The sequence below is a fragment of the Hevea brasiliensis genome, chromosome 12 (genome assembly GCF_030052815.1).
Source record: "Hevea brasiliensis isolate MT/VB/25A 57/8 chromosome 12, ASM3005281v1, whole genome shotgun sequence".
Lineage (NCBI taxonomy): Eukaryota > Viridiplantae > Streptophyta > Magnoliopsida > Malpighiales > Euphorbiaceae > Hevea > Hevea brasiliensis.
In genome coordinates this window covers 13,636,354-13,706,335 of record NC_079504.1, presented here as the reverse complement: position 1 = coordinate 13,706,335, position 69,982 = coordinate 13,636,354, and the positions used below count along the sequence as shown (strand labels likewise).

At 30.9% G+C, this 69,982-nt stretch overlaps 8 protein-coding genes, 2 long non-coding RNA genes and 1 pseudogene across 18 annotated transcripts; 9 read left to right on the top strand and 2 right to left on the bottom strand.

The window, feature by feature from the left end:
- The first annotated feature begins 4,729 nt into the window (after positions 1-4,729).
- LOC110672170 (putative laccase-9) lies at positions 4,730-8,776 on the top strand. Of its 2 annotated transcripts, XM_058130524.1 has the most exons (8): positions 4,730-4,881; positions 6,459-6,610; positions 6,751-6,995; positions 7,091-7,216; positions 7,319-7,570; positions 7,817-7,901; positions 8,002-8,360; positions 8,454-8,776. In XM_058130524.1, the coding sequence occupies exons 1-8, from the start codon at positions 4,771-4,773 to the stop codon at positions 8,645-8,647; spliced, it is 1,524 nt and encodes a 507-aa protein (XP_057986507.1). In that variant the 5' UTR covers positions 4,730-4,770; the 3' UTR covers positions 8,648-8,776. The 2 variants fall into 2 exon arrangements, with proteins under 2 accessions (XP_057986507.1, XP_021690559.2); XM_021834867.2 differs by having other exon boundaries at positions 7,319-7,901.
- A 2,557-nt stretch (positions 8,777-11,333) lies between these two features.
- LOC110672171 (putative laccase-9) lies at positions 11,334-16,239 on the top strand. 2 transcript variants are annotated; one of them, XM_058131178.1, is made up of 7 exons: positions 11,334-11,444; positions 13,851-14,002; positions 14,183-14,427; positions 14,512-14,643; positions 14,746-15,328; positions 15,420-15,778; positions 15,877-16,239. In XM_058131178.1, the coding sequence occupies exons 1-7, from the start codon at positions 11,334-11,336 to the stop codon at positions 16,170-16,172; spliced, it is 1,878 nt and encodes a 625-aa protein (XP_057987161.1). In that variant the 3' UTR covers positions 16,173-16,239. The 2 variants fall into 2 exon arrangements, with proteins under 2 accessions (XP_057987161.1, XP_021690560.1); XM_021834868.2 differs by lacking the exon at positions 11,334-11,444 and adding an exon at positions 13,165-13,328.
- A 4,458-nt stretch (positions 16,240-20,697) lies between these two features.
- On the top strand, positions 20,698-26,226 carry LOC110672172 (uncharacterized). 7 transcript variants are annotated; one of them, XR_002498239.2, is made up of 10 exons: positions 20,700-20,931; positions 21,001-21,052; positions 21,141-21,214; positions 21,549-21,650; positions 22,190-22,333; positions 23,681-23,732; positions 24,215-24,288; positions 24,797-24,886; positions 25,777-25,841; positions 25,953-26,226. XR_002498239.2 is itself a non-coding variant. In XM_021834870.2 (10 exons), the coding sequence occupies exons 1-9, from the start codon at positions 20,807-20,809 to the stop codon at positions 25,797-25,799; spliced, it is 741 nt and encodes a 246-aa protein (XP_021690562.2). In that variant the 5' UTR covers positions 20,700-20,806; the 3' UTR covers positions 25,800-25,841; positions 25,953-26,226. The 7 variants fall into 7 exon arrangements, 5 of the variants coding, with proteins under 5 accessions (XP_021690565.2, XP_021690562.2, XP_021690561.2 ...); XR_002498238.2 differs by having other exon boundaries at positions 25,931-26,226; XM_021834870.2 differs by having other exon boundaries at positions 25,772-25,841.
- Positions 26,227-27,801: 1,575 nt separating this feature from the next.
- On the top strand, positions 27,802-29,406 carry LOC110672173 (ubiquitin-NEDD8-like protein RUB2). Its single transcript, XM_058131175.1, has 3 exons — positions 27,802-28,082; positions 28,508-28,767; positions 29,122-29,406. Exons 1-3 carry the CDS (start codon positions 27,990-27,992, stop codon positions 29,231-29,233), a joined length of 465 nt encoding a protein of 154 aa, XP_057987158.1. The 5' UTR covers positions 27,802-27,989; the 3' UTR covers positions 29,234-29,406.
- A 4,134-nt stretch (positions 29,407-33,540) lies between these two features.
- Positions 33,541-37,324, top strand: LOC110672166 (polyadenylate-binding protein 3). Its single transcript, XM_021834865.2, has 7 exons — positions 33,541-34,020; positions 34,754-35,532; positions 35,633-35,710; positions 35,810-35,899; positions 36,204-36,488; positions 36,657-36,860; positions 36,960-37,324. Exons 1-7 carry the CDS (start codon positions 33,765-33,767, stop codon positions 37,137-37,139), a joined length of 1,872 nt encoding a protein of 623 aa, XP_021690557.2. The 5' UTR covers positions 33,541-33,764; the 3' UTR covers positions 37,140-37,324.
- Positions 37,325-39,256: 1,932 nt separating this feature from the next.
- On the top strand, positions 39,257-41,489 carry LOC110672168 (uncharacterized). The gene is made up of 3 exons (XM_021834866.2): positions 39,257-39,707; positions 40,073-40,237; positions 41,153-41,489. Exons 1-3 carry the CDS (start codon positions 39,408-39,410, stop codon positions 41,264-41,266), a joined length of 579 nt encoding a protein of 192 aa, XP_021690558.2. The 5' UTR covers positions 39,257-39,407; the 3' UTR covers positions 41,267-41,489.
- A 2,530-nt stretch (positions 41,490-44,019) lies between these two features.
- On the bottom strand, positions 44,020-44,574 carry LOC131171336 (uncharacterized). The gene is made up of 2 exons (XR_009142013.1): positions 44,440-44,574; positions 44,020-44,284 (listed from the first exon to the last, which is right to left on the bottom strand). It is a non-coding gene; the product is annotated as an uncharacterized LOC131171336 (long non-coding RNA).
- A 1,472-nt stretch (positions 44,575-46,046) lies between these two features.
- LOC131171070 (uncharacterized) lies at positions 46,047-47,158 on the top strand. The gene is made up of 2 exons (XR_009141816.1): positions 46,047-46,378; positions 46,826-47,158. It is a non-coding gene; the product is annotated as an uncharacterized LOC131171070 (long non-coding RNA).
- A 3,129-nt stretch (positions 47,159-50,287) lies between these two features.
- LOC110672158 (peroxidase 12-like) lies at positions 50,288-51,619 on the top strand (annotated as a pseudogene).
- Positions 51,620-53,401: 1,782 nt separating this feature from the next.
- LOC131171335 (embryogenesis-like protein) lies at positions 53,402-54,338 on the top strand. The gene has a single exon (XM_058131174.1). It carries the CDS (start codon positions 53,494-53,496, stop codon positions 54,037-54,039), a length of 546 nt encoding a protein of 181 aa, XP_057987157.1. The 5' UTR covers positions 53,402-53,493; the 3' UTR covers positions 54,040-54,338.
- Positions 54,339-62,199: 7,861 nt separating this feature from the next.
- Positions 62,200-66,362, bottom strand: LOC110672156 (LRR receptor-like serine/threonine-protein kinase RGI5). The gene is made up of 2 exons (XM_058131173.1): positions 62,955-66,362; positions 62,200-62,810 (listed from the first exon to the last, which is right to left on the bottom strand). The coding sequence occupies exons 1-2, from the start codon at positions 65,815-65,817 to the stop codon at positions 62,428-62,430; spliced, it is 3,246 nt and encodes a 1,081-aa protein (XP_057987156.1). The 5' UTR covers positions 65,818-66,362; the 3' UTR covers positions 62,200-62,427.
- Positions 66,363-69,982: the final 3,620 nt, after the last annotated feature.

Genomic DNA, 69,982 nt, shown 5'->3' with positions numbered 1-69,982 from the left:
TACATCTTTTGCTCTAATATTATGGGTAATTTTATAAATTTGAGAGTGTTTTTTTATTTTGTTAATTGTTTTTATTAATTATATTATCATTTAGGCCACACGTTTACTTTTTGTTGTTTGCCATATTTTATTATCTTTAATGCCATGCCACACATTTGTTCATTTTATTTTAGGTCATTCAAATTTGATTTTAGGTCATTTGTCCTCTCCAATCTATATGTGCTTGAGATAAGAGTTTCAGACAATGGGCGATAAGCTTAAAAGAAAAAAGAAAAAAATCAAAGATGGTGGAGGACACGTGCAGGAACAATTCTTCAAGCAAGACAGACATATTTCAATTGTTAAAAGAATTGTTGAATGATGACCCTTTTCAACCAGTGTTGTTCGCGGCTTGCTTGTGAGAAGTAACAGAGGCACACAGCTAGCTTGAACTGCTCCATTTCAACTCTTCATCCTCCAATGGGTTGGTGATACATAAGCAGAGGAAGGGAAGAGTCTAGCACATATTTAGTTGCAGACTCTCTTCTAATTATGGTGGGAGACGCCTTTCATCTTTTGGCACCAAACACTCTAGAAAAACTCCATTGTTAAAAGAATGCAAGGATTCCAAGAAGGTTTTCTTGAAGCATTTGGACGCTAAAATAAAAGTTTTTCATCAAACACATTTAGAGTTTTTTTTTTTCTCTTTTTTTATTTTCTTTAACTTTTGTTAGAAACCCATTTAGTATTTGATGTTTGGTTTTAAATTTTATTGATTTTGAGTTGAGTTAACATGATGAGTGGCTAAATTTTATTGTTGAAGTATTGACATAGCTTGACTTGATTTTAATTTCAAGGTTTTGATTTAATTTTCTGCATCTTGCAATTGGTTGATATTTTGATATTGATGCTAAAAAATGATTGATCTATGATATATAATTTTGGCTGGAAAGTGGAATCATAAATCTGATTTTTATAGCAACTTTCATATGATTTTCAACTAGAGTGAGAATTAAGATTAGGTCTATAGAGTTTTTCCAATAATCTTTGTCTCAGTACTTTAATTAATTGAATAGCTCTTTATTAAAAAATAGGAGTTATTTCCATTAATTAAAAGATTTACTAATACCTGGGAAGGATTATTAAACATACTTTGATTATTAACCCTATAAAGATAGTTAAAGTGATTATATTAGATAAAATTAATTGAGATTAAATATTGGGTCCAATGAAATCAATATCCCTAGCATCATTTTAATTGGTTTTTATTCTTAATTTTTGTACTACACCTAGTTAATTTAATTTGAATTTTAATTAATTTTAGTCTTAGCTCAAATTTTATATTTTGTCATTCAATTCAATAGTCTAGATATTAGTGAAATTGACACTTACTTTGATAATTAAACATAATTTTTGTGGAAATAATACTTTATTTTTTATTGTATAACTTGTATGATTTTGTGCACTTGTGGACGCATATCACACAATTAAACTATGAAAATAAGCTTAATTTGCCCCTTATATTTTTTAGGGATGTTGAATTTAGTCAATTTTTAACTTGTGATCCAATTTAGTCATTCTATTTTTTGTTTAAGGTCAAATTTACCCAATTGATGTACAAGCGCTATTTTTTAATGGAAATAAATACAATTTGTCTCCTGTATTTTTTAGAGATGTCCAATTTAGCTCATTTTCAACTTTTGAGTCTAATTTAGCCCTTTTAAATTTGATTTAAATTTAAATTAGCCCATTTTTTATTTTTTAATATTAAAATGTTATTTTTATTTTTTATAATTGATTAAATTAAATAATAAAAATAATATTATTTAATATTAATAAATAAAATGAAAGTATGAAAAAATATTATTTTTATATTTTCATTATTTAATTAAAAAATAAATTAACTAAATTGAAAAAAAAATCATTTTTTAATGTTAATTAAGTAATTATAATTAGTTAATTTTTGTATATTTAAATTTTTTATATTAATTAATAACATGGAAAGATAAGATTTTATATTCTTAATTTTATTTGATTATAATTTCCTAATTTTAATTAGGAAAATGAAAATATCAAATAATTTTTTTTAAAATAATTAAAATTAATTATAATCATTATTTTTAATTTTAATTAACTATATGAAAATAAAAATATTTTTTTTATTATTTTCCAATTTAATTATTTTGTTTTTAATTAATTAATGAAAATATAAAAATAATATTTTTTCTTGCTTTCATTTTAAATATTAATATTAAATAATATTATTTTTATTATTTAATTTAATTATTTATAAAAAATCAAAATAACATTTTAATATTAAAAAACAAAAAAGGGGCTAATTTGAATTTAAACAAAAAGTAGAAGGGATAAATTAAATTCAAAAATTAAAAATGAGCTAAATTGAGCATCCTTAAAAAGTATAGGGAGCAAATTAAACTTATTTAAAAAAAAAAAACAACTCACGCACCACTTGGTATGTGAGATGCATACTGGGCTAATTTGAACTTAAATAAAAAATTCAATAATTTAATTACACCAAAAATTAAAAATGAATTAAATTAAACATCCCTAAAAAGTATAAGAGCCAAATCGAGATTAAATCCATTAAACTAGTCATTTGAAGATGCATAGTTATCTTCTTTGTCAACTTCCATGGCTGTTGCTTACTTACCATAAAGACAGCCCAAACCACCGTGGGTTCTACAATCTTTCATATGGCAAGACTAATATAAACCTAGAATTCCAAGAAACAAAATACAGAGAATCTAAGAATGAAGAGAAAAATAAAAGAGAAATAAAGAGAGAATGTAGAGAGAGAAAGAATACCTCAATTTCTTGTAATATCTTTCATGAGATTATTTGGGAATTTTTTAGGGATTTTTCCACCCAAAACCCTTTTTTTGGACACAATAATATTTCCCATAGATAATGGTGCCACCTCAAGCTTTCATTGTTCGTTTAGCAGATATTTATATTTAAGTGATACATTTTCACTGAATTGAGGTATGAGATAGAAAAAAAAAAAAAAAAGTTTAAGCGTTTATTAAGCAGAACACAAAAATTCAGGTGTCTGGGGACTTATTTAGCCTAAAAAAGTTAGATGGGTTGGGAGCCATGCCTCTCTAGTCCCCATGAAGCTCCCCCCCAACTACTAGTAATTTTCGCATTTCCAAACTAACTCTGGATGTGGTGACAACACAGCCTGCTTGGCAAGCAGATCCCTTAAGATATCATATCAAAGTACAAAAGGGGATTATTTATTAAAATAACGTGGTTTTAAAATTATTTATCATAATAGTGTGAAATTTAAATTATTTATTAAAATAATATATTACTTACAAAATTATTTGTCAAAATGGTGTTTCTGTGTATTATCACATCATTTAGGAGCATCAATTTTACACAGAAAATGCCAATTCAATTGGCAATTTTAAGAGCACTACATGAGTAAAAAAATTATACATAAAATACTATCTCAACTGGCGATTTCAAGCACACACTTCATTGCAGCATTAAAAAAAATTGGCAAAAGAGTGTAGAGAATTTATTCACGTAACGCATCCACATTATTACATATAGATGATCAGTACAAGGAAAATAAAAGGTGAGCCTCCTGCCAATTCTACACTTCTTTTACTTGGGATAGAGGTTTTGACTGGCCTTTTAGACCAATAGTGGATCCACCTCTTCACATGACTATTCAAATACAACAACCTGAGACAGAAGAATCTTCTAAATCTTTAAAGGAATAATATTATGATTATGTTTATATAATACTCTACTAAGGTATGAATATGCTCTACACTTGCCACTTTTAGTGGATCTTGTGTATTAGAAAGTGCTAGTCCATTAATTCATTACTACGGTCCTCCAACTATGTCTTATGTCACACCTCAATTAGCTTCAACTTTAGTATCTGGGTCTTCACCTTTTGCTAGCTTAGTTAATCTTACATCTTCTCTTTCTCTATCACCTTCTTGTAGAAGAACTTTTTCCTCCAAAATAGATAATTTTATTGAGATCTCTCATATCCCTGAAAGTGCTCAAGTGGAAGAATCTCTTCTTTCCCTTTTTAGCCCTTATAATGTATATAGAAGATCCAGTTCCCTCACCAGAAATATATGCTCTCTTATCTCTTTAAGAAGATATGTTACCAAAGAATATATACAAACTTCTCGCTTTGATCATTGTGCCCTTAGATCTACTACTGCTGAACAATATGTTACTCTGAAGATTTCTACTCCTTTTATCTCTCGGTGAAAAAGACAATGGTACTCTCATTTGCACTTTGGAGTGGTCAAAATAATCCTCACCTTATATGGACGAAGAGGACTACAACTAAGTAGTAGATAAAATCAACGACGTGCAGACTCGTGAGCCATGCAAAGAAAATATCTATTTTTTTTATGTTCAACTTCTTTCTAACTGTTATTCTCTTCTGCAGCTAACATATTCAACAAATAGAAAATATTATCAGGGAAAAAAAAGACTCAAATATATAGGTTTTGAGCACGTAATTTGAAACAAAACAAAGCCTTGATTAATAATTAAAATTAAAAATTCTATTGTTGAAGGAGCTAATAAGGTAATTCCACTGTCTTAAAGTTAGTGATATATGTTAAAATTTTAAAAGAAAATATGTTGTAACAAGATGTCTTTACCTAACCAAATTAACCATAAGTCAGCATATCATTGATATTGTTGTATAAAAGGAGGCAATAATTTCGCATACTGCCAAAATCCATGTGTTTTCATTTTTCAGTAATCTTCACTCAGAATTAGTGACCAAACATGGGTTTGAAGAAGATGGGTGTTTTCTTGGAGTTTCTAGTGGCTGCTGTGGCTTTTAGTGGGATGCTTCTTTGCATGGTTGAAGCAAAGGTCCATTACTATGATTTTGTTGTAAGTACTACTCACTGTTTTACTATTTTTTAATTTTACTTTTTAGTTATATTACAGTTCATATTATAAGTATTAATTATCCCTTTTTTTTCCTCTATTTGCACTAGTAAATGGTAGCAATTTTTTTCTCATTTTATTTTATTTTTTTTGCATTATTATTTTGTGATTTTGGGAGTTAAAAGTTTCCAAATTTCTTTTTATTCAAGGAAGGCACAATGAGTTGATAGTCTTTCATTTTCTAATATAAAAATAAATAATTTTAAAAGAAGTAGATTAAGATATTCAAATTCGAAACTTTTTACTTTTTACACTTTAAAGATGTAAGAAAATTAATTAGATTATCTTTGACTGATATATTTTGAAAAGTTTTAATTTAGTTATAATAAAATTAATTTACTAGTCATGAGGTTTTGAATTCATTCTCAATTAAAATTCGAAGAAAATAGTAAATATGTAAATAGCAAAAAGCCAAATCTCGTTGAGTATCAGACTCTGCTGGACCTCTGATTAAAATATATATATATATATATATATATATATATATATATATATATATTCAGAGGCAGAAGGTAAGGTGGACTAGGGTTTTTTTATGAGCTTTGTAATTAAAAAAATAAAGTCTAAGAATGTGATTTCAAATTCTCAAATAAAACTGTAATTAATTATTAAAATTAACATTTTTTAATTTAATTTTAAATTTATCTCAAATTAAAATTTCTATAAATTCCTTAAAAAATGTAAGAAAATAAAATAATATATGTAATTGAAATTTCCCTTTAATGCTTCTGTAATAAATTTATATTAATAATAATTTATAAAAATTAAACTGAGAAAGTAAGGCTAAAATATTAAAATACTAAATTTATCTCAAATTAGTATTTTAATTTATACAAATGGAAAATTTATGGTTTTTTTTTTCTGATTCTATCTTTTATCTTAATTAATTTATAAATTTATTATTAATTTCTTATTTTTATTTATTTAACAAGATAAATTTTCTAAAAATAAATCACACTGATAATAGATATTTTAATAAATTAATAATTTAAATTAAAAAAATTGACTGTCAATTAAATATTTAATAAGTTATAAGATTTTGATTTTGGATTATTTTTAGTTTTATGATTAATAAACACTAAAAATAGTTTGTTTTACTAATAAAAATAAAAATTTAATTTACATATTAGTAAAGAAAATTAGAAAATTTTCACTGCAATTAAATTAGGTAATTCACACTTTTCAAAAAAAAAATTAGGTAATTCACAAATTAAAAATTAATGAATTTATTTTATTTTTTTAATTTATTATTATTATTTATAAACACACGAAAAAATTTAATTTGACCGTTGGCAGTAAAAATTACAGATGGTAGATAAATAGTTCCAGTCCCAACTTAATATTTTGTAATTTGGACCAATACACTCGTTTATATTGGCTTGCCAACATAATCAATGGTGAAAATCTTAAAATATTACAGCTTTTTTATTAGTTTTTTTAGTTGCTTTTAATTTTTTTTAATTGTTTATATTTCTTCAACATGATTCTATAATTGTTTTTAATTTTTTAATTATGTTTAGGTTAAAGATGAGAATTTTACAAGGCTGTGTGAAACAAAATCTGCTCTGGCTGTCAATGGAAGCATTCCAGGGCCAGTGCTTTATGTCAGTAAGGGCGATATAATATACGTTAATGTTCACAATAAAGGTGGCTACAAATTCACAATTCACTGGTACATACACTGACTCAATCTCTCTTCTTCATCTTTTTTTTTTTTTTTTGCCCGGATTTTTAAGTCCTGGATGAAATCTGAAATTAATTACCAATGCAAACTTAGGACAATTGAAGGATATAATTGCGATGGTATTGCAGGCATGGAGTGAAGCAACCAAGGAACCCATGGTCGGATGGTCCAGAGTACATCACACAATGCGCAATTCAGCCTGGTACAAACTTCACCTATGAAGTCGTATTTTCTGATGAGGAAGGCACCCTCTGGTGGCATGCCCACAGTGACTGGACAAGAAACACTATCCATGGCGCCATTGTCATTTATCCTGAAGAAGGAAGCTCATATCCTTATCCCAAGCCAGACGGTGAAGAAGTCCTTGTGCTGGGTATGCAAGAATTTTCATTTTTCTTTCAAGCTTTTTTTTCCTACTAAATGGAATTTTACATGTTCTTACCCTCTGTTTCATTATCGTACATGCAGGATCATGGTATACCTATGATGTGAATTTAATGGTTGAACAGGACCTTGCAACTGGAGTAGATTTACCAATTTCAGATGCTTATACCATAAATGGCCAACCAGGAGACTTCTGTGCTTGCTCCAAAGGTAATCTAATTATGCTTCTCTAAGGCCTAAACAAGTTCGAAGGCCTCTGGTTCTGAGCAACGTTTTCTTTGTTCTTGATTGGGGTCACTCTTTTGCTTGCAGAATCCACATATCGTTGGCAAGTTGATTATGGGAAGACCTATCTTCTTCGTATTGTGAATGCAATCATGAATGCAGAAGTATTCTTTGCCATTGCTGGACATAACCTCACTGTTGTGGGAACGGATGCATCCTACCTTAAACCATTTGTTGCAAGCTATATCTTGATTGGCCCGGGACAAACCATGGACATTCTTGTGACAGCAAACCAGTCTCTTGGCCAGTATTACATGGCTGCCAGGCAATTCAACACAGGTAAAGCAGGTTTCCCTTTATATGACAAAACAAATGTTACTGCAGTTCTTGAATATAGAGGCAACTACACTCCCCCAGCTTCTCCGTCTTTTCCATCCGACACCCTTCCTTTATACGAGGATATTCCTGCTGGAATAACTTTCAGAAATAAATTGAGGAGCCTTCATAAGCAGAACGTCCCCAAAAACATTACTACCCAGATGTACATTGTTGCTTCTCAGAACCAATTCTTGTTTAACAATTCAGGCAATGTTACTATCTCTCTTGCTACAAGTTTGAACAATGTGACTTGGGTAAATCCAAAAATGGATGTTCTTCATGCCTATTACAGGTATGCTGTTCTATGCACCCTTTAATTTGTTTACAAACAGCATTATGAGTATTGAATTCAGGACATAATTTAAAAGCTAAATGTGAAATCTTGGTTACAGCAACATGAGTGGATTTTACACTGAAGATTTCCCAGACATGCCACCAAATTTCTATGACTTCATTTCAGAAGTATTGCCAGTTAATACCACGCAATCCTTGTTGGGGACAAAGGTGAAGGTGCTGGAATATGGTGAAGAAGTGGAGATGGTGTTCCAATCATCTAATGTGTTGAACTCATCAGAGGATCACCCAATGCATCTCCATGGTCATAGCTTCTATGCTGTTGGAGCTGGAGGAGGCAATTTTGATTTCGAAGAAGACCCAAAAACATACAATTTGGTTGATCCACCATATGTGAACACTGCTACTCTTCCAAAGAACGGATGGCTTGCTGTTAGATTCAAAGCACTCAATCCTGGTAAGTTCTTTAGTGAAGATGATTAATAGTTTTTGAAGTCCATTGTCAAGAAGAATTAACATGGATTAATTAACTACTGATTAATCTTGGCAGGAGTATGGCTATGGCACTGTCACTTAGATCGCCATTTAAGTTGGGGAATGCAGACAGTTATTATAGTGAAGAATGGTGGAACTTCTGAGACTTCTCTCCGCGAACCCCCAGCTACCATGCCTGCTTGTAGCGATCCACCAACAATTCAACTCTGGAAATCTGAATATGTATCTAGAAATGTAGGAGGGAGTTGAATTAAATATTTATGATCTCATACAAAGTGTTGTTGGATATTGCTTTCATTTATTATATGGACTAGCTAGAACTTGGTTTCTTTTACTCATACTAAATAATTGGCTGAAAAAGTCAGGGAGTTGATGTTCTCTGCTGTGTCATGGTTTTGAAGCATGTCATGGTCTGTTTTTGTAGTTATGGCTTCATGTGATCTTTGCATTGTTAGGGCATCAACCTTCCCTCAAGTTATGTAGTTATCTCTCTTTTTTTTTTTTTTTTTTTAATTCTTTTTGACAAACAAAGGGAGAAGAACAGAAAATTAAGAGGACACTCTCCTAACAGAAGTGACACCAGCAATATCACCATGGAGCAACAGCAAGAGATTAGAGGATGATGCACCGTAGTCACCTAATTTCAATTTGTTAAAATAATAACCTCAACTTTAGTTTTGTTTTAAAAAAAATAAATTTCCTAATCTGTAATAGCAAGTATAAGGTTAAATAAAATAAAATTACCTTTTTATCATTTTTTTCTTTTTTTTTTAAAATTTTTATTATTAAATTAATTAGTAATTATTGTCTATAAAATTATTTTATTTTAATTAAATTTATTAATAAAATTATTAATTTTATATGTTATTTATTATTAATTAAAATTTAATTTGTAACTATCTGAAAATGTAATAATATAATAATAAATTTTTATATTTTAAAATAATATTTTATTAATATATAATATTTACCAATATTTTAATTTTTATATAAAAAATTAAAAATAATAAATAATAATTTATAAATTTATTTTGATTAAATATTAATTTAAAAAGATTTGGTGTTTAAGTGTAACGTTGTTTTTGTAAATAACGAAGTTTCTTCCAGTCCTGTTAAGTCCCATTTGGAATCAGCGCTCACAAATCCCTTCCCAATGACCCACAATTAAAGCCTTTTAATTGTGATTCTTCCTCTCTATCTTCTTCTTCTTCTTCTTCGACTACTAAGTGTTAGAGACTCATCGGTAGCCTCCATGTGTAGACGGACGAAGGCTAATTGGCTTGAAGACGAAGACCATGCGCAATCCTGTCCCTTTCACCCATAGATGAAGCTTCTTGGCTTCTTTAACTTCCCCTCTATCTTCTTCTTCTTCTTTAACTGCTAAGTCTAAAGCCACTGACTGTTGAGATCCAAGACCGATGCACAGACAAAGAGTCGAAGACCCATCAACATGAAGATTGAAGATGAGGACTCAAACCCATATGTGCAGATGAAGACCCAAAATTTAAATGATTAATAAAATTATTATAATTGATAAAAATTTGTAGATTGCACTTTTATCAAACAATAATTAACATTATTTTTTTTTTGACAAATTATATATTTTATTAATTTTAGATATTATAAAAACACTTAACAAAGAAGGTGTATACTACGCCCAAGTTAAGATATACATACGAAGTTTTATTATATTGCAAAATAAGATATAAGAAGTTTGGAGGCTTTATTTTTTTCCCTCATCATTTTTTATTATTATTTTATTTATTATGTTTTTATATATTTATATATTCTTAATATTTATACTTATATGTGTTTAATTTCTAAAATGGAAATAATTGTAATTTATATAATTAAAAAAAAAAATCGGGGGGCCCCCAAAACCATGCTTTGGATCTGCCCCTGCCAAAGACCTACTGCTTGCTTCTACTCATCCATCCATCCTACTTTTTCTAGAGGATATGTAAATTGTTAATGTCAATTTAGGATTTATGGTGCTGATTTCAATTTGTGGTTTATGTAATTATTGATTTAATTTTTTTTTTTTTTAAGTTTTCAATTTGTGAATTGAAGAGAGAGTGAAGTTATTTCTGATTAGAGATTGAAGAGGAAAGTGCAAAGGGAAAGGTATGTTTGGTTCTTGTTGTTGTCTGTTGCAGTGTTGATGTTGTGTTTTATGTATGTATGCTGATTTTTAAAGAATTTCGGTTCTTTTTAAATTTCTTATGAATTTTAATTTCTAATTTTATTGATTTAGTTCAATTTAATTCAAAATCGAACCGACCGATTGCACACTCTTATCAATGGAAGCATTCTAAAATAGATTATTAAATATATTATTTTTTATAATAATATGAATTTCACTCTCCATATTATAAAAAATATTCACTTTTCTGTAAAAAAAGAAGTCCATAAATATTATATAATCTTCCACATATTGCAAATGCTTTAAATTACAATAAGGCCTTGTAATGTACGTTAATGTTCACAACAAAGGTGGCTATAAATTTCACAATTCAATGGTACAAAAACTGGCTCAATTTCTCTTATGCTTAACATCGAGAATTCAAAGAAAGTATCCATTTTTTATGCTCAGCTTGTTTCTAACTGCTATTCCTCTTCTGCAGCTAATTAAATATTCAACAAATACAAAATATTATCAAGAAACGAACCAAAAATAAAAATTTAACAGAACAAAGTCTTGATTAATAAAAATTCAATTGTTGAAGGAGCTAATTAATAAGGTAGTCCCAGTGTGTTAAAGTTGAATGGATGGTATATTTTAAAATTTTAAAAGAAAATACGTTAACAAAATGTCTTTACCTAACCAAATTAACCATAAGTCAGCGTATCATTGATATTGTTGTATAAAAGGAGGCATTAATTTCACATTCAGTTTTCATTTTCAGTAATCTTCACTCAGAATTAGTGACCAACAATGGGGTTGAAGAAGATGGGTGTTCTCTTCGAGTTTCTAGTGGCTGCTGTGGCTTTCAGTGGGATGCTTCTTTGCATGGTTGAAGCAAAGGTCCATTACTATGATTTTGTCGTAAGTACTTATAACTCACTATTCACTAAACGCTTGCATTGAGCATTAAAGCATGTAGCATTTTTTTTTTTTTCATTTTAGTTTTGCTTTTGCATTATTATTTTGTGATTGTGGGGAGCTAAAAGGTTTCTGATGCAAACTTTTACTATTTACTAAATATTAATAAATATCTATAACGTATAAAGGTGGAAGGGGATAATGGGATTGGAAAAAAAAAATGCATGGTTGAATTTAATAATGATAAATTACCTTCTAATTTGATTGGCTAAAAAATAATATTTATTATTCTTTTAAAATCTTTAATTTGATTAGTTAAATTGATTTTTTATTTAAATTTTATTTTATTAAGGAATATAATTCTATAAAAATTTTAAAAAATTTCTAAAATAATAAGTTCATAAATTAAAAAAAAATATATAAAATTTTAGAGATTGAATCATAATAGAATTGCTTTTAATATATGACTTTCATTTTTAACATAATATATCATGCAAATTGAATTACAATTTTCATTATTTAAAATATATAAAAATGCATGAATGAGGAGGCCAATTTTTGAAAGACAAAGATATCCTTCATTTTTATATTATTTATAAATATATTATTTCTTATTACTTAAATTAGTTTTAGAGTTTATATAAATTAAAAATTTTTAATCCTATTTATACTTAACTTCTATTGATTATTAAGTTTGTTATTGCAATTTAAATAAACTTTTATAAAAAGAATTAATTAAAATAAGAAATTCATACTAATATATATATATATATATATATATATATTAAAATATATTGACTTATATAATAAAGCAGGGTAAATTATTTAAAAAGTAAAATTTATTTATAATTAAAATTTTAATAATTAAAAGTTTATTTATAAATAATTAGAAAGTATTTATGATTTTTTTTATTTTGATTTATAAGTAATTCTAAAACAATTAATATTATATTTATAAATTTAATTTATTTTATATTTAAATTAGTTGTTTTAATTATTTTTTTATTTGAAATTTTATTTTACTTCTTTTTTTTTTTAAATTATTGATTACCATAAAAATATAACAACATACAAAATCATCTGACTCTGTAATGTACCAAATTTAAAAAAGAAAATTTCATTAAAAAAATACTCAAAATTATTTGACTCGTTTGTTAACTATAAATAAATATAATACAAATTAAATAATTAATAAATTTTAATTTAATAATTTTGGATTCATCTTTGTGACCTTAAAATATCAAAATTTTAAACTACAAAAAAAAAAAAAAATAGCACGTGCCTTCTCAACTAGTGGGAGATAAACAGCAACGACATATAGAGTTGTGAGCCATACAAAGAAAGTTTCCATTTTTTTAATGCTGAACTTGTTTCTAACTGCTATTCCTCTTCTGCAACTAAAACATTCAACAAATACAAAATTTTAAAAAATAAAAATAAAATAATAAAAAAAAAACAAAGAGCTAGCACATGTAACTAGGGGTTTTGAGCACGTGCACTTGATTAACAATAATTAAATTGTTAAAGGAGCTAATAAGGCAGTCTCAGTGTCTTAAATTGAACTGATGATATATAGTTGGGGAGATTACAGAGATAGACCTTTAGCTGTTCATATTAAAATTTAAAAAGAAAATATATTCTAACAAAATGTCTCTACCTAACCAAATTAACCATAAGTCAGCGAATCATTGATGTTGTATAAAAAGAGATGTTTAGCAAGTTACCAAAATCCTAGAGTTCTCAATTTTCAGTCTTCACTTAGTGAAGTGACCAACAATGGGGTTGAAGAAGATGGGGGTTTTCTTGGAGTTTCTAGTGGCTGCTGTGGTCTTTAGTGGGATGCTTCTTTGCATGGTTGAAGCAAAGGTCCATTACTATGATTTTGTCGTAAGTACTTATAACTCACCATTCACTATTTTTAACGTCAATTTTTAGTTGTATTAGAGTTCACATTATGGGTATTGATTATCCTTTTTTTCCCCTCTATTTGCACTAGTAAATGGTAGCATTTTTTTTTTTTCATTTTAATTTTGCTTTTGCATTATTATTTTGTGATTGTGGCGAGTTAAAAGTTTCGGATGAAAATTTTATTATTTACTAAATATTAATAAATATATTTTAAAGAGTTTTGGACCAATACGTACACTGGATTTTTTTTTTTGATAGGCAAATAAAATGTATAATATGAATATATATATATATATATAACTTTTATGAGTAGAAAATTAATCAATTGTTGTCATATGAAATTTAAAAGGATTTTGTATTTAACATGAAGAACTGAACTTTTCGGGAGCATGATAAAAGGAAAATAACTTCATGGCTGTTTGGGACAAGGAAAAAAGATTTAAGGGATTTCAAGTATTTAGATCTTCAACTGGTTATATGATTGTTTTTAAATTTTTTTAGGTTAAAGATGAGAATTTCACAAGGCTGTGTAGCACAAAATCTGCTCTGGTTGTCAATGGAAGCATTCCAGGGCCAGTGCTTTATGTGAACAAGGGTGATATAATGTATGTTAATGTTCACAACAAAGGTGGCTATAAATTCACAATTCATTGGTATATACACCGACTCAATCTCTCTTACTCATTTTTTTTATTTTTCTTTTGGGTCTCCAAGATTGGCCTGGATTTTGAAATCCTAGATAAATCTGAAATTAATTGGCAATGCAAGCATAGAACATTTGAAGGATATTCTTTCAAAAAAAATTGAAGGATATAATTGTGATGGTTTTGCAGGCATGGAGTGAAGCAACCAAGGAACCCATGGTCTGATGGTCCAGAGTACATCACACAATGTGGAATTCAGCCTGGTACAAATTTCACCTATGAGGTCATATTTTCTGATGAGGAAGGCACCCTGTGGTGGCATGCTCACAGTGACTGGACAAGAAGCACTGTTCATGGAGCCATTGTCGTTTATCCTGAACAAGGCAGCTCCTATCCTTATCCCAAGCCTGATGCTGAAGAAGTCCTTGTATTGGGTATGCAAGAATTCTCCTTTTCTTTCAAACATTTTTTCCCTACTGTATGGAATTTCACCCTCTGTTTCATTATCGTACTTGCAGGATCATGGTATACCTATGATGTGAATGTAGCGGTTGAACAGGACCTCGCAATAGGCAATGGGGGGGATTTACCAGTTTCAGATGCTTATACCATAAATAGCCAACCAGGAGACTTCTGTCCTTGCTCCAAAGGTAATCTAATTATTCTTCTCTGAAAGCCTAAATAAATTGAAATGCTTCTGGTTCTGAGCAACATCTTCTTTTTCATCATTGGGGTCACTCTTTTGCTTGCAGAATCCACATATCGTTGGCAAGTTGATTATGGGAAGACCCATCTTCTTCGTATTGTGAATGCAATCATGAATGCAGAAGTATTCTTCGCCATTGCTGGACACAACCTCACTATTGTGGGAACAGATGCATCATACCTTAAACCCTTTGTCACAAGCTATATCATGATTGGCCCTGGACAAACCATGGACATTCTTGTGACAACAAACCAGTCTCTTGGCCAGTATTACATGGCTGCCAGGCAATTCTCCTCAGCAAAAGCAAACTACGCTGAATATGACAAAACAAATGTTACTGCAATTCTCGAATATAGAGGCAACTACACTCCCCCAGCTTCTCCTTCTTTCCCATCCGACACCCTTCCTTCTTATGAGGATATTCCTGCTGGAATAACTTTCAGAAATAAATTGAGGAGCCTTCATAACCAGAACGTCCCCAAAAACATTACTACCCAGATGTACATTACTGCCGCTCAGAACGAGTTCATGTTTAACATTTCAGGCAATGTGACTTTATTTCTTGCTGCAAGCTTGAACAATGTGTCTTGGTTAAATCCAAAAATCGATGTTCTTCATGCATACTACAGGTATGGCGTTCTATAATTTCTTACAGAACAGTATTTTGAGTATTGAACTCGGGACATAAGTTAAAAGCTAAAAGTGAAATGTTGGTTACAGCAACATGAGTGGTTTTTACACAGAAGATTTCCCAGACATGCCACCAAATTTCTATGACTTCGTTGCAGAAGGATTGCCTATTAATACGACGCATCCCTTGAGGGGGACGAAGGTGAAGGTGCTGGAATATGGAGAAGAAGTGGAGATAGTTTTCCAATCATCTAATGTATTGAACTCATCAGAGGATCACCCAATGCATCTCCATGGTCATAGCTTCTATGTTGTTGGAGCTGGAGGAGGCAATTTTGATTTCGAAGAAGACCCAAAAACATACAATTTGGTTGATCCACCATATGTGAACACTGCTACTCTTCCCAAGAATGGATGGCTTGCTGTTAGATTCAATGCACTCAATCCTGGTAAGTTCTTTAATCAAGATGATTAATAACTTTTTAAGTCCATTGTCAAGAACACTTAAACATGGATTAATTAATTAATTACTGATTAATCTTGGCAGGAGTATGGCTATGGCACTGTCACTTAGATCGCCATTTAACTTGGGGAATGGACACAGTTATTATAGTGAAGAATGGTGGAACTCCTGAGACTTCCCTCCGCGAACCCCCAGCTCATATGCCTCCTTGTCATTATTCACCAACAATTGAACTCAGGAAACGTGAATTTGTATCTACAATTGTGGGAGGCAGAGATGGCGAAGGATTGGATACTTTTGGGTATCAATTTCAAACCTTATTGAGATGGATTCAACTGGCATATATTTGGGTTGAAGGCAAATTTGGAGTTGAAAGATAATATATATTACCCAAACCGTTGACATGAATAATTATTAAATAAAAACTCTTCCTTGGGATGTTCTTTAGTTTGATTTGAGTAATTAATGAATATTTGTTTTCTTAGTGTAAAAAAAAATAATATTTATATTTGAAATTAATAGAATTTAAACATTTTATTGATCATTATTAAATTTTTAATATATATATTTCAAAAGTGTGTAAAAGTAAAAAAAAAAAAAAAGTAAACATATAACAAAACACCAATATTTATGCAAATCACCCTCTCAATATAAGATTATATTTATAGGCATACATTCAATATAAACAATCATAAAACTATCTATTTATCATTCTACTTATATCCAAGAGAACTCTCATAAACAGTACTCATAGTAAATATATTAATTCATCTTTTGTTCTTTCCTAGATATAACCTATTATACATCACAAAATGTGTCAAGTACATGGAAAATAGCTTCTCATCAATGAACAAAAATTACTTCATCTTAAATTCTATACTCCTCCTTCACCTTAGGCTAAAATATTTCTATACAATGACTAAAAACTCCTCTCCTCAATGGACAAAATTAAAGTCGCTCTCCATGGGCAAAAAGCAAAACTAACCTTTTTACAAATACTTACATTTATAGTGTTGGCTCCATTGATTATAATCTAATTAGAAATAATCCAACTTATTTTAGAAACACTATAAGAGTAAATATTTCATCTTGAGAAATATCTTTCTCATTTTAATTAGGAAAATGTCCCTCCACATCTTATTAGGATTGAGTCATAAATCTAATAATTTCTCAAAATCTATCAACCATTGAATACATCGAATTATTAGGCGTCTTCAATCATTAAATTTCTATGCTTGAAATTGAACAATTAAGTATTTAATTCTTCAATATTCATCTTTGATATAACTTGCTTCTTTCAAATAATCTTCTAATCATCAATTTTCATTTATTGTGTATAAGAGCTATATCTTAATTTCAACTCTCAACTATCTTGAGCTTGTGTTGCGACTAGTTATGATATAATATGAAAAAAGTGAAAGAATGCATAGGCTAATACCTTATGTACGAATATGATATTGATGGCATACAAATGATTTTTTAGCAAGTTTTCAATGTATGTGAATAAAAACTATTTAACATATTTCTAAACCATATCCATGCACAAACACTTAGTACCATACTTATATCACAAAGTCCACTATATAATCACATTAATAATGGAAAATATAGATTGATCCCAGCTTAAATGTGCACCTTATTTGCAAAAAGTAAATGCTCTAAAAGTTTTGTAGAAATTAAGAGTTTTAATTAGGAATTTCTTGATCAAAATATGCCAACCTTTGTTTTTCAACTTGAGTTGCTATCCATCCCAAAGAAGAAGCACACAAATTGCTACTTTAACTGCATGCAGCAGTTGCATGCAAAATGTTGGTAATCTTTTGAATTTTTTTTTATATCATTTTCTTTAAATTAAGTCAAAATTTGTGGATTCAAGTTGACTTTTATGGGTGTCTCGGACCCGATTTCCTGCAATATGTTATGAAAAAATTTTTAGTAGATTTTTCTATGAGAGGGGGAGCACTATTTTTTAGTATTCCTAGTGTATCTAATAATTAGCTCCCTATGTGAGGTCACAGGTGTATGGTAAAAGGTTTTAAGTGTTATGAAGACTCAAATCCTAGCGTTAGAAATAATTGTAGTTGTGGATCGCTATAATTTGGTGAAGTGAAAAGATATTTTGAAAATGAAAAAAAATAAAAAATAGGGATGACATATGCTCTTATTTTAAATGAAATTAATTATTTATAATTGTTTAAATTAAATTAACATATTACTAATAAAATATTACTATTATTTGTTAGATTTTTAATTGTTATGGCTCATGTCAAAACAGTAGATAATACAGAGGAAAAAGCAAGCAAGAAAAGAAAGATCCACAATTGTGATTGCAAAGTAAGGGGTTTTTTTTTGTTAATTTTTTTTTTCTTTCTTTAACTATATTTCAGCATCACAGACTATGCCTAATCCAATAAAGATGTATGAAATTCTTTGAATCAAGAATCTCAAAATAGTCCAAATCAACAAAGAAATACAAGGCAAAAAGGAGAAAGCCTCTATAAAAACTTTACCAATGAAAATAACAAAAATAAAGAAAAACAAAAAACAAAAGCAAGAAAAATATGAAAAAGATGGCACATTCAAGGAAAATATGAAAAAAAAAAAAACGAAAATAGGAAAAGAGGGAAAATATTTTTTTATAGATATTAAAATAGTAGGGATTGGAATTTATATTTATTAAATGAATGATATTTCTTTAACTACGAAACTAAGTCAAATTAGACAAAGACATGCCAAAATATGCAATCCCTCTACAAAGTAAAATTATTAGATTCCTAATAGAACCCAAAAATAGTCTTGAAGTTAGCAATGTAGCAGTATAGTGTTGGTGTAATTTGCCTATATAGAGGACCAATCACTCAATATAGTTTCTTTTTCCAAAGTGTTTCTCCAACTGAGGATTAAAAATTTCCTCAATTTTAATTTTGAGGATTAAAAATTTCAATTTTTAATTTATTATAATTATTATAGATATATTAGAAATAATATTTAATTTTAAAAATTTTATTGTTAAAATTTATTTTGCAAAATTATCATATAATAAAAATGAATTGACTCTATTTAATTTTTTAATGAATTTAGATTGTTATTTACATAGATCAATTTTAACACCAATTTTATAATGCTTTTCTTCAATAATTAATTTTAATTTTTATATATCGAATTATTCTATGTGAATATTAGACTTGAATATGCAAAGACCTCCTTGACTAGAAATAACTGAAATTCACTTATATATATAATTAATATAATTGAATCTAGTACTTTAATCATCTTACAAAGATATATAATTTACAAATTATAAATTTATTAAATTGAAAAATACTAGAAAAAATATTATGAAAAAAATAAATTTTTGATTTCAAAATTTTATTTATATTTCAAGTTAACAAAAAAAAAAAAAAACTAAATAAATCCCATACTTTTGGTCAATGTCAAATAAGCCTAAAATTAAATTATGGAGTGAATAAGGACTAAACTTTATAATTATGACCAAATAAATCCTCACATAATAAAACATTGTTTTTCTAATAATAAAATATTATTTTTTCTATTTTTAAATATTAATATTATTTTTTATTAAAATAAAATCGATAAACTAAAAGACATAATAAATAAAAATTATTTAATATTAAAATTATTATTTTTAATATTTTATTTTTAAAAAAATAAAAAAATAAAATTTTAATATTTTATTTTTAAAAAATAAAAAAATAAAATTTTAATATTTTTTTTATTAAAATTAGGTCTATTTAACTTTATTAATTAAAAAGTTTTACATTTATTTAACTTAAAACTTAATTTTGGAGTAACTTAACTTTCAAATATAGGTTCAATTGATTTTTTTCCTTTTGATTTTGTTAATTATATTTTAATAAAACTAATTATGTTAACAACTTTATATTTTAAATAATATTTTTTATTATTTTAATAAATAAACTAATTATATAGATAAATTTTAATAATTATCTTTAAACTTTAAGGATTGTAACAAAGTTGTTTCTGAATTTAAAAATATAATATAAAATTTTTTATAATTTAAAATTTTATATAATAAAATTCTTTTTACTCTTAATAACCAGTTTATAAATATTACACCAATATAAAAAATTCAAAATAGTGATAACGTGGATGACTGTTACTTTTTTTTTTGAAGTAAAGGTCTCTCTAATCAGTCGTTATATATATTTAGTGTTTTATTATTTCATATAATTGAGATTTTTTCATGATTAATTTATGAAAAAAATTATAATTAATTTTATCACTATTAAGTAAAAAAAAATTATTCACGTTACTGTTATTTAGAAATATATAAACTAGATATTGAAAATAAAAAAAAATTATTGTATAAAATTTTAAAATTAAGAGAATTTTAATTTAAAAGATGATTCTGTTTTAAATTCTAAAAATTCAAAAATTCTCATTAAAATTTATCTCTAATTATATATTCTACTGATAATATTTAAAACAATATTAAATATACTAATAAAATATAATAAATAAAATTTTAGCTAAACTTATTTGTCATTAGATAAAATATATTACTCATTTAATAAATTTAAGTTAAAATTATTGATCTCTTAATTTTTAAAAAATAATAATTATCATTGGAGTTTTTATTGTAATTTTATTTTTTTATAGAAAGAACTCTATTTTGAAATTGTTTTTTAGAATTTACTTTGGTAATCGTTATTATTATTGGATAAATTGATTTTTTTTTTTGGTTGAGATGGTAAATTTATGAAATTTAATCTAATATTGAAAAGGATAAATTTATAAATATGATGCTTCATCACAGCGTCTTTTGAAATTAGAGAAGAATTATTTATAAATATACAAACTAGAAGGACTAATTCGTAAATTTTCTTTTACTTCCAATTTCCAAATGATACGTTTTCGAATCGCGCACTTCAGCGACGACGTGGACTCGGCCTCCTCCACTAGTCCCTGTACCCATCACTTCTCTGCTTTCTTGTTTCTTCTCGCAGAATCGCAGAAGACACGAAACGTAACAATGGCAATTCCACTAGCAGCTGTGCTAAGAACTCTTTTCTTTGTATTGGGTTCTGTAATGGTGGTCACTCTCATCTACACCATCTCCATCGATGGCCTCCCCTTTCGCAGAGAACTTCTCACCCCGTAAATATACCTTTTCTTTGTCTCTCAGTGTCCTATTTTCGTTAATTTTCTGTTGTTTGTTTCTTGCAGGTGGATGGCTGCTACTTTGGTTGATTTCTATATCAACGTTGTACCTTTGGCGGTACCTGACCTTCAACTCGGCTTTTTCTTGCTTGTTGTGCATGAAATTTATTGTCTTTGGGGATTATAGAGGTTTTCTATTGTCTCAGGCTTGGACTTCCTACAAGGAATCAAACAGTATTAGTGCAATTATTTGGATAATTCTCCTTGTTTGCTTTGGCAGGTATGTTTTCTGGTTGTGCTGTGATTCATCTTCCAAGAAGTGGTCATGAATTTAGTCAGAATACGTCAGAAGATGATTATTGGCATAGAATTTAAAGGGTTTGTTTGAATTGAAGGGAATTTTTTTTTCGTGAGGACGTACAGAATTCGATGCTTGTGCATGTTCAATTCCTTGTAATTAAATTTTTATAGGCTCAATTTTCAAAATAATCCAAACTTGGTATGCATGTCGACATGACGCAAAATATTTTTCTTCTTCTATTTAGCCCCATGTTACATTTTCAATTTTTTTTGTTGTTATGCTCTTTTCTTGATCTTGGTTCAATTATCTGCAGCATTGCTACTTGTGCCTACATTTTCATTCAACTTCTCAATTTGTCACCTCAAGAATCATTACAAGACCCTATTTACTATGTTCTATTGCGGCATGAAAAAAGGTATATATTCAGAACGTCTGCCAAATCCATGTTTATATGCAACTCAGCGAAAGCATAATCTAGTTGATATCAGCCATATGGACAATTTTTTTCATGCATTTTTACTCAGTTTAAGGCTACAATTGTAAGAAGGTGTCATGCTGCTAAATGAACATCTTTTTCACCTGTTAGCCCCAAGTAATCTAGGGCCTAGGTATATCTCGTCTTCTTCATGTCTGTAACTTGGATATTCTCAACTTTCTCTACCTATACACCTCTCTATGTGTGCTTTATTGATTAAAAAGGAAGATTTAGGAAGTTAATGGGTAACTCATCCTTTCTTGCGCTGATCTGTAATTCTTCTCTTCAAGGAACAGATTGTTAGATAATCTTTGAAGGTAATGAATTTCTTCGTATCATGTATTGAACTTTCTTCTTTAATTGTCGAATCCTCCACCTCAAGCCACTTGTTATTCTGTATATCAAAAACTCATTCCTTTTCATCTCTCTTTCTCTCTCGTTCATAATTGCTCATGCATTGAGAAATCCTCCATTTTTAGGGATGGAATGCAACAAAAGAGGCAGAACTCCCCTGTTGTAGTGGCAAGAATTGCTTTCAGCATTTTGGGTTGTTTAATGTTGGGAACTTTGATCTACACTATTGTAACTGATCGTTCACCTTTTCGCAAAGATCTCCTTACTCCGTAAGTTCTTGGATTCTTCTACCCTTTCCCTCTTTTTTTTTTGTAATTTTTTTAAGTGTATAAATACTGTATAATAGAATATAATGTAGTCGAGTTCTGTTTTTGAGAAGGAAAAAGGATGTTAGAACGTGCTTATTAAATTTTACTTTGATGAATTGCATTGTTTTCATACTAGAAGTTCTTCTTGTTGATAGTCCCTTTTCTGGGCAGCACTAACATTTCTTTGCTGAGGTAGATATTGCACTTGCGATGATAATGAGCAAATGCTTTTCGTAGTTTTTCATTTTTTTCCTTAAAAAAAAAAGCTATGATCTAGCTTACTCTTATCTTGTATAGTGTTGGGCCTTATTCTAACTAACTGTCAAATTGTAAGAAAGCTTTAGTGAGAATAACAAATGATTAGCCAGTTGTTTGAAATGCTGTTCACTGATCTTGAATGGTTGAGTGATAAATTATTATTTTATATAATGTTGTTTATTTATTTACCAATAAAAGTTGGTGAGATTTAGGGCTGGTCTAGAAAGGAAAACTTGAACCCGCTCTTCACAAACTCTGTGGAGACTCTGCCATTAGGTTGACATCCTACAGCTCAAAATATAGCTAAGAGTATTGTAGATGTGCAGTTATGGAAATTGGAGTAAAATGTACCTGATTTTGTGGGACAGGCCAGATGATTTGGCCAGTCTTCTCAACTTCATTTTCCAATTGATTGCCCTAATACCCTAAACTGTGTTGTAGCTTGGACTCAAACTGTTGGAATGGGTGAAGTTGTAGCTCACCGCTCACATCCCTTGTCTTTCAACTCCATGAAATTCTTTACATCAAAAAGAATATGGAAACCAGAAGGAAAACAATTTTGATGACTTCTTTTTGCTTCTCTCCTTCCATAAGGAGAGCCATATATGATAGAGTACACATAGTTAAATGGCTTTACACGTTAGTAGTTGGAACTTGGAATGATAGATGTGCACTGTGTTACATTTTGTTCTGCGCATTTTGTTAGTAGGAATTAAACAACATTCCCCAAATTGCTAAATTTAGCTCTTTGATATAAAAATGATCCAGTAGGTTCCATATTGCACATGATAGAGTGGTTGGCAAGTATGCTAGAATGTTTTGGGTTCCCATTTCATACAGGAAGAAAGCTAAGGGAGGAGAATATTACCTTATAAGTTGGCTCAAATATATATTATTTGTTGAAAGTTTGATGATACATGTCTGCAGAGAATTATAGAATTGTTTGTTGTTATGTTTCTATGGTGTAGCTACATTGAAAATATCTTCCGTCTGAATTTTGGGATGTTATATGTCTCATGCGAATGCAATTTGTTGGTAAAATGTTTGCAGGTGGATGGATGCAACATTAGTTGACTTCTATATCAATGTTGTGTGTATTTCGGTACGTCTCAATTATTCCAGTCTTTCTAAGGTCCATTATCATTTGAAAGTTAAAGTTTATCAGCTTCTGACATGATATATTTCACCTACAAGGTCAGAGGAGACATCTACACAGGATATGCAATGATGCAATTTAAGCCTCTCTACTAATGTAACCCTAAATTGAGTCAAATGGAAGAAAAAGGATTCATATGACCAACTTTGACTAGATTGAAATTAAAAATTAGTTGAGTTGAGCTTAAGCATGGTAAATAAAAATTTGGTTTATAGTTTAGCTGACAATGTAGTTTAGCTTAGTTCAACTCAGTGGTTTAGGCCAAATAATGTGCACCCCAAGCTGAGAACCTCAACTTATAAGTCTAAAATCTTCAAATCACTGCCATTGTGGGCATCAAGATATTCAATAAATATTTGTATATTATCTTAAAGATCTTGTTGTATGCATTATTTGAATCAATAATGTCATTTTGTGTTTGAATCTAGGTTTGGGTTGCCTACAAGGAATCAAGTTGGATTAGTTCATTCTTGTGGATTACTTTCTTGATATGTTTTGGCAGGTAATACATCCTTCATAATTTTGACTCTCAAACATAAATTGTTATTTATTTGTTGAAGAATAATATTCATACTAAAAATGCAGCTTCCTATGGAATCTATCAATCCACTGTACTCTATAATTTTCTAAAAGATGAAAAAAAAAAAAGAAGGAAAGTAAGCTTTATTCATAAGAAATTAGGAATGGAATTGCACTGGCATTTTCCTTTTATGTTACTCATCTTACACCAGCATGTGGTATGATATATTATTAATGGAATTCAGTAGTACTGATATTGCTGTGAAAGTTCCATATTCATTATGAAATATATCTGCCCTTCAAAGGTACAAGAATCTAGCAGAACATAATGGAAATGATTGTATGAAAAACTGGTATTATTAGTACGAAATTAAGGCACTTTTCTTCTGCATAATTTTTCGCTGTCCAAAGCTCATCTCACACCAGCATTTGCATATTGTTAACACTATATTGCTATCAACAACTGATATTTCACTATTCCAACTTTTCAGCGTTGCAACTTGTGCCTATATCTTCGTACAGCTTTTGCAGCTTACTTCTCAAGATCCTCTCTACCTAGTTTTATTGAATAAAGACGACAGGTGAGTCTGATCAAACTGTTTTTATTTTAATCCTGTGCTTACTCTCAGTGATCTGGGGTTTATTATCGTAAGCAAAAGTTTCTTTTTACTTGTTTCTCATATTCCTTATGATTTGATGAAAGAAATGACTTTATATTTGGGAGGAAGTCATTTTTTTCTTATTAGTTTGAAGGGCGCACACAGATGGCTTACTAGTACTTTATAAAGTCATTGTCAGGACTTCCATAACTGCTTTAACTGTGGAAAATTGAAAGGAAGCACAAAGTGCTGTTTACTTTAAGTGAGCCTTGAAAGCCCATTGTCTAGCATTGGTCCTCACAGATCATAGTCCTAGGAGGGGTATGGATTTCATCAAACGCATTAATGTGCAAGCATTTAGGTCAAGGGGTCTAGTTCCTTTCAACTTGCTTTTGAGTTTCCATAGAAAGCGTATCAATACTAGGCCTTTGGCTAATTTCAGAGTGTGAAATGCGCATTGCATTGGTGGAAGGTGGAAAAACATGCCTGTTTGGATGACAATTTCTTCCTCTTGGTGTGTTGCAATATATGATACAACAACAACAACAACTAAACCTTAGTCCCAAACTAGTTGGGGTTGGCTATATGTATCATTTTTTGTCATTGAGCTCTGTATATATGTATGTATGCTCGTACCATGCCCATTTTTTATGAAGTTAGCATTAAAAAGTAACCTTCAAGTTAAAAATTAAAAATATTAAAGCACTTATAGTAACAAATCTCCCCAGAGAACATGTAGAATTGGTTACTTATTGTGCTTATGAAATAAAATATTTTCATTATACATTCTTGCCACTTTTTCTTTTTTTAATCAAATTTTCATTTTTTATTATTATTCAAGAGTTTTACTAAAATTGTTCATGGTAGGTCAGAAAACAGGTATGAGAGAACTTAGCAAGAAAGGAGTTTGTTGACATGAGGATCTTAGGCCAAAATGGTATGTTTATACATTTCTGACAGTATGACTGTGTATAGCTTCTGGATTCTCATTTGAAATGTTAATTAGGATTCAAGTTGTTTTGACAGATTGAATAATCTTTTTCTGAAGGATCTCAAATCACTATGGATTTATGCCATAATAACAGATTGAAGCAGTATAATTAATGTAAATTACTTCTTTAACTACTCCTTGGAATATTTTACTGTAAATGCAAGTTTGAGATTGTGGGCAAAATTGCAATATTAACCAGGGATTGTCTTTGGGAGCGGTAGTGTGTCATGTTGAAGTAAAGATACAATTTAATGTTCAAATGTGCACTTGAACTTCCTATGTTTAATCTTTCTATGTTATGATTTTCTTATGAGAACATCCCTTTTGTTTATCCAATGGTGATTTTGCCATTAATTTCTTCTTCAATGTATCCAGAAAAAAATTATATATATGTTGCCACTAATGAGCTTTAGCTTAGTGATATTGGAGTCGTCTTAAGACTGTGAAGTTTCGAGCTTGAGTTCTAAAGTGAGCTAATTATACCAAAAAAATAAAGAAAATCTAGAATTTGAGTTTTTTTTTTTCTTTAGGTTTAAATCAAGAAATTAAAAAATTTAGTCTTAAAATTAAGAATTAAAATTTTTAATTTTTTTTAATTTAAATTAAGAAATTAAAAAATTTTATCCATAAATTTTAATTTTTAGATTAAATTGAATTTAAATGAAAATTTTTAAATTAATTTAGATAAAAATTTAAAAATAAGCTAAAATAAACTTTTCTTATATTAATATAAGGGTTAAATTGTTTTTTTTTATTATTTAACAAGAAATGGAACCCGAAACCACTTTCAAAGTAGGATATATGGAGTTTATATTTTGCACTTCATATTTATTTTTTTATTTTTTTATGGCAAATTGGCATATCAGTCTATATAATTATTATTATATCTATCCATTTTTATTTGCTGCCTTTAAATTTATTTTTTAAAAATTATTTATTGCATTTAGATGGTATTAATTATTTTTTTTTCTATTTTTACTAAATATAATAAATATTTATACAAAAGTTATTAAATTAAATAAAAAATAATTTAATTAATTGTTAATATATTTTTATAAAAATAAGATTAATTTATTCAATTACTCTAACATTTTATAAAAATATAAAAATGATGTTATCTAATTATTCCCTTAACCTAAACGCTATAAATAAAAATAGATGAAATTTATACTATATTTAAAATATATAAATTAATATTTTTAAAAATTACAAAAATATAATTTAATATCTCTTTTTATATTAATTTTACTTAATAAAATATCATTACATTGCTTGAATTTATCCATCTACAATTATTTTATGTATTATTTGATATTAAAGTTAGATTTTATGAAGTTGAGATGACCAAATCATACGAAATTTAAAAAATAGTGGTGATAACTTTATTAGATAAAATTAAAATTATCAAATTTTATTAAAGCTTTCATTAAATTGAAAATTTGAATCTTATCAATCGTTTTTCTTAACTGTCCGTTTTACAGGTAATCTAGTCGTTCTTCTCGACATGTAATTTACAAACTATATTATAATCATTCAATAAAATTAGTGATATATCATGATCTTAAGTTAAAAAAAAAATATATTTTTTATTTAAATTTTTGGAGACCATAAAAAAAAATTTTTTTTTCTAGAAAATTATATATAAGATTTCATTTTCTTCTTTGCTTAAATTTTTGGTTGGTTTCTTTTCACACAAAATTAAATTATGAAAAATGGAAAAAAAAATTAACTAAAATTTATTTATTTTTTTCGAAGTTATTGCTGGTTTGAGGTATGGACAAAGTTGTCAATTTATGAAAATTAAAATTGTATGTGAAATGAACTATTAATAAATAAGATGAAAAATAATAATTAATAAATTATGATTTTTTGGTGAAAATTAAATTAATAATTTAATAACAAGAGTGCTCTTTGCAGAAATGAAGGTTTCTGTGACATTTAAAAAAAAAAAAAAAAAAAAGCTTTCTTCATAAATTTTCAAAATAAAATAATAAAATCAAGCATTCCAGTTCCCGATCTTAATTTCTCTTTCTCTCTCTCTCACTCTCTCGCTCTCCACAAGCCCAGAAACCATTGAAGCATAAGCAACCAAAGATGCAGATCTTCGTCAAGACACTCACTGGTAAGACCATCACTCTCGAGGTCGAGAGCAGCGACACCATCGAAAACGTCAAAGCCAAGATTCAGGTACCTTTTCTCTCCAATTTTTAGTTTTTCTTCTTTATACATTTATTTTTCTTTCTGGGTCTGTTTCTCTTGACGAAAAATTGTTTCTTTTTTGTTTGAGGTTTGCCTTTTGTAATAACTTAATATCTCATGGGTCTAATTTTGTTAGTTATGATAATTTGGTACATGTTTGGTAGCTGAGAAATACTGCTGTGAGTAGCATTGAATTTGATTTTTTTAGTAAAAGCTTCTAATGGCAGTTTAAATAATTGTTTTAGGATAGATGAAGCTGAAAATTATTGTCAACAGTACCTATTTGATATTGTAATGAGCTTTTGGTTAATTTTCTTTTATTTTTCTTGGGGATTTTCTCTTGCTAGGATTTTTTTTTTTTTTTTTTGAGATGATGAATTCATATATCTCTCTTTGTGGATATGCCTTTTCAGGACAAGGAAGGCATTCCTCCTGATCAGCAGAGATTAATTTTTGCTGGGAAACAATTGGAAGATGGTAGAACCCTTTCTGATTACAACATCCAGAAGGAGTCAACTCTTCACCTGGTTTTGAGGCTTAGAGGAGGAACTATGATTAAAGTGAAGACCCTCACTGGGAAAGAAATTGAAATTGACATCGAGCCCACTGATACCATTGATCGGATCAAAGAACGAGTTGAGGAGAAGGAAGGAATTCCTCCAGTTCAGCAAAGGTAACAATTATATCTTATCCTAATTGTATTTATCATCATATGCAACAGCATTGGCCCAAGTTTTTCTAGGTGGTGACAGGGCTGCATTTACTGTTATTCGATCTATCAGTCTTATGGGTGACATTATTTAGTATTATTTCGCCATATTGCTTGTCACTTATACATCGATTTGTTCTTGTAACCCATCTGAACTGTAAACAACAATTTGTTTGCACGTCATCCAGCATCAATGTTTAGTAGCCACGGGTCTATATAGATCATCAATGCCTATGTGCTTAGTTTTTGTACTAGGATGCTATTCTGTTCTTTTACTGGATGACAGTGAAGTTTGTTAACACATACTACTTGTTACAGGCTTATTTATGCTGGTAAGCAGCTTGCAGATGACAAGACAGCTCGTGATTACAACATTGAGGGTGGCTCTGTGCTTCATCTTGTTCTTGCCCTGAGGGGTGGTAATATCTAGAAATTGCTTATTTTATCAGGAAAATCTACTTGTTGAGGTTTTGCTGCAAATTAGTACTTAATGGACATATTTGTTGGGTTGTGATGTGTGGATAAACACAAAGATTTGACCGTGAACATGTTCTGATAAACTTTTCTACTCATTTCTTTTAACTAAATTATCTTTGATTCCAACTTTTCTACTGGGATATATCAGTACCTACTTTAACTGGTTTCTTTTCTTTCTTTCCTTTTTGTACATAATAGATATGTGTGTGCTATATGTTTTGATTAATTTGTGAATCAATTTTGGTTGATACTTGACTGACCTTTATGGGAAGATGTGAAGAAGAGAACTAATGCCTCCTATTCATTTAGTAAAGTAAGTTCTTAGCAATTTCATGATCTTACCACCTAAGCTTGGAATAGGGATATTATTGCATTCTCGGTTCATGGCTTGGTTATTTGATTGATTGCAAAGATTGCAGTTATGAACTAGATTTTTGCCTTGCTTGTGCCTCTTTCCATCTATCATGGAAAATAGTAGAGGGGAGGAGGCCGGAGACTGTAAAGTACGGAAACTCCAATCACTAGCGTTTCCTAATTATGGAAATGTTTCCAAGACAGTAACGGCGAGACACAGTCATGACACATTTTGGGGCCGTGTCTGGAAAAATAGAAAGATGGAAATGGACAGCCGAAAATAGCTCCTACTAGCTTGCGTTTGGCGTTTGCCATTTGTTAATCCTCCATGCAAAATTCATCATGAAGCTGTCCACAGTCACTATTAATCTCATCTTTTCTCGTGCTTGAGCTTATTGGATTGATCAGCTAGTTCACCGGTGTCAGAGATTGGCTTATTGGATTGACCAGCTAGTTCACCGGTGTTAGAGATTGGTTTGAGTCTCGTTGGTGATGTTTATAGTGGGTAAGGAAGTTGACGAGAAGAGGAAGACGGGAGAAAGAGAGGGGTGGTGCCATGAACTTTCTTATCTTGTTCTTTTTATTTTCAAAACTTAATAAAATATAACATATTATAATAAAATAAAAAGTTCTAGAACAATTGTTGTACTATACTCATTTTAAATTTCTTTCTTAATAATTGAGCAAACTAATTAAATAATACTATTAATATTAACAATAAAAATAAGTTAAAATGCTAATAATAATAAGTTAAAGCATAATTAAACTATCAATATTATAGCTTTATTAGTTTTAAATTAATTTCATATATTTTTTTATTTATTATTTTATTTAATACTTGTAAATATATCCTCATATTTTTTTATATTTATATGTTTTTGCATATTTTGATTTCTTATATTCTTAAAAATGTCGTTTTCTGGTGTCTGTTTTCTCGTGTCTATTTTCACATTTTCTTCTTGTGTTCGTGTTTTCATTTCCATGCTACATTGACTGAAGAGTCCTAAGTATGATCTGCATTTTGAGATCAGATCAAGTGCATGAGATTGCTAAGTGAATACTGTTGTTACTGCTTTACCAATACGAAGGTGGAGAGAAGTGCCCATGTGTGAGCTAAATCAGAATCATTCCATCTGGGTGAATGGTGCTGGGCAAGAATTTGCAATGGAAATATAGAAGACAAATGGCTGAGCCCATCAGTTGGTTCCTCCAAGCTGGCTACTGAAAATGAAATATGGGCTTGGCTAGATGTATCCACTTTTAGAGAAGCCAATGCAAGAAAAAAAAATATATCATTAGCTATGAAAATGACATGCCATTTCCAACTATATATATTTTATTAATTTCACAGCAATCTTTCCACTTCAATGCAATTAATTCAAAATTTTTTTTTCTTATTTTTTTAATTTAGTTGGATTTAATTTCTTATTTTAAAAAAATAATTTATTCAATTTAATTCAATTTTTTTAAAAAATAATAAAATCAAAATTTTTAATTAACTATTTTAGATCTCAAATTAGAGTTAAAAATATGAAATATAATTGAAATTGGGTCTAAAATGAGTTCAAAATAAGTTCTAAAAATATTCAAGATGAAGCTCAAATTAATAAATCAAATTGAATTAATTTGATTTAATTTTCCTAAACTTGGGGTAGAAAAATGTAGAGAAATAAAAAATAAAAGGAATTGATGAAAGAAATTAATAGATGCCTTAGTTTTTAATGAGGAAATGTGTTCTTTAAAAGTCAAAGGATATGTCTTCTCACATTCAGGTGTATTGACATGTGAGAACTGGATTATATTTTATTATTCAGTTTGATTTTCTAAAAAATTTAATTTATTTGGATTTAATTTTGTTTTTTTTAATTTAATTTAAGAAAAAGATGTGCCAGTTCCTTAAAGAAAAGTCGTGTCTTTAAAGTCAAAGGACATGTCATTCTCACATTCACATATATTGACATGTGAAAACTAAATTATATTTTATTATTTAGTTTGGTTTTCTACAAAATTTAATTTATTTGATTTTATTCTATTTAGTTTTTTCTAATTCAATTTAATTTGATTCTGGCTTCGTTTGTTTCACGAGAAATAAAAAATATTTTTAACATTTTTTTATATTTGAAATAAAAAAAATGAGTTAATAAAAAATATTTTTCTAATTAAAAAAAATAAAATCATTTTTAAAAAAAATTATTTAGTCTTTTTTAAAAAAGAAGGCAATTCTCTATTTTATATGCTTTTAATCATTTTATTGAAACGTGAAAACACATTATATAAATATATACTATTAATTTAATATTATAATTAAATAACAGAAAATATTTTTATTATTAAAAAATATTTTTCCATATATATAAGTTACTTTCTGCGAAATAAACGGAGCTTTGACTTACTTTTTTTTTTTTAAATAAAGTCATTCTCCATTTTATATACTTTTAATAATTTTATTGAAATATTAAAATACATAATATAAATGCATATCATTAATTTAATATTACAATTAAATAACATAAAATATTTTTATTATTAAAAAATATTTTCCATATATATAAGTTATTTTCTGCGAAATAAACGGAACTTTAACTTACTTTTTTTTTAAAAAGAAGGTCATTCTCTATTTTATAAACTTTTGATAATTTTATTGAAACGTGAAAATACATTTTACAAATACATATCATTAATTTAATATTATAATTAAATAACAGAAAATATTGTTATTATTCGAAAATATTTTCCATATATACAAGTTACTTTCTGCGAAATAAACGGAGCTTTGATCTACTAAAAATTTAATTTATTCAATTTTTTAATTCCCAAACCAATATTCACCTATATTTCCCTCTTTCCTTATTTAAGTAAAAACTATCCTGGTATTTAATGACAAATATCTTATATGAATATATTTGAAAGGGTAAATGTAGGGATGTGCATGAATTTAGGGTTTCGAATCCAATAGAAAAATTGCTATGATTAAAATTGAATTATATCGAATTAAATTTATATTTATTGCTTTGATTTGGTTTATTTTTTTATCAAGAACTAAATAAAAAATCGTATCTAATTACAATCTAATCGAAAAATTAATTATATATATATATATTAAAATTTTAATTATATATAAATATATATAATTTTTCTATTATCATTATTATTTTTAAATTAGTGCTGTTATTCTAATTAATATTTTGATATTAGAAATTTAATATTATTTTTACTCTTTTAAAATAAACACAAAAAATGTGTATGTAAAGATCAAAATTCAAATTAAAATTGAAATCAAAATGAAACTTAAGCAAAAATTAGAACCACACTAAAATTATTTAGAATCGAATTAAAATTAAAATCAAAATTCAAGTTCAATTTTTATTCTTAAAAATCAAAGAACAATATTTTAAATAAAGTTAAATTCATAACCAAAATCAAACATTTTAGGATGCGTTTAAAAATATTGTGATTTTTATTTTTATTTTTTTTCTCTTAAAAAAAACACATAATGAAGGAAAAATTTTAATTTAACTTTTCAATAATGATTTTGAATTACCTAAATAGAGCTATATATTTTTTGATAACATTAATAATAATGTAATTTTTTTTATAATTTTGAAGATATTAAATTTCGATAAGTTATTTTTTTAAAATCTTTTTAATAATATTTTATTAATTATTTTTATATATTGAAAAAAAAAATTCTAGAAGGAAAAATTAACCAAAATTACACTAGAGTAAAAAAAGAAAGACATTGATTATTATTCTAAAAAAAGTACAAATTAAAATAAAAGGCGAAAACACCAAAACGACGAAGGAAAAGAAAACCGGTGAACCGGTGCGGACGCAAACAATGTATAGAAGGTCACGTCCACACGTGCGCGTCGCTTTTCCTTGAATAGCTGCGACCTTCGAAGGCAGGAGACGCAACCGCTTCTTGTCCCTTTCTTTCCCTCACATATAAATACCGTTCCCTTGCGCTTCTTAGTTACTTAGTTCCCTCCTCTTTCTTTCTTCACGCCAAATAACGAAAAACCAAAAACCCCAAATAAAATTTCCATTGTTAGATCGAATACACAAACCCTACTTGTAAATCTTTAATTTTCTTATTTTTTTCCTTAGTTTTTTTGCTTGAGAGAATAGTAATGGCGGTTCCTGCTACAGCCAACGCAACTTCAGTGCTTACTACGCCCGCTGCACCTGTTGCTTCTGTGACTGGTGGTGGGCCGTTTGTGAATGCGTCTCTCTACGTGGGAGATCTGGAGCATAATGTGAATGAGGGCCAATTGTATGACCTGTTTAGCCAGATTGCTCAGGTCGTGTCTGTTAGAGTTTGTAGGGATCAGGCAAAGCGATCCTCACTTGGTTATGCTTATGTCAATTTCAGTAATCCACAAGACGGTAATTTAGTTAATGTTGATTTTTTTTTTATTAATTGTGTGTACGTTTATTGATTTTTGTATAATTCGGTGATCGTATGGCTTAGTTGTTGATTATTTGATTTCTGTGTTAATTATGATTCGAATTTGGAATTGTTCTTCTTCAATAGAATCATATAATCTAGTCTTAGTAGTGTTGTTACTTGTGACTTTTTATCAGTGTCAGTGTGTCTGAATGTTTAATCTGGTTACTTGCAAGTGCTGTTATCTCAACTAAAAAATTTTATTCCTTCTTTAGAAATTTGAGGTCCATATATCCCCTGTTTGGAATCTAGTATTTATAACGAAAGAACTCTATCTTTTTAACTTAAAAAAAATTTCATTTTCAAGATAAAAAAATCGAGCATGATTTTGTGAGAATTAAATTTTTTTCTTTTTTGCAAATGATTTATTCTAGATGAAGCCATTATGAATACTGTGTAAACAGAGTTTGGTATCTTGTGTGATTGGCCGTTTGTGTATTCTCTTTGTAATAGTACAAAGTGAACTCCGTAAGTGATTTTGTTGAATTTTGTAAACACCTTTTTGGTTCTAAGATGTGCGAAGGACCTGCAGATGATGGGAAACTTTACTATTGAATTGAATATTTTAATGCAAATCTCTCTCTTTTACTTCACAAATCCCCATCTGAAAAACTTAATAATAAGTTTCTTAATAAATAAGTGCTGACCCATTTTATAATGTGTAAACTGCAGCTGCAAATGCGATGGAGGCTCTGAATTCTACTCCTTTGAATGGGAAACCTATCAGGATTATGTTTTCTCATCGAGATCCTAGTATTAGAAAAAGTGGATATGCCAATGTTTTCATCAAAAATCTGGACACGTCACTTGATAACAAGGCGTTGCATGACATTTTTGCTGCCTTTGGGACTGTCCTTTCTTGCAAGGTAGCTGTTGATAACAACGGTCAATCAAAAGGATATGGTTTTGTACAGTTTGAAAATGAGGATGCTGCACAGAGTGCAATCAAACGGTTGAATGGTATGTTGATAAATGATAAACAAGTTTATGTTGGACTTTTTGTTCGACATCAAGAAAGGATTCGGGCTAATGGATCACCAAAGTTTACTAATGTTTATGTTAAAAACTTGTCTGACACAACAACTGATGAGGACCTTAAGAAAATTTTTGGCGCTTATGGTACCATCACCAGTGCAGTTGTTATGAAGGACCAAAATGGGAAATCCAGGTGTTTTGGTTTTGTGAACTTTCAGAACCCAGATGCTGCTGCTGCAGCTGCTGAGAAGCTGAATGGGGCTACCATCAATAATGACAAAGCTTGGTATGTTGGTAGGGCCCAAAGTAAAGCAGAAAGGGCATCAGAGTTGAAAACCAAGTTTGAGCAGGAAAGAATTAGTAGATATGAAAAACCAAGAGGTGCAAATTTATATCTGAAAAATCTTGATGAGAACATTAAAGATGAAAAGCTGAAGGAATTATTTTCTGAGTTTGGGTCTATAACATCATGCAAGGTATTTTTTATGTTAAGTGGAATTATGATGTAATTACCATTACGCTGTCTTGGTTTGAGTGGTTCATTTTGTTTTTTCTCATACCAAATAATTATTTCAGGTCATGCTTGATCACCAAGGGCTGAGTAAGGGCTCTGGTTTTGTTGCCTTTTCTACACCTGAGGAAGCTTCAAGAGCTGTAAGTTCCTTTGTTAGAAAAAGGAAAAAAATCTAAATCTCTTAGCTTTTACATTCCCTCTATTGTGTGTTAATTTTATGTTATCAACTGGTGTGTTAGTTGATTGAAATGAATGGAAAGATGATTGGAAGGAAACCCCTTTATGTTGCTGTTGCCCAACGCAAAGAAGAAAGGCAGGCTCAACTACAGGTGATATTTTGTAATTGCATATTTTTCTGGTCCTAGAAATATGTTAGATTCTCTCTCTCTCTCTCTCTCTCTCTCTCTCTCTCTCTCTACTTATTTTGGAATTAGTAGTATTAGATTCTCCCTCTCTCTCTCTCTCTCTCTCTCTCTCTCCTTGTTTTGGAATGAGTAGGACCATTGAACTGTTTGGCAAATACCTTTCTGCCATTATAATTGCAATGCTCTTGCTGTGCACCATAAATGTCAGATTTGGCACTCACAGTCAGTATCAAGTCTATGTAACCTTTAATTTAATATTTATTTGCAGGCACATTTTACTCAAATTCGAGCTACTGGAGGAATGTCACCTTTGCCTTCTGGAATTCCTGGATACCATCCAGGGGCACCACAGCAGCTTTACTTTGGTCAAGGGACTCCTGGTATGATACCTGCTCAGCATGCAGGATATGGCTTCCAGCAACTCATGCCTGGAGTGCGCCCTGGTTTTGCTTCAAACTTTATCATGCCATATCACCTTCAAAGACAGGGACAACCTGGGCCGCGGATGGGAACACGTCGTGGTGGGAACCCCCACCAGATGCGGCGGCAGCAGGTGCATTATTCTGAAAAACATGTTTCAACATTTTTCTTCTTTGCCTGTCACATATTGATATCTTATTATTAGTTTTATAATTGGTTGGTAATTTCACATATTACATCAAATTCTGATTGGACTAATAGTAGATGATTCTGATAATGTTTCTTTCCTTGTCAATTTCAGCTATTGCACATGGGAAACAATCCAGGCTACATGGGAAATGCAAGAAATGGCATAGACTCATTTTCTGTTCCACAAGGCCTAGTGGGTCCTATGATGCCATTGCCCTTTGGGGTCTCCGGAAATCCTATTGATATTCAGCAACCGGTTATCATCTCAACTCTTGCATCTGCTTTGGCTTCTGCTTCCCCATGGACGCGTAATGAGGTATGCAATAATACTACTCACCTACTTCAATGGCATACACGCCTTGCAGATTAATGAATGGAGCATTTACGGTAACTGCTTTTACTTGTGTCTATTCAGATGCTTGGTGGCCATCTTTATCCGCTTGTGGAGCGTCTTCAGCCAGATCATGTGGCGAAGGTGACTGGGATGTTATTGGAGATGGATCAAACAGAGGTGCTACATCTCATCGAGTCCCCAGATGCTCTGAAAAAGAAGGTGGCTGAAGCAATGCAAGTCCTCCGAGAAGCTGCTGAATGAAGTCCTCCATAGCCGCCTTATTTATGGTTATTAGTATTTATTTTGTTGGTGTTTATGAGCGCTCACATTTTAGTAGGGCTTGATGAGCAGTAATTTATTTTGGTGGTGTCATCTTAAATTAGTTTTCTAAGATCAATTTTGTTTATTAAGATTGAAAAGATTTGTTTTTAGGCTTTTTGTTGGTATTTTGTCTGTTTCTTTAGATTATTACTTTTCTCTCTTTCTATATATATATATATATATATATATATATATATATATATATATATATATATATATTAAAACATTTGATATTGAATGTTTTAAACATATTTATATGTTTAATGAGGCACTCAAAATCCTTTTGAGAAAATTTTTGAGAAAAAAAAGGTGAAGAGATTGTAGGAAATTTGGCAGAATTTCTTTCACTTTGATAATTAAATACATAAATTTCCTCTAAATTTTATCAAAAAATCTTTGTACTAAATGTTTAAAATATTCTGACTCTTCTAAAAGTAGAATTAATTGTTATGTCAATGCGGTTAGAATTTACTTTTAGAAATATTTTAATTTCATTTTACAGGAATTAAAATATATCATGTAATATTTTAAAAATCCAGAGTGTTACAAGAATGGTGTATTCATTGATAAAGAACAAAATATAAGATACAATCCATTCATTACATACAAGAGTCCTAAACTATATCTTAGTTATCATCTCTCTCAAAACAGGAGAGCCACAACAAAAGACTTCAACAAATTGACAGAAAGCTAGAGTCCTAAACTATATCTTAGTTATCATCTCTCTCAAAATAGGAGAGCCGCAACAAAAGACTGCAACAAATTGACAGAAAGCTATGACTCGTGTATATGCTAGTAGAAACCGGGATAGGGATGGCAGAGCTCATGCCTCTCACTCTCCTCTAGCCCATAAAAAGATCGATGCCCGCAGATGACACCACCACTCCTTTAAGAAACACATACTCATCCATGGAGGGGAACTAAACTCTCTTATAAAAGAAAGAGTGAGGGGGAGGGTAGACGGTCAAAAAGTCGGATCTCCAATTCCACTATTATTCTCGAATATCCAATTCAACCTAACCTTATTACAATAGGTTTGGATGATATATAATTTAATTTGTAATGATTTTGAGTTTAAAAATGGTAACTAAATCAGGTTCAGATTTTGTATGTTGAATGTCCTTTATCTGAACCCGTTAATATATTTTGTATACTATATCTATTTATCTATCTATAATATATAAAAATGTACGAATGAGGAGGCAAATTTTAAATAAACCAAATTACCAACAAGATATTGTAAATCTATTAAACTGAATAAAAGAAATTAAATTAATTAAAATATGTAACATATAAATAATTACAATTTTCAAGTTTTACTAATAATTAGATTTATGATAATTTGAATAATTTAGGATAACTTTTAATGAGTTTGAGTTAGGGATGGTAATTTTGGACACGATCCACGAACACGACATGAAAATATAGGATTTGGGTTAGGCTTATTCGTGTTCGTGTCGATCCATTTATGACACGGTTATAATCGTGTCGTGTCACGAGTTAACTCGCTAACCCGACTTGACACATTTATGACACGATTTAATATTCATGTCACGTGTTGATCCGTGATCCACTAACCCATTTGACCCACTACGACCTATGAAAGTAGTAGCGTGTTAAATGGGTTAAGTCGTGTCAAACCGTGTTAAATGAGTCGTATCGTGTTGAATACACCTGATACAATTTAATATTAATCGTGCCGTATCGTGTCTTGTAACCCGTATAATAAAATGATCATGTTCGTGTTTAAATTTTTTACACGATTTATTAATCATGTTATGTTGGTATAGACCTTAATTATATTCGTATCGTGTGTTGACATGACACGAATACAATAACGAGCCATCAGTCCGAATTGCCATCCTAATTTGAGTTGAATTCAAATAATGAAAATAATAATTAAATTTAAAATTAAATTTAAAATTAAATAATAAAATTAATAATCAAATTTAAACTTGAATAGGAGATTCTTGCCGCTACATTACCATCGCCATCCATTTTAACAACAAAGCATTATCGTCTATTTCTTAAATGATTATTAAATTAATTTTGGGTAATGGGTAGACTGCAGAGCTCAGAGCAGAGCTGGGCTCCCACAGGCCACTGGGCCATTGACTTGGCAAACCCTCAAACTTCTCCGCTTTGAGGTTAAGCAGAAGTGCAGAACGAAATCTTTGTGCTCTCTACTTCTCTTATCGCTGCGTAGATATGTCGCTGGATTCTCATATAGAGAGGGTGCTATGGACCAAGTTCCAAATCTCTAAACGAGTCACAGAGATTGCATCTGAAATCACCAATGATTTTACCTCGATTTCTCCTCCTCCGGTGATAGTGGGCGTGGCTACCGGCGCTTTCTTGTTCTTGGCTGACTTGGTCAGGCAAATACAGTTGCCTGTTTCCGTTGATTTTATTCGCGCCGAATCCTACGGTTCCGGCACGAAGTCCACCGGTGCCCCCACTATTTCCATGGACTTGAAGCTCAATGTTGAAGGCAAACATGTCATCCTGGTAATACTACCCTCCACTATTCCTATTTATTTATCTACAGAGCAATCTCTTGTGGAAAAAATTTCCCTGATCATTTGGTTTTCCATGGAAAAGGAGTACTACTGTAGAAATTAGGTCAATGAAGAAGTTGCAAGTAGTTTTATATTGCCCAAATGAAGGGGCTTCCTCTTCCATGTAGTAGTTCTCAGAACTTCTGCAGGCAAGATGAAAAAGTTGCAAATAGTTTATGTAGCCCAAAAGAAGGGCTTTTCTCTTTTCTGCAATTTTTGGTGTAGATAGAGAGATAGGCTTTGGATTCTGTACAATTATTGGAGTGTTACTGTTTTTTTGGAGTGATCATATCTTTTATGATGAGCTTGTCTCAGGTTGAGGATATTGTAGACACAGGAAGCACTTTATCCAGTCTCATTGCACACTTGAAATCCAAGGGAGCTTCCTCTGTTTCTGTTTGCTCTTTCCTTGATAAGCCAGCAAGAAGGAAAGTCCATTTTGAACTAGTGGGTGATGGAAAGTACTACCTAGGTTTTGAGGTATGCTCTCTTTCTCGCCACGTTTGTGCACTACATTGACAGAAAGAAACTATGGTCTAATCTCCCATTATGGAAAGATTGGACTGGCAGAAACTCCTCTGATTTAATTCTGTGTAGCATTTTTCTTTGTAATTTCAAAACACTAGAACAATGGGCACTAATATTCAATCAAATAGCAACTATTTCCTTGAAATATGATAGGACTCCTCAGCCTGGTCATGAACATTTCTTTCTTGCCAATTGGGTGCAATTCTCACTTCTAGTATTTCATATGAACAGTCCATTCTAATTTTCTACTATGGAAAACATGTATCATATTTGTCACTGGTTTCTTCTAATCATGCATGACTCTTAACACATGTTTGTTCTGTGGTTCTTGCTTCTTTATCGCAATCTTGACTACATTTTCAGAAGTATTTAAGAGTGGTATTTTTGCTCAATTGTCCTATAGCTTAGCAAAAGTCTTCCAGTTATTGTTATGAATGGCTCTGCAGAAACTATATTTTTCAATTTTCATCTGCAAATTCAAAGCTTTCTGCCCTAAAAATTGTCTTTTTTTTTTGCTGAAATAATCTTAGTTCTAAATTTATCTGGCCTGCTTTGATAATTGATAGAAATGGATGATTTGTTGCTTTCCTGGACTCTGATCCTGGGGTAAATATTGGATTCATAGACAGATTACCAGGCTTTGTACCAGGCTTTGACAACTTTCATAAAAACCATCTACCCATAGGCTCTAAAATTTACTTGATGACTCTAGGAACATTCAACTAAGATTTTATTTTATTTATTTTATTTTTTTCTGTTACTTTTAGCTTGCTCCTATCATAAACATAAATACCTGTCTTTTATTGGCAATGATTCAAAATTTTTTTTTTCTTATTGATCTTTTTCCCTTTACAACTCCTTTTGCAGTGCCCAGATCACTTTGTTGTGGGTTATGGAATGGATTTTGCTGAACTATACAGGAATTTGCCTTATATTGGTGTCTTGAAGCCTGAATATTATAAGCAATTTGATTTATCATGAAAAATTTACAACTGTTGATTGTTGAAGACCATAATCTTATTCTACAAGTAATACCTGCAGAAATTGTGAATTGTAGGAATTACTCAGTATACTTGCTAATTATGCTTCTTTCTTTGTAAAGACAAAGTGCCTTACAGAAATGTGGATGTGATTATTCTTGGAACTACATAAATGTTAAAGGTATTGATTTTACAATAAATTAGCAAGTATTTTACTTTCATAATTATATAATTATTTGTTAAAATATTATCATCACATTATTAAATTTATTATTAAATGAAACTTACCGTTTCTTAATTATTTTCACATTTCTCTCTCACAATGTATAAAACTTACCGTTTCTTAATTATTTTCACATTTCTCTCTCACAATGTATAAAACTTACCGTTTCTTAATTTAAAGAATACTCAACTCAACTAAGTCTTTATCAAAAAAATTTGAGGTTGACTATATGGATTCTCTTTCTCTACTCTAAACGATTTTGGATTAAATCCTCGGGAATGTATAATGCTTCTAGGTCATGTTGTACTACTCTCCTCCAAATCGGTTTAGGTCTATCCCTTCTTTTTTTTCTATCCTTTAACTTAATGTGCTCTACTTGTCTAACTGGAGTCTCCGTATGTCTACGCTTCACATGTCCAAACCGCCTCAATCTCTCTTCTCTCAACTTATCATCAATTGGCACCACTCCTACCTTTTCTCTAATACTCTCATTACGAATTTTATCTAGTCTAGTATGGCCACTCATTCACCTTGACATTCTCATCTTCGCAACTTTTATCTTAGACACATACGACTTCTTCAGTGCCTAACACTCACTATCATATAACATGGCCGGTCGTATGACTGTACGGTAAAATTTTCCTTTTAACTTATTGGGAATCTTGTGATTATATAAAACTCCAGTGGCACGTCTTCACTTCAACCATCCGGTTTTAATCCTATGACTAATATCTTTCTCACATCCCCCATCTACTTGAAGGACTGAACCGAGATATTTAAAGTGATTACTTTGGGACAGTACCACTCTATCCAAACTAACTCCTTCCCTATCACCAGTTTGGCTTTTACTGAACTTGCAATGCATGTATTCTGTCTTCGTTCTACTTAACTTAAAGCCCTTTGACTTTAGAGTACTTCTCCAAAGCTTTAGCTTTCTATTGACTCCTTTTCGCATTTCATCTATTAGAACTATACCATCTGTAAATATCATGCACCAAGAGATACTCTCTTATATATGTTTCGTCAATTTATCTAAAACTAATATAAAAAGCTAAAGGCTTATAGCTGAATCTTGGTGTAATCTAACTGAGATAGGAAAATCTCTTATGTCCCCTCCCACTGTGCACACAATAGTAGTTGCTTCTTCATACATATCTTTCAACATTTGTATGTATCTAATAGATATTATTTTTGTTCTAACATTCTCCATAAGACATTCCTTGAAACACTATCATAAGCCTTCTCCAAATCGATAAAAGCCATGTGTAGATCTTTCTTCACATTTCTATATTTCTCCATCAAGCTTCTAACGAGAAAGATCGCTTCCATAGTTGAACGACCGGGCATGAAGCCAAATTGACTGGGAGAGATAGAAGTATCATGACGTAGTCGATGTTCCACAACTATCTCCTACAACTTCATAGAATGGCTCATGAGTTTAATTCCCCTATAGTTTGAGCAACTCTGTATGTCTTTCTTGTTTTTAAAAATAGGTATTAAAATACCCCTCCTCCATTTATCCAGCATTTTCTTCGAGTTTAGAATCTTATTAAACAATTTAGTTAACCATGCCACTCACATATCTCCCAAACATTTTCATACTTCAATTGGTATTTCATCGGATCTACAGGCTTTACTCACTCTCATTCTCTTAAGTATTTCTTTTACTTCTAAAGATCTAATTCTTCTAGTATAATTCACATTTTTTTTTCTATTACTCTATAGTCTATATTCACGCTATTACTATTTTGACTATTATTAAAGAGATCATCAAAATAATTTCTACATCTTTTTTTAATGTCCTCATTTTTCACCAACACTTTTACATCTTTATCCTTAATGCACCTAACTTAATTGAGATTTTGACATTTTTCTTCTCTCCTCCTTACTAATCTATAAATATCTTTCTCCCCTTCTTTAGTTTCAAGTTTCTCATATAACTTTTCAAAGGTCTGCGCTCTTGCTTGAGTAACTGTCTTTTTTTCCTCTTTCTTTGTTATCTTGTATTGTTCATATGTCTTATTATTATCATACTTAAGGAATTTCTTATACCATTACCTCTTTCTTAATTTAAAGAATAATTGTAATTATATATTTAATAGAGTAATGCATATTATATATACGGATGATGTCTGGTAAGGATGACAATCGAATATACCATATTGAAAATTTTATTTCCGAATTTGATTTCAATTAATATTTACAATACTTGGATTCATCTCAATTCTAATTAAAATTTTTTAAAATTATTTAAATTCATTTCGAGTCTAACTATTATCCAAATGATATAAATTTATTTAAATTTATATTTAATTAATAATTTTAATAAAAATATTTTTTTATTAATAATTTATATTTAAAAAATTTTATAGCTCTATAAAATATTTAAATTTTATTTATTTAAAATATATTATATAAAAATTTTATCAATATTATTATAAAATTATATATTTTTATATTTAATTAATTATTTATATAAATAAATTTGAGCAATACACTATCTAACACAAAATTCGAATCTATTTCAAATATTATCCAGCAAATCTAAACCCGGTTTGGATTGGATTGAATACGAAAAAAAAAACCCGACCATTATAGCAAATGAAATTGATCCAAGTCGATCTCCATGATAGGTTAAAGCAGATGAAATTGAAAGAAAACAAAGAGATAGAGAACTCAAAAACCCTAGCCCTAACCTTCCGATTCCGGCAGAAAATGGAATCAATACTGCGAGAACATGTCACCGAGATGCTCGCCGATTCTCAAAACCCAACCATCGTAATTCGTTGACATGCTCTGTGAAGAGAAATTAACATTGATCAACATACCTCAATTCAATACTCTGCATAATAATATTTCTCAATTTTTAATAAATAATTATTCCTAAAACTAAACGATCTAAACTAACAAACGCCATAGATAAAGCTCATAAAACTAAGACTTAAAATTACCGAATCCAAACAATGGTCTTGGCCTTTGCGTCGAGAAATGGAACGCAGACTGTCTATATTACACTAAATGAAAAAAAATTGCAGGTTTCTTTATGTTTTGCGTTGTTTCAGACTTTGGCAGCATGCGAGAAGACGATGAAAATAGCCAGTCACATGAAAATGACCCTACTCAAATATGATTAATATCTTTAAAATTTAATCCATCTCAAATTCTATTTAAATTTATTTTCAATTATTTAAATTTATCATAAACACAATTATTATTATTATTATTATTATTAAAAAATATATATATATATTTTATATATAATTAAGTATTTATACAAATGTATTTGAGTAATGAATATTTAATATTTAAAACTTAAATCCGTTGTGGCTATTATTTTTTAAACTCGAATTCATCATAAAATCGATTATATAGTACTTAAATCCATCTTATTAGAGTTCGGTCAGATTTAATACCTGTAAAAATTTGACTCATTGTCATCCCTAACTATCATGTCTTTATATTTTATTAAAATTAATTAAATTTTATTTTTTAAAACTTAATTAAAAGGCTACCATATTTTATAAAATTAAATTATATAGTTTTTTATTTTTTTAAAAAATAAAAATTAATTAAATTATTTTAAACTAATCAGAAAATTAAATAATATAAATAATTAAAATTATAATAAATAAATAATATGAATGCTAAAATTATAAAGACTGAAAAGTGTGAATATTTAAAACTAAAATAAATTAACTAACATGTCTTTGATAGAATGATTAAAAAGTTTGATTTCACAAAATTTAGAAAAATTTAATCAGGTTTTTAAATAATAAAAATTAAATAATTAATTTTATAAATTATAAAAAGTTTATAATAATTTACTTCTATAAATTTTAGAGTATAATTATTATATTTTGTAACACCCCAAAATTTTAATTTTTATGAGCATTTTGGTATTTTAATTTTATTTAAATTTTAGGAATTTTTTTGAGATTTTTAGGATTTTAAAAATCGGGTTCGATTTTCCGAAAATATAAACTTTGATGAATTTTAAAAATTTATTTAAAGACCACGTGGCAAAACTAAAAATATATTTGGAGTCTACGTATTTTTCTGAGTTTTTTGAAATTTTTCGAATTTTGGACCTCGTTTTGGTCCGGCGAGTAAAAATTCAAAATTTTGTATTCTGAATCGAACCAGTCGAATCGAACCGGATCGGATCGGACCGATCGAATCGGACCGATCTTCTTCTCTTTTTCTTCCTCCCGCGCGCGACGTTCCCTCTCCCTCTTCTCTCTCTTTTCTCTCTCCTCCCCTCCCCTGCGTCCCCACCTCGCGCCGCCTCCTCCCACCGGCGCCACCGCCCCAAGCGGGAACGCGCTAACGCCCTCCCTGCGTCGTTTTGGCTTCTCCGGCCAAAATTCGGCCGATCCGGCCACCAATTGGACCGGGTCTTGTATCTAAAATCATCTACTCAGTGAGAGCTTTCCATAGACACCAAGAACGCCGAAATCCATCTAGCGGTTTGTCCAATTTTTGCTCGAGAAGATTTTAGCCTATTTTGATTTTTGGGCTAGATTTCTCGAAAACCGTGAATCCCACGAGAAAACCGAGGGTACCAGCACGCTCCACTCGTCGAGAGCTTCGCGGCGACATAAATTTCAAATTTTTCCGACACCGTTTTTCGGTGGGTCCCACGGAACTTCGCAGTGTTTTTCCGAGCATTAAATGAGCTTAGAAAATTCTGAAAAATTTATGTACTAACCCCCGTGTTATGGGCTTCGTGTAGGTATCCTCAATTCGCGGAAATTCGACAGTTGACCGGGTCTGCAAATTTCGGGCCAGACAGACCCGTTACCGGAAAAGTCTCCGAATTGGACCGAGGTTTTGGCTACCCCCCCATTGTCAGACGTCCCGAGTGCGTCCCCGAAGTCGGAATCGGCAAAGGTAAACCCGAACCTTGCTTTTTCGTAATTTTCTAGTGCTTAAATAGGATTAAAAATCCATAAAATATTCGTGGTAGCTTAGAAAATTACGATTCTTTTTGCAATAGCTTAGTAATATTGCTGAGGACCGCGGGGCAAAGTTTTAGAATTTTTAGAGCTTATTTGGGCAGTTTTTGCAAAAATGGTCAATTATAGGGACTAAATTGAAATTTTACATGTTGTGATGGATGACTGATTTGATGGACCCAGGAGGGGCTGTGTGATATGATTGAGCTGTGGATATATGGATTGTGAATATAGAAGTGTGTTTTGAGCCATTTTGCAGGTTGGGTAGGTCCTAGGTATAGGGGAGACTCTGCCGGATTTTCGGCACGACTTAGGACGTATTGGTCTTTTTCTTTGTTTGTATTGAGTCAAATTTATTAAATGATTGTAATAAAATTGTCAGGTGAGCCGGGACAGCCTTCTTCCTCCGCCCAGCCGCCTCAGTGACCATCGTCAAGTCTGTGAGTAGAATATTAATTTTAATTGTAATTTCGATATTATTATATGTTCAAGCATGCCCATGCATCACTTATATGCATATATTTATGTAGTTAAACTCTAGGCACGATTTATGTTGCATTCATAACTGTTGATGTGCCATGGATGTTGTTGTGGTAATTTGGAGCAGTGTGCGTGCGTTGGCGTGCGTGTGATGTGGTGTGGACTATGGATAGGACGGGGTAGTCACGGCTTGAGTAATTCGCTGGGACCCTCGATTTGGTTATTAAGTGGAAGTCCGAGCTTGAGTAATTCGCTGGCACCAGGTTGGATTTAAGAGAGCTGTATAGGGGATCAGCTCCCATATGTTATGATTGATACTACAGGGTGTGTGAGTGCTCCAAATTACCTTTTTGATGTTATGATGTAAAAATGTTGTTGATGTTGCATTTCACTCTACAGGGTGCATTAGTTTTAGATAGTTATAGGGATTATGGTTAAAATTGATATTTTACTTTCTGAGTCGAATGCTCACTCCTGTTCAAAAATTTTTACAGGCCACAGGAGGATATTTTTTTGAGGTTAACCTGCTTTCTCCCTCGCAGGTCAATTATTACTGTTTGTATAAACTTGTTAAATCTTAGAATTCCGCATGTGTTAGAAATGTTTATTTGATTTGGGTCTGTAAACTAAATTATTATTTTGGGACCTGTAAACTTAATATGCTATGCATGTTTGATGGATTGGATGAGGGAGCTGAGCTCCCATTTATTTTCATGTTGATAAGTATGTGGAGGGTGAGCTGAGCTCCCCAAATGACTATATATTGTGTTTACAGGTCGGGTGAGTCAAAAACTCCCCGTTGGAAAGTCCATTTTATGGTCGGACTCTGTCCGTTTGTTTTCTTGAAATTGGGCCCAAATGGGCCTTAGAATTGGGTAAATGAACAGTTAGGCTTACTACGGGCCTCGGGGACTTTAGGCTGGCCCAGGTCCTAGTGCCGGTCCGGCCCATAGGTTGGGTCGTGGCATATTTATAATGATTTTTTTTATAATAATTAATTATAATGGTCTTTTTATAACCAACAATTAAGATCTATTCTTTATATATATAATAATTAATTTTGTTTACTGTATTTCATATTAGTTATGTGTATATTATTTTATTTTGCTACCAATTAATATTAATAATATAATATTTATTATTTATTATTATAATATATTAGATAAAAAATAATTTGATGATAAGAAATAGTTGATTGTAGAGTCTAGCTTCTTTGATAATATTGGTTAAAAAAATAAATTACTTAATTTTTTAAAAAGAAAAGCCTAATTTTTATAACAATAGATTTAATTTATAAAATAATGTATATTAAAGTGAAATTCATTTTATCATAAAAAAAATGATCTTACATTAAATTTAAAAAAATAATATTAATTAATGCAAATTTCACTAAATAGTTAAATGATTAAAAAATAATTAAAATGATAATAATAGAAAAACAAAATAACAAAAAAATATTTTGAAATTCATATATATGAACACTTAGTGGTATAAAATTAAAATAAATAAATAAAAATTTCAAAATTTTATTAATAAAATAAACAACTAAATAAAAGTTTAAATAAGGCTTACATTTTTTAAATTCTGATATTTTAATTAATTAAAAAAATAAGGGTATGAAGGTCCTTTTACTGTTCTTAAGAAGAACAAAAATGGCAACTCTTTTAGTTATATATAATAATTAATTATAATGGTTTTATTATAACCAACAATTAAAATCTATTCTTTATATATATAATGACTTAGTAAAATAATTTCAGCCCAATCCATTTGCCATGTGTGTCGAAATTAGCAAAACATTTTTTCATTAATAAATATATTTTATAATTTTAGACTTTGGCTTAATGAAAATAAAATTTATGGGTTTTTTAATTAAAATCTTATTATGGTTATGGCTTGAATCATTGAAGCAAATTGAATCATATCGGATTATAAAACTTGATTTAATTTTCAAATTAAATAATGCAGTTTGATTTGAAAATTTCCAAGCAGTGTAATATATATATATATATATATATATATATATATATATATATATATTAAAAATCAAATCAAACATTAAATTATTTATATTTATTATTAAATTAATATTTAACACAATTATATTATAATTCATGTTAAATTAATTAAATTTAAAATATATTATGTTAATATTTTATTTGATTATGTATATTATGTAATCTTATAATATACATTACTTGAAAATATGGTCTTCAAATATTTTATTTGATTATGTAAATATAAAAAATTATGATATAATCTTATAAAATAATAAGATAAATCACTCAAAACACAATGTAAAGTCTTTTTCACATTTTTTTTAATTATTTTATGGTCTCAATATATTTTGAGTAAAAATCTTTATTACAATTGCTATATAATATTTTGAGAGATCATATTTATTTGATAAAACTGAATAATAATAATTCAAAACCAATGAACATATTCTCGTAAAAAAATATGACAATAACATCTACAAAGAGGAGAAGACAATCATATTGAGAATTAACTTGAAAACGAAAAAGAAAAAATAAAATAATTTTATAAAATGATAAAAATAAAAATAAAAATAAAATAAATCTGTTATTAAAAAATAAAAATAAATTTATTGAAAGTAAATAAAAAAATAGAAATTACAATTACATAAAGAGAAAATATATTCTATACGACATCAGAATATATAACATATAGATTTTAATCATTAATTTTACTACAAGAAAATATAAGTATTATAGATGAATTTAGTGACAGATCAAAATTTTATTATAAAATTATTAATTAACGATAAATTCATTATTAATCTGTTATGAATACTTTAATCATAACGGTTTCAACGATAAATTAAAACCGTCGTTAAATGTTAACTTTTTAAATTAATTATAAATTAATAAGAAATTATGGTTGTCGCTAAAAATCTTATCACTAATAAGTTTTAACGATGGATTAGTGATCAATCAACAAATCCATTATTAACCTATATTTTTATTATGAATTAGTGATAGATTTATTAATCTGGTGTTAATATTTTTTTTTAAGTATATGATAAAATTTACATAAAATTCATCATATAATTAAAGATTATAATATAATCATTGTGCATACCATAATTACATTCATGATTTTATTACTTGTATATCCTGTCTTATTGTCCTTGTTAAATTTTGTTCTTTTATGCTTAATTAGGCTTATCCTTTATTATATTCATGTTTTCCAAATCTTCCATAATGGCATGCCTCCTAAAAAATTTACATCACTTTTTACTAGAGAAGATATATAATTTTTTTAAAAGAAAGGTTGCATATTGATACGGCTATAAATAAGCTTCCTCTTAGAGTCTAAATCACACAACAAACATCCCTAACCCCAACCCTCACCATGGGTACTCCTACATCTTTCACTTGTCTCCTTCTGACCTCTTCTCTCTTACTGGCTTCTTGGTTTAGTGCCATTGACGCACAAAGCAGACCTCCAATAGTGGATGGTCTCTCCTGGACATTCTACCAATCTTCCTGCCCTAAACATGAATCCATAATCAGAAATGAGCTGAAGAAAGTTTTCAAGAAAGACATTGGCCAAGCTGCTGGGTTGCTTCGTCTCCACTCCCATGACTCCTTTGTTCTGGTCACTATAAATTATTTGTATAATTTTATTCCTTCTGTGTCTATATACATTCTTAGATGGATAAAGTTTATAATATTGTTTGAATCTACGTGAATAAAACATGGTTAACATGGATCTGTGCTGCTTGATGGATCAAACGAGAGATCTGAAATTCCCAACCTGTCGCTGAGAAAAGAGTCATTTCAGATCGTCAATGACCTACGGGAGCGTGTCCATAAGCAGTGTGACCGTGTCGTTCGCTGCTCGTGACTCCGTTTTCTTGGTAAATCAACAACTTCCACAACCCACTGTTTTCTTTTACTGCATCTCCTACCCATTTAAGTCATGAGTTTATATATTTTCTCTATGGGATAATTGCAGACGGGTGGCCCTGACTACGAGGTCACATTGGGAAGGCAAGATGGAGTAAAGTTGGCAAAAGTAAATAAAACTTTTGAAGACTTGGTAGCAACCTTCGCTACCACTAGTACAGTCCTGGCCAAATTTGCTCGAAAGGGCTTAGATGCTATTGATACAGTAGCCCTCTCAGGTGCCCACACCATTGGCATTAGCCAGTGCAGCTCTTTCATCCCAACCAAGATCCCAACATGGAAAAAACTTTCGCCAATAATCTCAAACAAACTTGTCCTGCACCAGACTCCAAGGGTATTACTGTATTGGATATTCGAACTCCTGACAAATTTGACGACAAGTACTTCATTGATCTCATGAACCATCAAGGTTTATCTACCTCAGACCAAGATTTGTTCACAGACACCAGGACAAGGGACATTGTTACTAGCTTTGCTGTTGATGAAGCTTTGTTCTTTGAGAAGTTTGTACTTTCCATGATCAAAATGGGGCAAGTGGATGTGTTGACAGGCAGACAAGGTGAAATTAGTGCCAATTGCGCAGTGAGGAATTCTGATAACAAGTATTTGGCGTCTGTGGTAGAAGAGGGTTTAGGCTCATCATCTGAAATGAAATAAAGATAAACAAGTGCACTTCAATGAATTACTACTTAGGAATGATAATTAACGTTGTTGGGTTTATGTAGCTTGACTTGTTTTTGTGGTGCTTACTCTAGTTGTCAACCTAGTTGGTTTAATAATATTAATATTATTAATGCATATACTTGGCTCTGCTAAGCAAGTTTAGATCTTTTTAAAATACTCATAAAATTATTTTTTAAAACATTAAATACAAGAAAAATTTTAGAACTCTATAATTATTTTAAAAACATGAAAAATATCAGTCTAAAAAAATTTAAAATAATTAAAATACACAAAATAAAATTTAAATAAGGTAAATAAATATAAAAAAATCAAATTAAGTCTCAGAATTTATATATGGGTGTATAATTCTACTTTAGTTCAGAGCCTGTTTGGAAACTGCAATTGAAACCGAACCAAAATTTCGAAACAGTTTCAATTTGATTCTTCATTGTTTTGGTTCTTGGTTCGGTATATTTCTCAATTCTTTAATTTAGATTGATTCGGTATAGTTACAGTTCGGTTCTATTTTCTTAAAACAATTTTATATAATTATTTCCTTAAAAAGTCATAATTAAATTTGTATTTAAGTTTTGAACTGAGTTATTAATACAAAATATATCTTATAATATATATTTTTAACTATCTTTAATTATAAGTTGCATATATAATTTAGAATTAAGTATATTATATAATATAATAGTATAAATATATCATATAATATATATTTTAATTATTTATTAATTATATAATATTTAACTATATGATACAAATATAATCATGAATTAATATATTATAATAATATATTTATAGTTAAGAATTATAAAATAATTTAATATATTTATAATTAAAATTATTAAAAAAAATAAAAAATAAAATATAATATTAACTTACATTTAGTTCATAATTACATATAATACATTTAAAAATATTATATATATAAATTCAGTTCTAATTTGATTCTTAACGGAGGATTAAAATCAAATCAAAAGATCTTAATAACTTTAATATGGTACTTTTTTTATACAAATTGGGAACTCAAGAACACAGCCCTTATATATATATATATATTAAAGAATAAATAAAATATAATTGTCCTATAAATCTGAATTTATTTTTAATTCAAAATGTTTATTTTTATAATTTAAATAAATTTTTGAAATTGAGTGTGATTTTATTAAATTATAAAAATTTAAATTAAAAATAATTTTTTTATTAATTGAAAATACAAAAGTTATTAAATTTTTTTAAAAAATATATATTTCAAATTAAACAGTGTTTATTCAAATCTGATAGACCAATAAATAAGTATTAACTGTAATTATTTAATTTAAAAAGTTAATTTTAATATTTCTAATTAATTCTATAATTAAAAAATTGCTGATTTAGATATTATTATATTTCATAGATTATATTTTTATAAATATTTATATGTTTGATTCTATAACTTTGAAAATAATAATAATAATAATAATAATAATAATAATAATAATAATATTTATGATGTATTGGAGTTCTCATGTAAATTCTCTCAAGGCAAACGCATACAAGAGGCCTCATCGTAGCCATACCCAAACCAGTGATGTACCAACACGTTGCATGGTTACAACCCAACACGACAATTTACTATAGGTCGACTTGATATTATTGTTTAGAATGTTGTAAAAAAAATTGCCTCTTTAAATATGTCAGTTAAAAAAATTAAAAAATAGCATAAAATTAAATTATAAATATTTAAATTATATAAATTTTGATAATTAAATAACTTTTTTTTTAATCCAAACAAGTTTTGGCAATTAGATTTCTTCTGTTCGGCTATTACTTTAACCAAAGCCCATAAAGGGCCCATTTACATGCATTTCCAGTTAACCCAGCGTCCCAGCCCATCTACTCCAGAAAAATGGGAATTTGGGATTTTCAGCTTCTCCTCCTTCCTTTCTTTCTCATTCTGTAAACATTGAATTCAAAGGCCCAAAAAATGCATAGACAATCACTAATTTCTCTCTTCAAGTTGCTCCGGAGACACCCTTTTCAACCTTCTACGCAACCCATATTTGCATTTTCCATCGAATCGCTCTCACCGATTCCGACTCGACTCGTTCCCAACTCACTCATACCACTGAGCCCCAAATTTCTTCACACTTACACCTCAAATCTTTACACATCTGCAAATCCACTTCACCGTACCCTCCACGATTGGTCCCCGACTTATAAAACTCGGAGAAAGCAGAGTACTGAGTCAGGAGGTGACCCAGCTCCCGCGTTGGATGTAAACAGAGAAGTGGACATGATAAATCTCAAGTTTGCAGAAGCAAGAGAGGAGATACAGATGGCAATGGAGTCAAAAGAGACTGTGTATTTCAATGAAGAGGCAGAGTGTGCACGGACTGCGGTGAAAGAAGTGCTGGACATGTTTGAGGGACTATTGGGGAAGTTGCCCGAGAGCGAAAAGGCGGCTTTGCAGAGGTCAATGGGACTGAAGATTGAGCAGTTGAAGGCTGAGCTTCAACAGTTGGATGATTAATGAGGTTGGTGATAGTGGGTACTAGCCGATTTTCGTTTGGTGCATTCTTTTTGGGGTTTTGGATAATGTATTAGGTTTTCGCTGAGGTTATAGAATCATAAGTGAAAAGGTTTATGTGATGGAAACTTAAAGAGAGATGATTTTGAATAATGGATTAGGAGTTTGTTCCTGAAGTTTAATTATCTTATGGCACTAATCATAAATTTTTTTTTAACCTTTGGAATAAAACGATTTTGTTTTGCTGTAACTTTTGATCATTTGCGAGTGGTATAACACTAACAATAGTTATATGCTTCTAATGTGGTCATGCTTTGATGAATTGATGCTTAGTCTTACATGCCAAATGGTATTGTGATGAAAAAAAGTGAGGAAAAAATGTTGTGAGATATCTTATGTGAGAAGGTAACTCCTAAGAATGCAATTATTGCAATGGAATACTCAATCTAAGTACGCTGCTGATTGCATTTCGTGATCCAGTGACGAGAAGACCAAGTTTATGGAAAGCCAAAGAATCTATCATATGATGGAAGAGATGTATATATATATATATATATATATATATATATACTCCATTGAAATTCTGTTATGATTCCACCATTATTAATTGAGTCAAGTGGTTTTAGTGATTTATATTATCTAGATTATGTATTTGTGAAATAAACTGCCTTCTTTTGCAGTACAAGACGTGGTTATTGTGAGAACTTTATCATAGTGCTGTAATGCTTTATTGCAAAATGACGATGAAGTAGAAATATGAGTCTCAATAATAAGAATTTCTAGTATGATTCCTAAGACTCTAATGTGATGGGATTATTCATCTTAGTCCTTCTTAGTCCTTGTGCTGATTTCCTATCATTTGGATGTCTTCAATTGCATATATTGAAAGTAAGAAAAGATGAAGCTTCAGATTTGAAGCAACACATTTGCTGAGGATAGATCGGTATCACACACACAACACACACACACACACACACACACACACACACACACACACACACATGATATGATTTGTGTAATTGAGCTCTTTGAGTTAGGTTGAGGGCTTGAGGCTTAATCGAGTCAAATTAGTTTAGTTTCACTTTCTAAACTAATTTAGTGGGCATTAAATTAATTAGTTTTTGTTTCACTTTTGAAAAGTATATATTAGGAAAGACCTTTTTTTTCCCTGTTATATTAGCATTTGGTGTTCTTTCCGTATTATATTAACTATTATTTAATGGACATCATCCTGGCATGGGGTGGTCTGGTCTAGGCCGAATCAGAATTGGACTGGTAGCTTCAGTCTTTAAAGTTGGAGATCTGGGATAGGACTGTAGGGTTTTTCTCATTTTTTATTCTAATTTTAATTTTAGATTGATTTCAGTTTGATTTAATCTGATTCATCTAATTCAACGGTTATTATTTTTTTTTTTTAAGTGAAAATTATGGTCTTTACTCGTTGGTTGGGAGATTTTGTATTTTATTTTTGTGATGATAGATTCCTAGATGTTTTGGGGGAAGGAAAAAGTTCAAAAACAGATAATGCATGTGTAAGAAATTATAAGAAGAAGAAGAAAGAAGAAGAAAAGAAAGAAAAAGAAGGTCAATGAGGGGAACATCGGCAACTACAATGATGAGGCTTTCTGGGACAACCTGAGTGGCGTTAAAGAAAATTTTCGATATGGGAAACTGAACTCACAAGCTTAGTGACTGAATTTTGAGTTATATTTTCATCATTTCTGCTTTGAGTAAATGCTTTTAGCAAGTGTGCACGCAGCAAAAAAATCCTGCAACTTGGAGGGCACAAAAGGCCAGGTAATCATGCAAAGAACCAAGCAACAACGTAAACCCAAAACATGTTTTCATTAGGAATAGACCTAACATGAGAACTACAAGACACTGGTTGCTGAAAATGTGCCTTTGAAATTTTATCTTGAGAACAGGACATAGATTCTCATGTCTGGGCATGGGCTGTCTGGCTTTTCTTCCCCTTTGGAGCTTCTCTGTAGGGTCATCTCCCCATTGTGAAGGCCCCATTACAAGAACAAAATGAATGTGATGTGCTTTCCCCCTTTTTTTTTATCTTCCCTTTTTCTTTTTGTATTACTTTAGGGCTTGATAATGCCTGGGACTATAAAAGATAGATCTTTGCAATTCTCTATTGAAGTTTCATCAAGGTATTACCATGTTAAAGTACTAAACTTTAAATTGAATATTGGATTCTTATGATTTTTTATTTGTGATAGAAGCATAGGCCAGTTGTGGGGGATGTTGAAGCAATGAGCTACTGATTATTATCTTATTAGATCACCTTGTTCCCAAAAGTTGTGGCAATATGTTAAAAGGGGCTATGGAGCAAGTGAAGAATAATAAGGAAAAGGGAGCAAATCTGTTACATACTATAGAAGAAAGTATAATAGTAATAGGAAGGGGAATATTGGCCGGAAAGGAGCTAGAGTGTATAACTGATTCTGTAACAGAATTAGTAACTGCTATGTTTGACTGTAAAGAAAGTAGTTACTGAGTTGAGATATAAATTCTCAATAAACTAATCTATAGAGGGATTCAAGAATTACCACAGAAATAATAATTCTCAATTCTCTCTCAACTATCTCTTTATTCTCTCTCTCTCTTCTCTCTCTCTTCTATAATTCTCTCTACTTCTCTTATAATTCTCTGTTAGGGTTCCTTAACCCTAACATTTGGTATTAGAGCTATCAGATCCAAGAATCAGTGGGTAATTGGTTCCTGGAAGTCGAAAATATGACTAGATCAGTTGTAGTGAGTCTAGAGATGGTGAAGATTGCTGAGCTGGAAGAACAAGTGAGGAATTTGCAAGAAGTTTCTCGGAATTTGCAAGAAGTGGCTTCAAGAACTGCTGGAGATCTGAAGGAATTTAAAGAAGATATGATGAAGAAAACTGAGGGTCAAAATATTATCTTGGAGGAATTGCGAGCCTACATGAGTGCTGGAAGGAGTAAGGAAGTTAGTAATTCTGGGGAAGGTGGAGGTAGATCTGAAAATGTTGGATTTCAATCAGTTTTGGGAAATGGGATGGGTTTATTACCTAACCCTACAAGGATCCAGAATTTACAGAATATAGGTAACCCTAATAACTTTGGAAAATTTTCTTTTATGGAAGGTATGCCACAGATTTTGCCCAAGATAGAGTTGGTTACTTTTGATGGGAAAGAACCTAGGGCTTGGTTGAGAAGGTGTGAAAAATATTTTGAGATCTATAAGGTTCCTATTGATCAAAAGGTACCAATAGCGAGCCTGTTTTTGGTGGATAGGGCTGATGCATGGTTCATAATTGGAATAGGGGTGGAGTGCATTCTTGGGAAGAATTTGAGAAAGGAATTTGCAGTAGATTTGGAGATGAAGGGCTAGAGGATTTAGTAGAGGGTTTTATGAAACTGAGGCAGGAGGGATCTTTAGAGGAATATCAAGATGAATTTGAGGAATTAAGAATAAGAATTGAGAGATTAATGCCTGAATTAGGTGAATCTTATTTTCTGTTTGCTTTTATGGGGGGTTTAAAGGATGAAATTAGGTTGGTTGTTAGAATGATGAAGCCTGTTTCCTTATCTTAGGCTATAGAAGTAGCTAGGCTTCAAGAACAAGTGTTGGAAGTCAATAAAAAGTCTAAGAATACAAGCAATTTTTCCAAACCTTTTAGAAGCCAATCTACTATCCCTTTAACTCCATATCAGACTAATTACCCAAACCAGTATGCCAAGCCATATCAGACTTATCAAAACCCTCCAAGACCACTAAATTTTGACAAACCCAACCCTACAACAATTAAAACTCAGTCCAATACCAACTCACCCAATCCATTGCCTGTTTCTACTTTATCTTAAGTATATAAACCAACAAATTCTTTTTCAAATCCTGTTAAGAATTAGCCTAAACCATGTTACAGATGTGGGGACAAGTATTTTCCAGGGCATCAATGTAAGCAGAAATCATTAAATGCAATTTGTGCCGTGGAGAAGGATGATGATGGAGGTGAAGAGGAGTGGTTTGAAGCAGGAATGGAGATGGAGGAAAGGGAAAATATGGAAGACAATACTCTGTCAGTTCATGCACTGGAAGGTAGTCATGGCATTGATACAATAAGGATGTTGGGGCTTCATAAAAACAGGCAATTGGTGATATTAATTGACAGTGGTAGTACCACCAGTTTCCTTGACAAAAGAATAGCTAAAGAATTGAAATTGGAGTTGATTTCAACACCATACACTGCTATTACAGTGGCAGATGGGAGGAAGTTAGGGTGTGATTTACAATGTCAGCAATTTAAAAGGAAAATGGACAATAATGAGTTTAATTTTGATTTGAAGATTCTGGAATTAGGGGGTTTTGATATGATATTAGGAGTGGATAGGTTAAAGAAGCATAATCCAGTACTATTTGACTTTGAGGCATCAACAATTACTATTACTGTGGAAGGAAGATCAATAGTTTTGCATGGCATTGGAGAGGGTAAGCTGCAGTCTGGGCTTTGGTATTCTGCCAATATATTAAGGAAAGATGGTAAGGATTTTCATACTCCTTTGTTCTGTGTTATGCATTCTGACCACTCCTTGCTATCAGCTACTTCCAATTTTGGGTGTGATGAGAGACTGCAACAATTACTCCAAAAATATAGCAGCATTTTTTAAGAGCCTCAAGGGTTACCACCTTTTAGAAGTCACAATCATGCTATTCCTCTAAAGCATGATGCTCAGCCTGTTAATATTAGGCCTTACAGATACCCCTATTACCAGAAGACAGAGATTGAAACATTGATAAAAGATATGCTCTCCTCTTCCATCATTCAACCTAGCACTAGCCCCTATTCTTCTCCTGTTCTTTTAGTGAAGAAGAAAGATGGGACATGGAGATTTTGTGTTGACTATAGGAGACTTAATGTCTTGACAGTTAAGGATAAGTTTCCAATCCCTATTATTGATGATTTGCTAGATGAATTGCATGGGGCTGTGATATTTTCTAAGATAGATTTGAGGGCTGGTTACCATAAAATAAGGATGAAGGTGGATGATATTCCTAAGACTGCTTTCAGGATACACCATGGGCATTTTGAATTTAAAGTGATGCCTTTTGGGCTCACTAATGCCCCTGCTACATTTCAGGCCTTAATGAATCACATTTTTCAACATTTCTTAAGGAAATTTGTATTGGTATTTTTTGATGATATCTTGGTTTATAGTAGGGATATGGAGAGTCATTTGGAGCATTTGGGACAAGTGTTTGAGGTGCTGCAGGCCCAACATCTTTTTGCTAAACAATCTAAATGTTTCTTTGGGCAAACTGAAATTGAACATCTTGGGCATATCATCTCAAGATAGGGGGTTGCTACTGATCCAAAAAAGGCTGCTGCTATGGTAAACTAGCCTGTTCCTATTTCAGTCAAGGATCTCAGGAGTTTTTTGGGACTTACAGGCTATTATAGGAAATTTATAAAAAATTATGGGGTTATTTGTCAGCCTCTAACTGATCTATTAAAGAAGGATTCATTTCACTGGAATGCTATTACTCAAAAGGCTTTTGAGAAGCTTAGGGAATTAATGTCTACAGCTCCAGTTTTAGCTCTACCAGATTTTTCTAAGCCATTTGTAATTGAGACAGATGTTAGTAATTGGGGAATGGGAGCAGTGTTGCAACAGCAAGGGCATCCTATTGCCTTCATTTCTAAGGCTTTTGGGCCTAAGAGTGAGGCTTTATCTGTGTATGAGAAGGAATTGCTAGCTATCACTTTTGCAGTGAGTAAATGGACACATTACCTAGAACAGGGTCAGTTCTTTATTAAAACTGATCATGAAAGTATAAAATACTTACTTGAGCAGAGGTTACATACTAATTTGCAGCACAAGGGTATTTCTAAATTGTTGGGGTTGAACTATAAGATACTGTATAGGAAGGGAATTGAAAATAAAGTGGTAGATGCATTGTCAAGAAGGCTTGCAGACTTCCATTCTTGTGTTATTCAATCTGTGGTAGTTCCTGCTTGGATGCAGCAATTGGTGGAAAGTTATGAAGGGGATGATAAAGTTAGAGAGTTAATTCAGAAGCTCTCTTTGGACCTTAATGCTGTTGCAGGCTATCAGTTGAAGAATGGTGCCCTATATTACAACCATAGGCTGTATGTAGGGAATTCTACAACTTTGAAGCATACCTTGTTGCAAACTTATCACAATTCTGCTGTGGGAGGCCATTCAAGGGTTAATGTCACGTATTTGAGATTGAAGAGGTATTTCTTTTGGCCTGGTATGTTGAAAGAAGTGATGGAATGGGTAAAGTCTTGTGATGTATGTGCAAAATGTAAGGGTGAAACATGCCCTTATCCAAGGAAGTTGCGGCCTCTTCCCATTCCTTCCCAAGCTTGGCAAGAAATTTCTATGGATTTTATTGAGGGTCTCCCAAAGTCAAGAGGTAAAGACACTATTCTGGTAGTAGTTTGTAGATTGACAAAGGTGGCACACTTTATCTCTCTGTCCCATCCTTGTACAGCAGCATCAGTAGCTCATGTTTTTCTGGATACCGTCTTTAAATTTCATGGGGTTCCCCAAATAATTACTTCAGACAGAGATAAAGTCTTCACAAGTCTATTCTGGCAGGAATTATTCAAGTGTTTGGGGGTTAAATTGGCTATGAGTTCAGCTTATCACCCTCAATCAGATGGTCAAATTGAAAGGGTGAATCAGTGTATTGAAGCCTATTTAAGATGTATGGTTCACTTGAAACCTACAACATGGGTGGACTGGTTATCCCTAGCAGAGTGGTGGTATAATTCTTCATTCTATAGTGCCATCAGAATGTCACCTTTTGAGGCTCTATATGGGTATGCCCCTCAATTCTTGCCTATGTTTCCTTTTGATGGTGTGAAGGTAGGAGTCAGAGATACCTTCATCCATGACAGCAGCACTTAGTTCTCTTCTCCGTGCCAATTTGCAAATGTGCTCGTAATAAGATGAAGCAAATGTCGACAAGGGCGATCCGAAAGGGAATTTTCTGTTGGAGATTGGGTATATCTGAGATTGCAACCTTATAGGCAAACCTCAGTGGCACTGAGGCAGAATTTGAAATTATCTGTTAAGTTTTATGGGCCATTTCAAGTAATTGCTAGAATAGGCAAGGTGGCTTACAAGTTACAATTGCCATCTTCTTCTACAATTCATCCCGTTTTTCATGTTTCAATGTTGAAAAGAAGGATTGGTGAGGGGATCACTTCAATTTTTGAATTGCCTATTCTGCAAGAAGATCAGTTTGTAGTTTTTCCTGAGAAGGTATTACAGACCAGAGTGGTTTCCAGGGGAGATCAGAAGGTGGAACAAGGACTTATCAAGTGGTTTCAATTACCTGAAGAGGATGCCACCTGGGAGGATAAAAGTTTTATCACTGCTCAATTTCCAGAACAGCCACTTTCTTGGGGACAAGAAAGTGCTGAAGGAAGGGATGTTGTTACATAATATAGAAGAAAGTATAATAGTAACAGAAAGGGGAATATTGGCGGGAAAGGAGCTAGAGTGTATAACTGATTCTGTAACAGAATTGGTAACTGCTATGTTTGACTTTAGAGAAAGTAGTTACTGAGTTGAGATATAAATTCTTAACAAACTAATCTGTAGAGGGATTCAAGAATTACCAAAGAAATAATAATTCTCAATTCTCTCTCAACTGTCTCTCTATTCTCTCTCTTTCTTCTCTTTCTCTCTTCTCTAATTCTCTCTACTTCTCTTATAATTCTCTGTTAGGGTTCCTTAACCCTAACAAAATCCTTTGCCTATTGAGGCATATGGGGGAGGCAGAGAGAGGCATGTCCTGTTTCTGTCTCTCTGCTTTTTATCCTGCATCATAGACCCTACATGCAATTTGTGTACGAGGGAAGTTGTTTTCCCTTCTTGAGTTTTAGCAGCAGCTCCACTACTGCTAATGGGTTCAAAGATTATCTTTCTATTTACTCAGAAATGACATATGAGATATGAATTAAGGGCCATACTCAAATCCCCCATGCTGCCCCACATTTGGACAGCCTTCAATATTCATATGCTCTAAATTACTGAAATGCTGCCTATTATTCAGGAATTTGTAGTGACATAAATTAGTACAAAGGGGAAATGCTAAGAGAACAGAGAACTATAATAATTTAAAACAAAAAAAAAAAGAAGAGAAAGAAAAGATGAATCATGAAACAATTCAACCACAGTTGTTTCTAAAACTGTACAAAGAAGCCCAAGACCTTCATCTAATCCAACAATAGCACCACCCAAAGCTCTTCCTCCTCTCATTTTTCTCAAAATATGCACTCCTCTTTTTTCTTCTTGCTATAGAAAAGAGCAATCAATCATTGATGTCCTTGAAAGAAAATATAATTACAAAAGACAAAAAATAAAGAACTTTATTTCAACTTTGATTTGAGGGCTTTTTTATCAGAGGTTGAGATGACTTTCCCCATTCTTCCGGTGGGCTCTTCACCTCCATTAACAATGCCACTACTTCCTTCATGGTGGGCCGCTCTGCTGGTGAGGAGTTGACGCAAAACATTGCAATTCCTAGTGTTTGAAGCATTTCTTGAACCATCTGATCTGGTAAACCTTGAAGCTTTGCATCTAGTATTGAAGTAGCTGGTTCAAAACTCGCCATCTTTCTCTTCACCCACTCAACTATGTGTAGCCCATCTCCAACTTCAGATTCCACAGCACTGCGACCACTTAGAATCTCTAGCAACACCACTCCATAACTATAAACATCACTCTTTTCTGTTATGTTCATGCTGTATCCATACTCTGCAAATAATGGTCATGGAAATTTATTAGAAATGGAACTATAAATTCAAGAAAAGGAAGAACCAGTAAATGATACAGAAATCACTTAATCCAACTTGGGACCTAACTTGAACATAATAGCAAAGGAAGATCTCAAATACTTGCCTGGGGCAATATAACCATAAGATCCAGCAACTCTGGATATGGCTTGATGATAATTTGGAGAGTTCATCAGCTTGGCCAGGCCAAAGTCTGCTAAATAAGCCTCGAACTTGGAATCTAGAAGTATGTTATTGCACTTAACATCTCTGTGAAGTATTGCAGGCACACAATCATGATGAAGATAAGCTAGACCTTGAGCTGATCCTACTGCAATCTTGTACCTTGTTTCCCAATCCAAATTTCTATTCCCTTGCAACAGCTGTTGCAGATTACCATTCGGAATGTAGTTGTAGAGAAGGAGCTTGAAACTTCTATTGGAACAATAGCCCAAGAGCTTCACAATATTCCGATGTCGAATGTGTTCTAGAATTTGAATTTCTGCTGCAAATGAATCCACTGCTTCATCTTCTCGTTTTGTTTTCCAAAGCTTTTTTACTGCAATCAACTCCCCATTAGGCATTTCAGCCTTATAGACAACACCAGAATAGCCTTTCCCAATCACATTTTCATCTCTCAAACACTCTAAAATGTTCCCAATGGAGAAGTTGAGCTTTTGAAATGGGATAAAAGTCCACGGATACGAGAAATCTCTAGCCCCTGATGAAGAGGCCGATGCTCCTGACGCTTTCTCCATTGTATACTTATGGTTCCGACTGTGTAAAATCCATGAAGCGAGAACTGCCATGATCACTGAAGCCAGAATCACAGAAACGAATGCTACAGTTTTGGCCGATTTCAGTGCATTTCTCCTTATAACTCTTGATGAACAACTAGACCCATCTGTGGATTCACAAAGATTTGGGTTTTGGAGGTATGAATTCGAAGACACAGTTCTGAAAAATGGTGTTACAGGAATAGGACCTGAAAAGTTGTTGCAAGAGATATTAAGGGAAGTGAGGCTAGTAAGAGAACCAAGAACATTAATCTTTCCATAAAGCAAATTATGAGAAAGATCAATTGATTGCAACAGGGTCAAACTCGACATTGTCTCAGGGAGTTCTCCATTAAATGCATTTGAGCTCAAGTCCAAACTGATGGTTAAGCTAGTCAAATAACCAATTTCTGGTGGGATAGGACCAGAGAAGCTGTTGTAGCTCAAATCAAGCAGCGTTAGCTTTTGCAAATTCTTAATGGATCCTGAAATTGCACCTGATAGCAGATTATTGTTGAGAATCAACTTGCTCAAGTAACTCAATTTTCCAAAACTCCCCGGAATTTCGCCTGTGAAACTGTTTCTGCTAAGATCAAGTAGCTCCAAATTCACTAGCTCCCCTAGCTGAGATGGTATCTCCCCAGTAAAGTGGTTATTGTGCACATCCAGGAGCTCAAGAACTGTGATGTTGGCAATCTCCGTCGGGATGGAACCAGAGAACTGATTCATGTACAAGTCAAGAAAGACCAAATTCTGCAGCTGGCCTATCTCTTTTGGAATCTGACCTGAAAGTTGGTTTTCTCCAAGCCTCAATCTCACCAGAGACTGACAGCTTGCAACACTTCGCGGCAACCCTCCTGATATTGAATTCCCTAGAAGCAGAAGCTTGCTTAATTTCTTCAAACCAAAAATCTCATCTGGGATTGTACCTGCAAGCTTGTTTCTTGAAAGATCAAGAGCATATAATTCAGTGCAGTTACCAAAAGAGGCTGGTACGGTACCAGAAACTGAGTTGCCCCACAAGAAGAAATTTTGCAAATGCATCAATTCCCCAACCTGCCATGGAATTGCGCCTGATAATCGGTTCTTATCTAGCTGAATAGCCGTTAGACTTGTGCAATTACTTAACTGCCAGGGAATCACACCGGTAAATGAATTATCAGACAAGTGAAGCTGCTCAAGAACCACTAACTTCCCTAAATCACTAGGAATTTCTCCAGAAAGATCATTAGCTGAAGCATCAAGCACAACCAGAGATGAACAATTTGAAATCTCAGCTGGGATAGGTCCAGAGAGTGCATTGCCCCATAGAAGCAAGCTAGTAAGTTTCTGCAACTTACCCAGCTTAGGAGGGATGGAGCCTGTGAGCTTATTCATGTGCAAATACAAGTTCCTCAACTCTGAACACAAACCAAGCTCAGGTAGTATAGAACCAAACACCTCTGTATCATAAAGAGCTAAAGTTTGAAGATTAATCAAGTTCCCAAATGTAGGTGGTATCACACCAGAAAGCCCGGTTGCAGCAACTCCAAATGTTGTGAGATTGGTTAATAGTCCTAATTGTGGTGGTATCTCTCCAGTTAGATAAGGATTTCCACCCACTCTAAATTGCTGGAGAGAGATTAAAGAACCCAATTGGGATGGTATTGAGCCATTAAGGAGATTATCTTGCAGACAAAAAACTTGTAAAGAAGTAAGGTTTGCTAGTTGTGGAGGTATTCTACCAGATAATCTATTAGAGTTCAAGTAAAGGAACTGAAGTGAAGAGAGGAGACCAAGTTGTTGCGGTATAGAACCTGAAAGAGAGTTAGAGGAGAGGTCTAAAAGCCTAAGACGCATGAGTTGGCCAAAGGAGGGAGGGATAGTACCAGAGATATTGGTAGAGGAGAGATTGAGAAGTTGCAGAGAAGTAAGAGAAGAGAGTTCTGAAGGCAGTGAAGATAGATTGAGGAATGTGTTAGGCAGAGAAAGAGAAATGACTCTATTTTGAGGCGAACATGTAATTCCTTGCCATGAACAGGGCGTTGGACTTGATGGGTTCCAAGAGGAAAGAACAGAAGAGGATGCTTTTGCAGATGGGTCAGGTGCTGAGAGAAGAGAAAGAAGAGCTTCTCCATCAGGAGATAGAGAAGTAACAAAAAGTACTAATGTTTTGGGCATGGTTAACATTACCAAGATTAAACAGAACAAGACAGAATGGCTTGGCTTCTCCATATCAGGAGGCAAGTCCTCAACTAAGAAAATCTTGGGCTGATAAAAGGGAGCTCCTTTTTCTGGTTTGTTTTGATAGTGATGATGATGGTGGTGTTGCAGAGGAGGAGGTCTAATCTTAGGAGACAAAATGCATGTGAGAGAGGCTCTTGTGGAGAGAAGGATGCTTCAGTTTTACACTAAAGGTTAAAACCATGCATGCGAACTATTCAAAAAGCTAAGCGCCATTGAATCTTCAGTGGAAGATATGTTGAATATAGTCAAACACTCCCAATTTAGTGGTGAAATAATGTTACCAGACTAACATTAATGGTGGCGACCGGTGGCGTTGGGCTCTTACTGGTGCTGGTGCTGTGCTTCCGTTGATGGTGATATATATTGATGTTAACAAAATGACAGGCTTTCAAGTTCATTCTCTGCATATTTTATCAATGGTGGCCATGTAGTTTACTTGAATGTTTTCTGGGTTTCGATGGTGGTTGTAGCGGCAGCGACGGTGGGGGTGTTGGCTGCCTTCGAGATTGGAGCTCACTGGGCTCGCTGCTAACAGGCTTTGAAAATTCTTCCATTTAAATAGAATCTACTTATTTTTGTACACATAATATTTGGGCAGATTCTTGTTTTAATGGTCCATATTGCCCTTGTTTTGTTGAGACAAGCAACGAAGCGTTTTGTTTTGAAGTGGGGTAGTATTGAACTTTCGTAAAGTTTGGTACCGCATTGCTTTGTCTAAGCTGCGACGTGTCAATAATCGGAGAATGTCTACGTGACCGAATATTTATAAAAAATACTTTAGATGTATTAAAGTAGTGTATTTATGATTTCTTGATTTAAAATAAAATAAAATTATTTTATTACTAAAAATAAAAAGTAATTTAATGAAATTTTAAAATTTATTTCATTAACTTTTTTAAAATATATTATTTTTCATAAAAAAATTAATTATAAAAATTTTTATTAACTTAAAAAAAATAAATTTTTTTCAGTATCTTAAGTTATTATATTTTTAACAATATCTTAAATTTTAAGTAAAATAATATATGTTAAATATGAAATATTAAATAAATATATTTTATTTATAATATTTGAATATTATTAAAATTAGTATTTGTGTTTTTTTATGTAAATAAATTTTTTTCCTATTAAGTTAATATATTTTCCGTAATTGTCTATTTTACAAAAAAAATATTTTTTACAAAAATTAAATGAGATGAATTATAAAATTTTATTAAATTACTTTATTTATAACAAAATAATATTTATTTTATTTTAAATCAAGTAATTATATAATACATTAAAAAATATTATTTTTTATATTTAGAAAATTTTAATTATTTTTAAATATATTATACAGAATTTCAGTGATGTGTAGCTGATTTTCAAATGAAATTTACTTATGAATTTAGAGTTCAAATTATGAAATCTTTATTATTGAAAAAACTTTATCTAAATTTCACTCCCACTTAAGCACAGGAAACTATATAACATATACATATATATATATATATATATACTTTACAAGCACTAAATAATTGTTTGGATACTAACATGACAAAGAAAGAGGTATTTAAGTTGATTTAATTAAAAATATAAATTACAAGAATTTAATTTTTATAATATCACTTAATATATTAATTAAAGTTTATTGAACTATCGATTAAAATTTATTTTTTATTCTTATGAAAATTTATTTAAATATATTTATTATAATTACGTATTGTTGTCTTTCAAATATAACGTTTGTGATTGTAAAAGTAATTATATTATTATTGATGAGATAACAAAAAATTGAATCTTTAGAGTATGATTTTTCTTTAAAAAATATATTTATATATATAAATATTAATTATATATATATATAAGAAATAAAAATTCAGACATTAAAAATATTAAATTAAACTAAATTATAAATAAAATTTGATTTAATAGTATTTAAATTATTTTCATAAAAATTCAAAATAAAATGGAACATGTCATTATTATGTGGAGCAGTATATGAAAATGACGAAAACACCCCTACACATGGATTAACATAACAATCTCTCAAAACCCCAACAAAGTAAAGCACATAAGGAAAATTTCAAGCATGGAGGAGATGAAGAAAGAACTAAGGGTTTCAGAGTACATGTCCATGTTTAAACTACTCTTAAATAAAAATGGAGGGTGCCTAGGGAAGTGAAAGAGTTTGATGATAACAGGAGTGAGGCAGCTTCGGAGATTGTGAAAGGTGAGAGAGGGTTTGGAGTAAGCAACCAAATTTCAAAGTATTTTCCCATATACATATACTCCATATGCTTAAACTTGTATGCTCTTAAACATGGCCTCTCCTATTCTAATGGCTAGCTAGGATTTAAGGGTGGCTTGGATATAGAGAAAGTTTAAATTACTTGTAGGTTGAGCATGTTTATCATCACATCATCAAGAAATTATTTTATGTAATTATAATAAATTAATTTTAATGTTTAATTAATATGATTAATAATCATATTTAATAATATATATATTTGTTTATAAAAATTTTATATATGTTAAATAATAAAATTCATATAAATTAATATGCATTAATTGATTTAAATTTTAGAGACCATATTTGGAAAAGTTTTTTAAAAATTAACAATTACATATTTAAACTTATATTAAAATTTTTGTTTACATCTTTTTATTTTTTTAATCGCTCATGGTTAATCATAAAATGCACTAATTAATCATGATTATTGTTAAGTTAAATAAGTTTTAATTAGAATATTGTTAAATAAAATTTTAAAATATATAATTTAATTATTTGAGTAATTATTATTATTATTATTTTTTAAGTAAGTGACGGTGAAAATAAAGTATGGCAAGGCAGATTGGGTTACCGAGGACGAGGAAAGGGTGGTGGGTTTGTTTTGGGAGTAGGGCTAAAGATAATAATCTACAGACTACAAACACACAGAGAGAGATGGTTTTGGAATAGATTAGTGCACAATTTACGATTAGGGTTTCATCGATAGCTTGAGATCCTTGGTAGCTTTTTAAGATAATATTAAATATAAAATAATTGATAATTATTAAAATAACTAATAATTATTAATAAAAAATATTATATTCGTTAATTAATGAATTTTTTGTCATTTTATTTATTAGGATTTAATTTTAAACGAAATTGATAATATGTTTTTCATCAATAATATATCTTGACTGGATCCCTGATGTAAATATGATGAGCCAAAATTTATTATGGACTTGCCTTAATGCAAAATATTGAAGGTTTAATTTATTTTTTTAAAATTAAAAACTTTCTTAAAATATAAAAAATAGAGCTTAACTCAAAGGCTTAAAGCTGAAGTTCACTAAGATACACAGAAGCTAGAATTAAGCTTGTCTAATTAACATGGATATAGTTCTGCACAAAGCATTGTCACTGTAGAGGGCTTATGGAGACTTTAAAATTTATTAGTGGTATTAAAGATGACTTTAAAATTAAGAGATCTTCAAATTCAAATCTTGATCGGAATCAATTATATAAAAAAAATCTACCAATAAATTTTATTAAATAATATTAAAATCATATCTAATAGGATGAGATGTTGATTTTGCAGGCAGCTTATGGAGCAATGGTTTTCTAAGGAAATGAAAACGTAATTAGCTGTCTATAAAATTCATGCATGGAGCCCTCAACCTAATTCAATTTGGATTTGTCTACCTAACAACTTCTTCACTAGGATCACAAACAAGTCTTATAAAAACAAATTTGTTTTTATACGACTTGTTTGTAATAGCACAAGTGAACATAAACGAGACAAAAAGAGATTAGGCTATCTAGGCTTGGCAAGATTATGACCAAAAACTTAATCTGGACTATAACAAAATAGAAATTTGGATTTTCTATTTTCCCAACCTTATGTAGTCAATTAAAAGTAGAAATCTTGTGATCTGCGTGTTTCAAGAGTTTCCTTCATTCTTACATATTGTATTCCCACCATTATCATTAATGAAATGAATATATCTTTTGATTTAAAGAAAACAGTAAAACCAATATATACCATAACATAGAGCCTATTTGACATTAATTAATTGTTGCATAGGATTAAAATGCAATTATAGCACCAGCACATACATGCTAATGATTGGATTGCCACATTGTTAGGTTCTGTTTAACATGTGATGGCTTCAAGAATTAATTTTT

What these genes read in the sequence shown, in the direction of transcription:
- LOC131171335 (XM_058131174.1), top strand. Translation starts at nt 53,494, where the DNA reads ATGCATAGACAATCACTAATTTCTCTCTTCAAGTTGCTCCGGAGACAC.
- LOC110672173 (XM_058131175.1), top strand. Translation starts at nt 27,990, where the DNA reads ATGCAGATCTTCGTCAAGACACTCACTGGTAAGACCATCACTCTCGAG. An exon ending in ACGTCAAAGCCAAGATTCAG is followed by an intron (nt 28,083 to 28,507) that starts GTACCTTTTCTC and finishes ATGCCTTTTCAG; the next exon opens with GACAAGGAAGGCATTCCTCC. An exon ending in ATTCCTCCAGTTCAGCAAAG is followed by an intron (nt 28,768 to 29,121) that starts GTAACAATTATA and finishes TACTTGTTACAG; the next exon opens with GCTTATTTATGCTGGTAAGC.
- LOC110672172 (XM_021834870.2), top strand. Translation starts at nt 20,807, where the DNA reads ATGGCAATTCCACTAGCAGCTGTGCTAAGAACTCTTTTCTTTGTATTG. An exon ending in CGCAAAGATCTCCTTACTCC is followed by an intron (nt 22,334 to 23,680) that starts GTAAGTTCTTGG and finishes AAATGTTTGCAG; the next exon opens with GTGGATGGATGCAACATTAG. An exon ending in TTCTTGATATGTTTTGGCAG is followed by an intron (nt 24,289 to 24,796) that starts GTAATACATCCT and finishes CCAACTTTTCAG; the next exon opens with CGTTGCAACTTGTGCCTATA.
- LOC110672168 (XM_021834866.2), top strand. Translation starts at nt 39,408, where the DNA reads ATGTCGCTGGATTCTCATATAGAGAGGGTGCTATGGACCAAGTTCCAA. An exon ending in AAGGCAAACATGTCATCCTG is followed by an intron (nt 39,708 to 40,072) that starts GTAATACTACCC and finishes AGCTTGTCTCAG; the next exon opens with GTTGAGGATATTGTAGACAC. An exon ending in AGTACTACCTAGGTTTTGAG is followed by an intron (nt 40,238 to 41,152) that starts GTATGCTCTCTT and finishes CTCCTTTTGCAG; the next exon opens with TGCCCAGATCACTTTGTTGT.
- LOC110672166 (XM_021834865.2), top strand. Translation starts at nt 33,765, where the DNA reads ATGGCGGTTCCTGCTACAGCCAACGCAACTTCAGTGCTTACTACGCCC. An exon ending in AAAGGCAGGCTCAACTACAG is followed by an intron (nt 35,900 to 36,203) that starts GTGATATTTTGT and finishes ATTTATTTGCAG; the next exon opens with GCACATTTTACTCAAATTCG. An exon ending in CCCCATGGACGCGTAATGAG is followed by an intron (nt 36,861 to 36,959) that starts GTATGCAATAAT and finishes GTGTCTATTCAG; the next exon opens with ATGCTTGGTGGCCATCTTTA.
- LOC110672170 (XM_021834867.2), top strand. Translation starts at nt 4,771, where the DNA reads ATGGGTTTGAAGAAGATGGGTGTTTTCTTGGAGTTTCTAGTGGCTGCT. An exon ending in TGAAGAAGTCCTTGTGCTGG is followed by an intron (nt 6,996 to 7,090) that starts GTATGCAAGAAT and finishes TCGTACATGCAG; the next exon opens with GATCATGGTATACCTATGAT. An exon ending in ATTCAAAGCACTCAATCCTG is followed by an intron (nt 8,361 to 8,453) that starts GTAAGTTCTTTA and finishes TAATCTTGGCAG; the next exon opens with GAGTATGGCTATGGCACTGT.
- LOC110672156 (XM_058131173.1), bottom strand. Translation starts at nt 65,817, where the DNA reads ATGGAGAAGCCAAGCCATTCTGTCTTGTTCTGTTTAATCTTGGTAATG. An exon ending in TTATGGTTATATTGCCCCAG is followed by an intron (nt 62,811 to 62,954) that starts GCAAGTATTTGA and finishes CATTATTTGCAG; the next exon opens with AGTATGGATACAGCATGAAC.
- LOC110672171 (XM_058131178.1), top strand. Translation starts at nt 11,334, where the DNA reads ATGGGGTTGAAGAAGATGGGTGTTCTCTTCGAGTTTCTAGTGGCTGCT. An exon ending in TGAAGAAGTCCTTGTATTGG is followed by an intron (nt 14,428 to 14,511) that starts GTATGCAAGAAT and finishes TCGTACTTGCAG; the next exon opens with GATCATGGTATACCTATGAT. An exon ending in ATTCAATGCACTCAATCCTG is followed by an intron (nt 15,779 to 15,876) that starts GTAAGTTCTTTA and finishes TAATCTTGGCAG; the next exon opens with GAGTATGGCTATGGCACTGT.